Below are 64,230 nucleotides of genomic sequence, written 5' to 3'. Positions count from 1 at the left end.
CGAAAGACACTAGAATGAAAATTTAAAAGCCTCCTGTTAGTGCTTCATGTACGCGGTATAGCCCTGAATTTTCCAATGCCTATCTCTTTGCAAAAGAGAGATATCGGCAAGGAAAAGCTGCATTGTACTTTTGCATTTTTCTCCCAAACGAAAGACACTAGAATGAAAATTTTAAAGCCTCCTGTTAGTGCTTCATCTACACGTTATAGCCCTGAATTTTCCAATGCCTAGCTCTTTGCAAAAGAGAGATATTGGCAAGGAAAAGCTGTATTGTACCTTTGCATTTTTCTCCCAAACGAAAGACACTAGAATGAAAATTTAAAAGCCTCCTGTTAGTGCTTCATGTACGCGGTATAGCCCTGAATTTTCCAATGCCTAGCTCTTTGCAAAAGAGAGATATCGGCAAGGAAAAGCTGTATTGTACCTTTGCATTTTTCTCCCAAACGAAAGACACTAGAATGAAAATTTTAAAGCCTCCTGTTAGTGCTTCATCTACACGTTATAGCCCTGAATTTTCCAATGCCTATCTCTTTGCAAAAGAGAGATATCGGCAAGGAAATGCTGTATTGTACCTTTGCATTTTTCTCCCAAACGAAAGACACTAGAATGAAAATTTTAAAGCCTCCTGTTAGTGCTTCATCTACACGTTATAGCCCTGAATTTTCCAATGCCTATCTCTTTGCAAAAGAGAGATATCGGCAAGGAAATGCTGTATTGTACCTTTGCATTTTTCTCCCAAACGAAAGACACTAGAATGAAAATTTTAAAGCCTCCTGTTAGTGCTTCATCTACACGTTATAGCCCTGCATTTTCCAATGCCTATCTCTTTGCAAAAGAGAGATATCGGCAAGGAAAAGCTGCATTGTACTTTTGCATTTTTCTCCCAAACGAAAGACACTAGAATGAAAATTTTAAAGCCTCCTGTTAGTGCTTCATCTACACGTTATTGCCCTGAATTTTCCAATGCCTAGCTCTTTGCAAAAGAGAGATATTGGCAAGGAAAAGCTGTATTGTACCTTTGCATTTTTCTCCCAAACGAAAGACACTAGAATGAAAATTTTAAAGCCTCCTGTTAGTGCTTCATCTACACGTTATAGCCCTGAATTTTCCAATGCCTATCTCTTTGCAAAAGAGAGATATCGGCAAGGAAAAACTGTATTGTACCTTTGCATTTTTCTCCCAAACGAAAGACACTAGAATGAAAATTTTAAAGCCTCCTGTTAGTGCTTCATCTACACGTTATAGCCCTGAATTTTCCAATGCCTATCTCTTTGCAAAAGAGAGATATCGGCAAGGAAAAGCTGTATTGTACCTTTGCATTTTTCTCCCAAACGAAGGACACTAGAATGAAAATTTTAAAGCCTCCTATTAGTGCTTCATCTACACGTTATAGCCCTGAATTTTCCAATGCCTATCTCTTTGCAAAAGAGAGATATCGGCAAGGAAAAGCTGTATTGTACCTTTGCATTTTTCTCCCAAACGAAGTACACTAGAATGAAAATGTTAAAGCCTCCTGTTAGTGCTTCATCTACACGTTATAGCCCTGAATTTTCCAATGCCTATCTCTTTGCAAAAGAGAGATATCGGCAAGGAAAAGCTGTATTGTACCTTTGCATTTTTCTCCCAAACGAAAGACACTAGAATGAAAATTTTAAAGCCTCCTGTTAGTGCTTCATCTACACGTTATAGCCCTGAATTTTCCAATGCCTATCTCTTTGCAAAAGAGAGATATCGGCAAGGAAATGCTGTATTGTACCTTTGCATTTTTCTCCCAAACGAAAGACACTAGAATGAAAATTTTAAAGCCTCCTGTTAGTGCTTCATCTACACGTTATAGCCCTGCATTTTCCAATGCCTATCTCTTTGCAAAAGAGAGATATCGGCAAGGAAAAGCTGCATTGTACTTTTGCATTTTTCTCCCAAACGAAAGACACTAGAATGAAAATTTTAAAGCCTCCTGTTAGTGCTTCATCTACACGTTATAGCCCTGAATTTTCCAATGCCTATCTCTTTGCAAAAGAGAGATATCGGCAAGGAAAAGCTGTATTGTACCTTTGCTTTTTTCTCCCAAACGAAAGACACTAGAATGAAAATTTTAAAGCCTCCTATTAGTGCTTCATCTACACGTTATAGCCCTGAATTTTCCAATGCCTATCTCTTTGCAAAAGAGAGATATCGGCAAGGAAAAGCTGCATTGTACTTTTGCATTTTTCTCCCAAACGAAAGACACTAGAATGAAAATTTTAAAGCCTCCTGTTAGTGCTTCATCTACACGTTATAGCCCTGAATTTTCCAATGCCTAGCTCTTTGCAAAAGAGAGATATTGGCAAGGAAAAGCTGTATTGTACCTTTGCATTTTTCTCCCAAACGAAAGACACTAGAATGAAAATTTAAAAGCCTCCTGTTAGTGCTTCATCTACACGGTATAGCCCTGAATTTTCCAATGCCTAGCTCTTTGCAAAAGAGAGATATCGGCAAGGAAAAGCTGTATTGTACCTTTGCATTTTTCTCCCAAACGAAAGACACTAGAATGAAAATTTTAAAGCCTCCTGTTAGTGCTTCATCTACACGTTATAGCCCTGAATTTTCCAATGCCTATCTCTTTGCAAAAGAGAGATATCGGCAAGGAAATGCTGTATTGTACCTTTGCATTTTTCTCCCAAACGAAAGACACTAGAATGGAAATTTTAAAGCCTCCTGTTAGTGCTTCATCTACACGTTATAGCCCTGCATTTTCCAATGCCTATCTCTTTGCAAAAGAGAGATATCGGCAAGGAAAAGCTGCATTGTACTTTTGCATTTTTCTCCCAAACGAAAGACACTAGAATGAAAATTTTAAAGCCTCCTGTTAGTGCTTCATCTACACGCTATTGCCCTGAATTTTCCAATGCCTAGCTCTTTGCAAAAGAGAGATATCGGCAAGGAAAAGCTGCATTGTACTTTTGCATTTTTCTCCCAAACGAAGGACACTAGAATGAAAATTTTAAAGCCTCCTATTAGTGCTTCATCTACACGTTATAGCCCTGAATTTTCCAATGCCTATCTCTTTGCAAAAGAGAGATATCGGCAAGGAAAAGCTGTATTGTACCTTTGCATTTTTCTCCCAAACGAAGTACACTAGAATGAAAATTTTAAAGCCTCCTGTTAGTGCTTCATCTACACGTTATAGCCCTGAATTTTCCAATGCCTATCTCTTTGCAAAAGAGAGATATCGGCAAGGAAATGCTGTATTGTACCTTTGCATTTTTCTCCCAAACGAAAGACACTAGAATGAAAATTTTAAAGCCTCCTGTTAGTGCTTCATCTACACGTTATAGCCCTGCATTTTCCAATGCCTATCTCTTTGCAAAAGAGAGATATCGGCAAGGAAAAGCTGCATTGTACTTTTGCATTTTTCTCCCAAACGAAAGACACTAGAATGAAAATTTTAAAGCCTCCTGTTAGTGCTTCATCTACACGTTATAGCCCTGAATTTTCCAATGCCTAGCTCTTTGCAAAAGAGAGATATTGGCAAGGAAAAGCTGTATTGTACCTTTGCATTTTTCTCCCAAACGAAAGACACTAGAATGAAAATTTTAAAGCCTCCTGTTAGTGCTTCATCTACACGATATAGCCCTGAATTTTCCAATGCCTATCTCTTTGCAAAAGAGAGATATCGGCAAGGAAAAGCTGTATTGTACCTTTGCATTTTTCTCCCAAACGAAGGACACTAGAATGAAAATTTTAAAGCCTCCTGTTAGTGCTTCATCTACACGTTATAGCCCTGAATTTTCCAATGCCTATTTCTTTGCAAAAGAGAGATATCGGCAAGGAAAAGCTGTATTGTACCTTTGCATTTTTCTCCCAAACGAAAGACACTAGAATGAAAATTTTAAAGCCTCCTGTTAGTGCTTCATCTACACGTTATAGCCCTGAATTTTCCAATGCCTAGCTCTTTGCAAAAGAGAGATATTGGCAAGGAAAAGCTGTATTGTACCTTTGCATTTTTCTCCCAAACGAAAGACACTAGAATGAAAATTTAAAAGCCTCCTGTTAGTGCTTCATGTACGCGGTATAGCCCTGAATTTTCCAATGCCTATCTCTTTGCAAAAGAGAGATATCGGCAAGGAAAAGCTGCATTGTACTTTTGCATTTTTCTCCCAAACGAAAGACACTAGAATGAAAATTTTAAAGCCTCCTGTTAGTGCTTCATCTACACGTTATAGCCCTGAATTTTCCAATGCCTAGCTCTTTGCAAAAGAGAGATATTGGCAAGGAAAAGCTGTATTGTACCTTTGCATTTTTCTCCCAAACGAAAGACACTAGAATGAAAATTTAAAAGCCTCCTGTTAGTGCTTCATGTACGCGGTATAGCCCTGAATTTTCCAATGCCTAGCTCTTTGCAAAAGAGAGATATCGGCAAGGAAAAGCTGTATTGTACCTTTGCATTTTTCTCCCAAACGAAAGACACTAGAATGAAAATTTTAAAGCCTCCTGTTAGTGCTTCATCTACACGTTATAGCCCTGAATTTTCCAATGCCTATCTCTTTGCAAAAGAGAGATATCGGCAAGGAAATGCTGTATTGTACCTTTGCATTTTTCTCCCAAACGAAAGACACTAGAATGAAAATTTTAAAGCCTCCTGTTAGTGCTTCATCTACACGTTATAGCCCTGAATTTTCCAATGCCTATCTCTTTGCAAAAGAGAGATATCGGCAAGGAAATGCTGTATTGTACCTTTGCATTTTTCTCCCAAACGAAAGACACTAGAATGAAAATTTTAAAGCCTCCTGTTAGTGCTTCATCTACACGTTATAGCCCTGCATTTTCCAATGCCTATCTCTTTGCAAAAGAGAGATATCGGCAAGGAAAAGCTGCATTGTACTTTTGCATTTTTCTCCCAAACGAAAGACACTAGAATGAAAATTTTAAAGCCTCCTGTTAGTGCTTCATCTACACGTTATTGCCCTGAATTTTCCAATGCCTAGCTCTTTGCAAAAGAGAGATATTGACAAGGAAAAGCTGTATTGTACCTTTGCATTTTTCTCCCAAACGAAAGACACTAGAATGAAAATTTTAAAGCCTCCTGTTAGTGCTTCATCTACACGTTATAGCCCTGAATTTTCCAATGCCTATCTCTTTGCAAAAGAGAGATATCGGCAAGGAAAAACTGTATTGTACCTTTGCATTTTTCTCCCAAACGAAAGACACTAGAATGAAAATTTTAAAGCCTCCTGTTAGTGCTTCATCTACACGTTATAGCCCTGAATTTTCCAATGCCTATCTCTTTGCAAAAGAGAGATATCGGCAAGGAAAAGCTGTATTGTACCTTTGCATTTTTCTCCCAAACGAAGGACACTAGAATGAAAATTTTAAAGCCTCCTATTAGTGCTTCATCTACACGTTATAGCCCTGAATTTTCCAATGCCTATCTCTTTGCAAAAGAGAGATATCGGCAAGGAAAAGCTGTATTGTACCTTTGCATTTTTCTCCCAAACGAAGTACACTAGAATGAAAATGTTAAAGCCTCCTGTTAGTGCTTCATCTACACGTTATAGCCCTGAATTTTCCAATGCCTATCTCTTTGCAAAAGAGAGATATCGGCAAGGAAAAGCTGTATTGTACCTTTGCATTTTTCTCCCAAACGAAAGACACTAGAATGAAAATTTTAAAGCCTCCTGTTAGTGCTTCATCTACACGTTATAGCCCTGAATTTTCCAATGCCTATCTCTTTGCAAAAGAGAGATATCGGCAAGGAAATGCTGTATTGTACCTTTGCATTTTTCTCCCAAACGAAAGACACTAGAATGAAAATTTTAAAGCCTCCTGTTAGTGCTTCATCTACACGTTATAGCCCTGCATTTTCCAATGCCTATCTCTTTGCAAAAGAGAGATATCGGCAAGGAAAAGCTGCATTGTACTTTTGCATTTTTCTCCCAAACGAAAGACACTAGAATGAAAATTTTAAAGCCTCCTGTTAGTGCTTCATCTACACGTTATAGCCCTGAATTTTCCAATGCCTATCTCTTTGCAAAAGAGAGATATCGGCAAGGAAAAGCTGTATTGTACCTTTGCTTTTTTCTCCCAAACGAAAGACACTAGAATGAAAATTTTAAAGCCTCCTATTAGTGCTTCATCTACACGTTATAGCCCTGAATTTTCCAATGCCTATCTCTTTGCAAAAGAGAGATATCGGCAAGGAAAAGCTGCATTGTACTTTTGCATTTTTCTCCCAAACGAAAGACACTAGAATGAAAATTTTAAAGCCTCCTGTTAGTGCTTCATCTACACGTTATAGCCCTGAATTTTCCAATGCCTAGCTCTTTGCAAAAGAGAGATATTGGCAAGGAAAAGCTGTATTGTACCTTTGCATTTTTCTCCCAAACGAAAGACACTAGAATGAAAATTTAAAAGCCTCCTGTTAGTGCTTCATCTACACGGTATAGCCCTGAATTTTCCAATGCCTAGCTCTTTGCAAAAGAGAGATATCGGCAAGGAAAAGCTGTATTGTACCTTTGCATTTTTCTCCCAAACGAAAGACACTAGAATGAAAATTTTAAAGCCTCCTGTTAGTGCTTCATCTACACGTTATAGCCCTGAATTTTCCAATGCCTATCTCTTTGCAAAAGAGAGATATCGGCAAGGAAATGCTGTATTGTACCTTTGCATTTTTCTCCCAAACGAAAGACACTAGAATGGAAATTTTAAAGCCTCCTGTTAGTGCTTCATCTACACGTTATAGCCCTGCATTTTCCAATGCCTATCTCTTTGCAAAAGAGAGATATCGGCAAGGAAAAGCTGCATTGTACTTTTGCATTTTTCTCCCAAACGAAAGACACTAGAATGAAAATTTTAAAGCCTCCTGTTAGTGCTTCATCTACACGCTATTGCCCTGAATTTTCCAATGCCTAGCTCTTTGCAAAAGAGAGATATTGGCAAGGAAAAGCTGTATTGTACCTTTGCATTTTTCTCCCAAACGAAAGACACTAGAATGAAAATTTTAAAGCCTCCTGTTAGTGCTTCATCTACACGTTATAGCCCTGAATTTTCCAATGCCTATCTCTTTGCAAAAGAGAGATATCGGCAAGGAAAAACTGTATTGTACCTTTGCATTTTTCTCCCAAACGAAAGACACTAAAATGAAAATTTTAAAGCCTCCTGTTAGTGCTTCATCTACACGTTATAGCCCTGAATTTTCCAATGCCTATCTCTTTGCAAAAGAGAGATATCGGCAAGGAAAAGCTGTATTGTACCTTTGCATTTTTCTCCCAAACGAAGGACACTAGAATGAAAATTTAAAAGCCTCCTGTTAGTGCTTCATCTACACGGTATAGCCCTGAATTTTCCAATGCCTATCTCTTTGCAAAAGAGAGATATCGGCAAGGAAAAGCTGTATTGTACCTTTGCATTTTTCTCCCAAACGAAAGACACTAGAATGAAAATTTTAAAGCCTCCTGTTAGTGCTTCATCTACACGTTATAGCCCTGAATTTTCCAATGCCTAGCTCTTTGCAAAAGAGAGATATTGTGCTTCCTAGCTGTTTTTTATAAAATCACTTAATTAAATCTAACTCTGATTACGTCAGAGAAGGCCAGGTACCCTACACCATAAGAGGGGGTTTGAAATTTTGACTTGTCTACTTAAAGATCACCAAAATCTGATGACAAGGTCAATTACATCCCTGGGTGGGATTGAACCTCCAACCTTTTGGTTAATAGCCCATGTAAGTGCAAGAAATCCTGAAGCACTCACTCATCATGGGAAAGTACCAATGTGTATCTTGATTATTGACTTTTTAAAGTTTTTCTAGGAAACGTTCTAGATGAATGATTATTAGCCTTTGTCAGTATTGACTTTTGCAAGGTGTCTCTGTGGCGCAATCAGTTAGTGTGTAAGGCTATTAACCAAAAGGTTGGTGGTTCAATCCCACCCAGGGACTTAATTGACCTTGTTATCAGATTTTGGTGATCTTTAAGTAGACAAGTCAAAATTTCAAACCCACTGTTATGGTGTAGGGTACCTGGCCTTCTCTGATGTTTAGATTTGATTCAGTGATTTTATAAAAACAGCTAGGAAGCACAATTTAGCAGTGGGTTGCAGAGAAAAAGAAATATGCTGGCAGAAAAATCCAATTGAGTGATTAAACAGCTCTTCATTTTCTGGCTTTATTTTTATACTAACAAATTTGTTCTCTGAAAAGTGTCCACAAAGCCAAGTCTCTGATTAACACCTTTGTAGGGATGGTTTTTCACCTATTACTAAATTAAACTTGCTTCATTGGAAAGGCAGCAAGATGCATCCTCATTTCAATGTCTACTGAAATAATACAGGTTGACACCAGGAAACATTAACGCCACTGCATCCTTGCTGCTTTCGCATGTGGAAGTCTGTTTAATGTGAAAACAAGGTGATATCTAATTAGCACACAGGTAAGGAATTAAGAAAATCTTTATTTAAGGGTGAAGATGTTTCTCACAAAATCGTTGCCCCAATGCATCATTGAAATTCAAGCTGGAAAGATGATTTTAATATATCACTTGTACATTTTGCATTGCTCTTCTGGTGACAATGTAGTTTGTTTTGTCAATTACCATTTTAATAATCGGGTAAAGAAAATTAATTGGATTTTTGAAAGAAAACAATACTGTCAATATACTATTAAAACAAATTAAAATGGTAAAAGTTATTGTACTTTAAGTAAAAATAAAAGAGCAAAAATATCAATCCCAGTTTTTGATTACTTTAATTAACAAAAAAAAATGCACATAGCAGAGGATAGTTTCGATCAATCAACCTCTGGGTTATGGGCCCAGCATGCTTCCATTGCACTACTCTGCTGCTCATGGAAGTGTAAGAGATCCTGAAGACTAAATTGATTAAAGGCCTAAAAATACTGGACTATAAGGAAAGACTTACTAGGCTGAATATTTATACACTAGAAAAGAGGTGCCTAAGAGGAGATATTATTAATATCTTCAAATATGTAAAGATACATAACAAAGAGTTATCAGAGGAATTATTTATTAAACGAACACGTGGTCACTCGCTGCGACTGGAGGAAAGTTCAGAACGCAATGGAGGAAAGGTTTCTTCACTGTTAGGGCAATCAGGATGTGGAATTCCCTGCCAGGGAAGGTGGTAATGGCGGACTCTGTAATTGGATTTAAAAAAGGAATGGATACATTTCTGAATGAAAAAGCTATCCAAGGTTATAATACTTAAAATATCAACATGGTTAATCCGGGGGTAACATGAGTTATAGTAGCTAACTAGTCATAAAACATTATTCAGCAAGTATGTAGAATCATCACAACTTAAAACAGGTTGAACACGATGGGCAATTTGCCTCTATTCAACCTCAAAAACTATGTTACTATATTACTATGTTATTGTAGTATACAGAACACCACAATGCAATGAGCAGTGATAGTGAGCACTGATGAGGATACTAGAACTGACACTGAGCAGCAAGATGCAGCACTGGACTATTAGTAATGTACTGTAGTATGCTGAGCACCACAATGCAGCACAAGACAATGAGCAGTGATACTGAGCACTGATGAGGATACTACTGAGAACTGACACTGAGCAGGAGAGACACACTACTAGTATTACTGAGCAGCAATAAGTAACCACTGATACTGAGCACTGATATTGAGATTTCCACTGAGAGAACATAGCCACGTCCTCTCCGCTCTCTCTTCAATGCACGAGTAAAAATGGCAGCAACGCGCAGCTCTTTATATGGAATCCGAATCTCGCGAGAATCCGACAGCGGGATGATGACATTTTCCCTTGTTCAGGTTTTCCGAGTCAGGCGGGAACAACCGAGCCTGCCTCGGACCAGTGTAAACAACGTGGAGTTCGTGGGGAATTCGGTTCTCGGAGAACCGAACCCGCTCCTCTCTACCTTATACCCATCAATTTTTTTATTTTCAATCTAAGCCCCTGCAGTTTTCTGTAAGCATCTGCTTCGCTATGATGATCAACAAGTCACAAGGGCAAACACTCAGGGTTTGAGGCGTAGATCTTAGGACCAGCTGCTACAAGCATGGCAGAGGTGTCACTATCACTGGTGACACCCAGAGAGGTGGCGAGGGAGATTGTAATGCAGTGCGCGCAGATAAGCAGCGCAATGGTAAAAAGGAGGCATGGTTTCATAGGTAGGGGCGTGGCCTGGTGGCCTGAATCTACATTTTGTTGCTCCGGGTGTCCCGGGGGTTGGGGGCTGCACCCGGGGACTAGTGTGTGAGCGGTGCTGGCTCCTGCACAGTGACAGGGCATGGCCACCCAGCATGACGCCTCCCTTCTTGACCATGCTGTAATTGCAGTCGCACTGCAGTTCAGCGTGATCATAAAAAATGGTGTAGGCTCCTGCTGGTGCAGACTGTATGTGCGCGCAGGAAGCCGCCACCATTTTTGTGATCACAGCGGCTGAATGTGATGTCATACAGCCGCTGTGACCACGCCCCCTGTGTCTCCTCCGTTGCAGACCCCATTTTGAAGCCTTGCCCCCGCACCGCTCCATCCCTGACTTGGAAATGGAGTGTTGCTGACCCACCTCTCCCCCCCTTCCCCGCCCCGATTGACAGGCAGAGGCGATCACATTCTCTGCGGGGTGCCGCAGAAAATGCAGGCACATGCGTATGCTCTTAGCAATTTTTGCAGTTGGATCGCTTATTGCGATTGCAATCCAACCTGAATCAGGCCCTATTACCTATCACAATGCGCTGCGGGCAGTACAAAATTGGGTTAATATAGGAGAAAAACCCCCAGACCTGTGCTCCTTAACTGTACCTGGTGGCTAGTGGAGCGGCTGCCCAGTAATCAGTGTCCACCGCAGTGCGCACACGGCCCACCCCCTACGGCCTCGCTCCCCTTCATCAGCGGCCTCGTGATCCGGAAGGGTGGTGTGTGTGTGACTGACCTTAGGATGAAACCGGAGCCTCCGCTGCAGTGACCCAGCAACCAGGGCACGGGAGTATACAGCGCCGCTGGGAGTGATGAAGCTGCAGTAAAGATGTCTATTAGACCTAGCCTGCTGCAGCCCTTGTAGATTCTCATAAAACAAGTTCTTCTTTTCTTGTCAAAATTAATAGCTAAGAATAGGCTGCCTGAGGCAGGCCCCTGTTAATTGGCCTGCTACTGAAGGCACCAACTACAAACTGAGCTCCCTGTTCATGGAAGCGGGGTTATAGAGGAGAATGCACTGAGCTTCTTGGGAACAGTCAAAAGCTTTGAGCCGGTTGGTGCCTCAGATCAAGATCCTACTCTACACCCCAATGTGAATCCTTGTGGAGTCCAGTGTACCCCACAGAAGAAATTAATGTGTCACACCCATTGGCAGCAACCTTAGAATAGCTGCTGACGGGCACAATTGAGAAAGGAAGGGGGGGGGGACATTTGAATCCAGCACATAGATGCAATTCAAATATGTAATTTGTACCTTCCTATTTTAAAATATAATGGATGAACCTCACCCTGTGAGAACAATCTTCATGATCAAGAGATCTAATATGTAAAATAAGTATGAGTTGGGATAGGGCTGGGGAGGGTGGCAGCTCGGGCAGCCCCTCCCCCGTCAAGTTAAGGAGATTCAACTGAGGAAGCACAAGGGAACTCTCGTCTGGGGACAACAACTGCAGGGAGACCACATCTTTTCAGATGAACATGGGAGGGCGGAAGGCTGCCTAATACTGAAGCACCATCAAATATCAAACCATATCCAACAACTAGTACAAGCATTCCTGGGGGAAGGTCTGCAGCAGACGGATTTGCATACGGTGATGTCATCCAAGCAGTGGGCCAAAGTTGGCTGGAACCCTCATCTGCATATAAAAAGAGAAAAGGGGCATGCAGGGCATGGCGGCCTTTTGCAGTGCTTGGATGACCCCTAGTTCGCATTAAACACCTCCCCCCTCCTTTGGTGTGGGGCTCATGTTGGCCATGCCCCATCCCCTGAAGCATTCATGCTGATTTCTTGCAGCAGCTGGGCACTGTAACAGCTCCAGAGCTGCTCTGTAAGGCAAGTAAAAGGGTGTGGGCCCTGCAGCACCACCTGTAGTTCGCATTGTGCGTTGGAAGGCACAAAGTAAGCAGACGGGAGGAGAAGTCAGGATAGTACACAAGGGCATCCTTTTCTCTTAGTCCGTAGAGGATGCTGGGGTCACATTAAGAACCATGGGGTATAGACGGGATCCGCAAGAGACATGGGCACTTTAAGACTTTCAAAGGGTGTGAACTGGCTCCTCCCTCTATGCCCCTCCTCCAGACTCCAGTTATAGGAACTGTGCCCAGGGAGACGGACATTTCGAGGAAAGGATTTATTGTTAAACTAAGGTGAGCATCTTACCAGCTCACACCTTAAGCATGCCGCAGAACGTGGCATTCAACAGAACACAAGCCAACGGCATGAACAATTGCAGCAAAAAGCTGACCAGAACCGTAACACAACATGTGTATAACCACAAGTAATAACTGCAGACACAGTATGGACTGGGACGGGTGCCCAGCATCCTCTACGTACTAAGAGAAAAGGATTTACCGGTAGGTATTAAAATCCTATTTTCTCATACGACCTAGAGGATGCTGGGGTCACATTAAGAACCATGGGGTTATACCAAAGCTCTTGAACGGGTGGGAGAGTGCGTACGACTCTGCAGCACCGAATGACCCAACTTGAGGTTATCATCAGCCAAGGTATCAAACTTGTAAAACTTAGCAAAAGTGTTTACTAAATAGCTGCTCGGCAAAGTTGCAATGCCGAGACTCCCCGACCAGCTGCCCAGGATGAACCCACCTTTCTAGTAGAATGGGTCTTCACCTAATTCAGTAACGGCAATCCTGCCGTGGAATGAGCATGCTGAATCTTACCACAGATCCAGCGCATAATGGTCTGCATGGAAGCAGGACACCCAATCATGTTGGGAGCATACAGGACAAACAGAGCCTCTGTTTTCCTAATCTGAACCGTTCTGGTGACATAAATTTTCAAAGTTCTGACCACAGCCAGAGACTTTGACTCAACGAAGGTGTCAGTGGCCAAAGGCACCATGTGGAAAGATGAACCACCTTCGGCAGAAATTGTTGACGTGTCCTCAATTCTGCTCTATCTTCATGAAAGATCAAATAAAGGCTCTTGTGATACTGCATGGTTTGTACTGTTTTCCATGTGCTCCCAGATCTTTCAAGCAAGTAGCATGGTCAAGAAAGTTCTGTTTGAAAAGAAACAAACATTTACTGTCATTGTTATGCAAATAAACTTACATTAAAGCTAACAAGAAAGCACACTCGTTCTGTCTTTAAACTGATAAAAGAAACCCCAATAATATGGGGCATGCAAAAATTGAGATAAAACTCAGTTTTGCTCCTCTCCACGGAAATCTTTAATAAAAGGCGAAATATTTGTTAGTTCTGAAGAGAAACCAGAGCATGACCAAGATTCCACCTGTCGCCTGAGTGCCATGCCAGCAGTTCTCATTCAGCTCAAAGTGAGCACCCAATTTGAATGAAAGAAAGCAGATTTCTCACCAGGCTTCCCCTTGCTATAAACATGGTTTGTACTCTTTTCCATGTGCTCCCAGATCTTTCAAACAATTAGTGTGGTCAAGAAAGTTCTGTTTGAAAAGAAACAAACATTTACTGTCATTTCTATGCAAATGAGCTTACATTAAAGCACACTCGTTCTATCTTTAAACCAATAAAATAAAACCCCAATAAGATGGGGCATGCAAAAATTGAGATAAAACTCAGTTTTGCTCCTCTCCACGGAAATCTTTAGTAAAAGGCGAAAGATTTGTTCGTTCTGAAGAGAAACCACAGCATGACCAAGATTCTACCTGTCGCCTGAGTGCCATGCCAGCAGTCCTCATTCAGCTCAAAGTGAGCACCCAATTTGAAAGAAAGAAAGCAGATTTCTCACCAAGCTTCCCCTTGCTATAAACATGGTTTGTACTCTTTTCCATGTGCTCCCAGATCTTTCAAGCAATTAGTATAGTCAAGAAAGTTCTGTTTGAAAAGAAACAAACATTTACTGTCATTTCTACGCAAATGAGCTTACATTAAAGCACACTCGTTCTATCTTTAAACTGATAAAAGAAACCCCAATAAGACGGGGCATGCAAAAATTGAGATAAAACTCAGTTTTGCTCCTCTCAATGGAAATCTTTAGTAAAAGGCGAAAGATTTGTTCGTTCTGAAGAGAAACCAGAGCATGACCAAGATTCCACCTGTCGCCTGAGTGCCGTGCCAGCAGTCCTCATTCAGCTCAAAGTGAGCACCCAATTTGAAAGAAAGAAAGCAGATTTCTCACCAGGCTTCCCCTTGCTATAAGCATGGTTTGTACTCTTTTCCATGTGCTCCCAGATCTTTCAAGCAATTAGTATGGTCAAGAAAGTTCTGCTTGAAAAGAAACAGACATTTATTGTCATTGTTATGCAAATAAACTTACATTAAAGCTAACAAGAAAGCACACTCGTTCTGTCTTTAATCCGATAAAAGAAACCCCAATAATATGGGGCATGCAAAAATTGAGATAAAACTCAGTTTTGCTCCTCTCCACGGAAATCTTTAGTAAAAGGCGAAAGATTTGTTCGTTCTGAAGAGAAACCAGAGCATGACCAAGATTCCACCTGTCGCCTGAGTGCCGTGCCAGCAGTCCTTATTCAGATCAAAGTGAGCGCCCAATTTGAAAGAAAGCAGATTTCTCACCTGTCTTCTCCTTGCTATAAGCATGGTTTGTACTGTATTCCATGTGCTCCCAGATCTTTCAAGCAAGTAGCATGGTCAAGAAAGTTCTGTTTGAAAAGAAACAAACATTTACTGTCATTTCTATGCAAATGAGCTTACATTAAAGCACACTCATTCTATCTTTAAACCGATAAAAGAAACCCCAAAAAGATGGGGCATGCAAAAATTGAGATAAAACTCGGTTTTGCTCCTCTCCACGGAAATCTTTAGTAAAAGGCGAAAGATTTGTTCGTTCTGAAGAGAAACCAGAGCATGACCAAGATTTTTATCTGAAAATATGTGTTCTCCCTGCAGTTGTTGTCCCCAGATGAGAGTTCCCTTGTGCTGCCTCAGTTGAATCTCCTTTACTTGACAGGGGGATGCTCGAGCAGCGACCCTCCCCAGCTCTAGCCCAACTCCTACTTACCTGCCAGGTGAGATACTATGATCATGAAGGTGCTTCTCCCAGGGCAAGGCTCACCCATTGCACTCTGGGTGTGCTGCTTCTGCGATTTCCCCAAATGTGGGAAACTTGACTGCATAATTTGTGTTTCCCCTGGTCGGCTCTCGTATAATTCAGATCTCTTTGTCTCAGGTCTCTCTCCAGCCTAGTTTGCTGTCTGTTTCTACTTCTCTTTTCTTGAGCCGCTCCCTTCTATGCCCTTGCGCACTATCCTGACTTCTCCCGTCTGCTTACTTCGTGCCTTCCAACGCACAATGCAAACTACAGGTAGTGCTGCAGGACCCACACCCTTTTACTTGCCTTACAGAGCGTCTCTGGAGCAGTTACAGTGCCCAGCTGCTGCAAGAAATCAGCTTGAATGCTTCAGGGGCTGGGGAATAGCCAACATGAGCCCCACACCGAAGGAGGGTGGAGGTGTGTAATGCGAACTAGGGGTCATCCAAGCGCCGCAAAAGGCCGCCATGCCCTGCACGCCCCTTGTCTCTTTTCATATGCAGACGAGGGTTGAAGCCAACTTTGACCCACTGTTTGGATGACATCACCATATGCAAATCCATCTGCTGCAGGCCTTCCCCCAGGAATGCTTGCACTAGTTGTTGCATTTGGTTTGTTGTTTGGGGGTGCTTCAGTATTAGGCAGCCTTCTGCCCTCCCATGTTCATCTGAAAATATGTGTTCTCCCTGCAGTTGTTGTCCCCAGATGAGAGTTCCCTTGTGCTGCCTCAGTTGAATCTCCTTTACTTGACAGAGATGTGCCTGAGCAGCGGCCCTCCCCAGCCCTATCCCAAATCATACTTATTTTGCATAGGCGATACCATGGTCATGAAGATTGTTCTCCCAGGGTGAGGTTCATTCATTGCATTCTGGGTATGCTGACCCCTGTGATTTCCCCAAATGTGGGAAACTCGACTGCATTATTTGTGGTAGTGGGGGACTGTGTTTGTGCTTTCCTCTGGTCAGCTCTGGTAAAAATCAGATTTCTTTATCTCAGATCTTCCTCTAGCCTTGTTCTTCTTTCGAGAGTTCCCTTGTGCTGCCTCAGTTGGATCTCTTTCACTTGACAAGGGGGTGCCCGAGCAGCGACCCTCCCCAGCTCTAGCCCAACTCCTACTTACCTGCCAGGTGAGATACTATGATCATGAAGGTGCTTCTCCCAGGGCAAGGCTCACCCATTGCACTCTAGTTGTGCTGCCCCTGTGATTTCCCCAAATGTGGGAAACTTGACTGCATAATTTGTGTTTCCCTTGGTCGGCTCTCGTATAATTCAGATCTCTTTGTCTCAGGTCTCTCTCCAGCCTAGTTTGCTGTCTGTTTCCACTTCTCTTTTCTTGAGCCGCTCCCTTCTATGCCCTTGCGCACTATCCTGACTTCTCCCGTCTGCTTACTTCGTGCCTTCCAACGCACAATGCAAACTACAGGTAGTGCTGCAGGGCCCACACCCTTTTACTTGCCTTACAGAGCAGCTCTGGAGCAGTTACAGTGCCCAGCTGCTGCAAGAAATCAGCTTGAATGCTTCAGGGGCTGGGGCATAGCCAACATGAGCCCCACACCGAAGGAGGGTGGAGGTGTGTAATGCGAACTAGGGGTCATCCAAGCGCCGCAAAAGGCCGCCATGCCCTGCACGCCCCTTTTCTCTTTTCATATGCAGACGAGGGTTGAAGCCAACTTTGACCCACTGCTTGGATGGCATCACCATATGCAAATCCATCTGCTGCAGGCCTTCCCCCAGGAATGCTTGCACTAGTTGTTGCATTTGGTTTGTTGTTTGGGGGTGCTTCAGTATTAGGCAGCCTTCTGCCCTCCCATGTTCATCTGAAAATATGTGTTCTCCCTGCAGTTGTTGTCCCCAGATGAGAGTTCCCTTGTGCTGCCTCAGTTGAATCTCCTTTACTTGACAGAGATGTGCCTGAGCAGCGGCCCTCCCCAGCCCTATCCCAAATCATACTTATTTTGCATAGGAGAGACCATGGTCTTGAAGATTGTTCTCCCAGGGTGAGGTTCATTCATTGCATTCTGGGTATGCTGACCCATGTGATTTCCCCAAATGTGGGAAACTCAACTGCATTATTTGTGGTAGTGGGGGACTGTGTTTGTGCTTTCCTCTGGTCAGCTCTAGTAAAAGTCAGATTTCTTTGTTTCAGTTCTTCCTCTAGCCTTGTTCTTCTTTCGAGAGTTCCCTTGTGCTGCCTCAGTGTGTATGGTTATTAATCAAAAGGTTGGTGGTTCAATCCCACTAAGGGACGTAATTGACCTTGTTATCAGATTTTGGTGATATTTAAGTAGACAAGTCAAAATTTCAAACCCCCTGTTATGGTGTAGGGTACCTGGCCTTCTCTGATGTAATCAGAGTTAGATTTGATTCAGTGATTTTATAAAAACAGCTAGGAAGCACAATTTAGCAGTGGGTTGCAGAGAAAAAGAAATATGCTGGCAAAAAAATCCAATTGAGTGATTAAACAGCTCTTCATTTTCTGGCTTTATTTTTATGCTAACAAATTTGTTCTCTGAAAAGTGTCCACAAAGCCAAGTCTCTGATTAACACCTTTGTAGGGATGGTTTTTCACCTATTACTAAATTAAACTTGCTTCATTGGAAAGGCAGCAAGATGCATCCTCATTTCAATGTCTACTGAAATAATACAGGTTGACACCAGGAAACATTAACGCCACTGCATCCTTGCTGCTTTCGCATGTGGAAGTCTGTTTAATGTGAAAACAAGGTGATATCTAATTAGCACACAGGTAAGGAATTAAGAAAATCTTTATTTAAGGGTGAAGGTGTTTCTCACAAAATCGTTGCCCCAATGCATCATTGAAATTCAAGCTGGAAAGATGATTTTAATATATCACTTGGACATTTTGTATTGCTCTTCTGGTGACAATGTAGTTTGTTTTTGTCAATTACCATTTTAATAATAGGGTAAAGAAAATTAAGTGGATTTTTGAAAGAAAACAATACTGTCAATATACTATTAAAACAAATTAAAATGGTAAAAGTTAGTGTACTTTAAGTAAAAATAAAAGAGCAAAAATATCAATCCCAGTTTTGGATTACTTTAATTAACAAAAAAAATGCATATAGCAGAGGATAGTTTCAATCTGCCTACCTCTGGGTTATGGGCCCAGCATTTTTCCATTGCAGTACTCTGCTGCACATGTAAGTGCAAGAGATCCTGAAGCACTCACTCATCATGGGAAAGTACCAATGTGTTTCTTCGTTGGTTGATGGAAGAAACATCTTACAAAAACTCTCCAGATTATTGACTTTTTAAAGTTTTTCTAGGAAACGTTCTAGATGAATGCTTATTAGCCTTTGTCAGTACGTACGTTTGTAAAGTGTCTCTGTGGCGCAATCTGTTAGTGTGTTTGGTTATTAATCAAAGGGTTGGTGGTTCAATCCCACCCAGGGATGTAATTGACCTTGTTATCAGATTTTGGTGATCTTTAAGTAGACAAGTCAAAATTTCAAACCCCCTTCTTATGGTGTAGGGTACCTGGCCTACTCTGATGTAATCAGAGTTAGATTTGAATCAGTGATTTTATAAAAAAAAACAGCTAGGAAGCACAATTTAGCAGTGGGTTGCAGAGAAAAAGAAATATGCTGGCAGAAAAATCCAATTGAGTGATTAAACAGCTCTTCATTTTCTGGCTTTATTTTTATGCTAACAAATTTGTTCTCTGAAAAGTGTCCACAAAGCTAAGTCTCTGATTAACACCTTTGTAGGGATGGTTTTTCACCTATTACTAAATTAAACTTGCTTCATTGGAAAGGCAGCAAGATGCATCCTCATTTCAATGTCTACTGAAATAATACAGGTTGACACCAGGAAACATTAACGCCACTGCATCCTTGCTGCTTTCGCATGTGGAAGTCTGTTTAATGTGAAAACAAGGTGATATCTAATTAGCACACAGGTAAGGAATTAAGAAAATCTTTATTTAAGGGTGAAGATGTTTCTCACAAAATCGTTGCCCCAATGCATCATTGAAATTCAAGCTGGAAAGATGATTTTAATATATCACTTGTACATTTTGTATTGCTCTTCTGGTGACAATGTAGTTTGTTTTTGTCAATTACCATTTTAATAATCGGGTAAAGAAAATTAATTGGATTTTTGAAAGAAAACAATACTGTCAATATACTATTAAAACAAATTAAAATGGTAAAAGTTATTGTACTTTAAGTAAAAATAAAAGAGCAAAAATATCAATCCCAGTTTTGGATTACTTTAATTAACAAAAAAAAAATGCATATAGCAGAGGATAGTTTCAATCTGCCTACCTCTGGGTTATGGACCCAGCATGCTTCCATTACAGTACTCTGCTGCACATGTAAGTGCAAGAGGTCCTGAAGCACTCACTTATCATGGGAAAGTACCAATGTGTTTCTTCATTGGTTGATGGAAGAAACATCTTACAAAAACTCTCCACATTATTGACTTTTTAAAATGTTTCTAGGAAACGTTCTAGATGAATGCTTATTAGCCTTTGTCAGTATGTACTTTTGCAAAGTGTCGCTGTGGCGCAATCAGTTAGTGTGTATGGTTATTAACCAAAAGGTTGGTGGTTCAATCCCACCCAGGGACGTAATTGACCTTGTTATCAGATTTTGGTGATCTTTAAGTAGACAAGTCAAAATTTCAAACCCCCTGTTATGGTGTAGGGTACCTGGCCTTCTCTGATGTAATCAGAGTTAGATTTGATTCAGTGATTTTATAAAAACAGCTAGGAAGCACAATTTAGCAGTGGGTTGCAGAGAAAAAGAAATATGCTGGCAAAAAAATCCAATTGAGTGATTAAACAGCTCTTCATTTTCTGGCTTTATTTTTATGCTAACAAATTTGTTCTCTGAAAAGTGTCCACAAAGCCAAGTCTCTGATTAACACCTTTGTAGGGATGGTTTTTCACCTATTACTAAATTAAACTTGCTTCATTGGAAAGGCAGCAAGATGCATCCTCATTTCAATGTCTACTGAAATAATACAGGTTGACACCAGGAAACATTAACGCCACTGCATCCTTGCTGCTTTCGCATGTGGAAGTCTGTTTAATGTGAAAACAAGGTGATATCTAATTAGCACACAGGTAAGGAATTAAGAAAATCTTTATTTAAGGGTGAAGGTGTTTCTCACAAAATCGTTGCCCCAATGCATCATTGAAATTCAAGCTGGAAAGATGATTTTAATATATCACTTGTACATTTTGTATTGCTCTTCTGGTGACAATGTAGTTTGTTTTTGTCAATTACCATTTTAATAATAGGGTAAAGAAAATTAATTGGATTTTTGAAAGAAAACAATACTGTCAATATACTATTAAAACAAATTAAAATGGTAAAAGTTATTGTACTTTAAGTAAAAATAAAAGAGCAAAAATATCAATCCCAGTTTTGGATTACTTTAATTAACAAAAAAAAATGCATATAGCAGAGGATAGTTTCAATCTGCCTACCTCTGGGTTATGGGCCCAGCATTTTTCCATTGCAGTACTCTGCTGCACATGTAAGTGCAAGAGATCCTGAAGCACTCACTCATCATGGGAAAGTACCAATGTGTTTCTTCGTTGGTTGATGGAAGAAACATCTTACAAAAACTCTCCAGATTATTGACTTTTTAAAGTTTTTCTAGGAAACGTTCTAGATGAATGCTTATTAGCCTTTGTCAGTATGTACGTTTGTAAAGTGTCTCTGTGGCGCAATCTGTTAGTGTGTTTGGTTATTAATCAAAGGGTTGGTGGTTCAATCCCACCCAGGGATGTAATTGACCTTGTTATCAGATTTTGGTGATCTTTAAGTAGACAAGTCAAAATTTCAAACCCCCTTCTTATGGTGTAGGGTACCTGGCCTACTCTGATGTAATCAGAGTTAGATTTGAATCAGTGATTTTATAAAAAAAAAAACAACTAGGAAGCACAATTTAGCAGTGGGTTGCAGAGAAAAAGAAATATGCTGGCAGAAAAATCCAATTGAGTGATTAAACAGCTCTTCATTTTCTGGCTTTATTTTTATTGCTAACGAATTTGTTCTCTGAAAAGTGTCCACAAAGCCAAGTATCTGATTAACATATTTGTAGGGATGGTTTTTCACCTATTACTAAATTAAACTTGCTTCATTGGAAAGGCAGCAAGATGCATCCTCATTTCAATATCTACTGAAATAATACAGGTTGACACCCGGAAACATTAACGCCACTGCATCCTTGCTGCTTTCTCATGTGGAAGTCTGTTTAATGTGAAAACAAGGTGATATCTAATTAGCACACAGGTAAGGAATTAAGAAAATCTTTATTTAAGGGTGAAGATGTTTCTCACAAAATCGTTGCCCCAATGCATCATTGAAATTCAAGCTGGAAAGATGATTTTAATATATCACTTGTACATTTTGTATTGCTCTTCTGGTGACACTGTAGTTTGTTTTTGTCAATTACCATTTTAATAATCGGGTAAAGAAAATTAATTGGATTTTTGAAAGAAAACAATACTGTCAATATACTATTAAAACAAATTAAAATGGTAAAAGTTATTGTACTTTAAGTAAAAAAAAAAGCTAAAATATCAATCCCAGTTTTGGATTATTTTAATGAACAAAAAAAAAATGCATATAGCAAAGGATAGTTTCAATCTGCCTACCTCTGGGTTATGGGCCCAGCATGCTTCCATTGCAGTACTCTGCTGCACATGTAAGTGCAAGAGATCCTGAAGCACTCACTCATCATGCGAAAGTAACAATGTGTTTCTTCATTGGTTGCTGGAAGAAACATCTTACAAAAACTCTCCAGATTATTGACTTTTTAAAGTTTTTCTAGGAAACGTTCTAGATGAATGCTTATTAGTCTTTGTCAGTATGTACTTTTCGCAAAGTGTCTCTGTGGCGCGATCGGTTAGTGTGTTCAGCTATTAATCAAAAGGTTGGTGGTTCAATCCCATCCAGGGACGTAATTGACCTTGTGATCAGATTTTGGTAATATTTAAGTAGACAAGTCAAAATTGCAAACCCCCTCTTATGGTGTAGGGTACCTGGCCTTCTCTGATGTAATCAGAGTTAGATTTGATTAAGTGATTTTATAAAAAAAACAGCTAGGAAGCACAATTTAGCAGTGGGTTGCAGAGAAAAAGAAAAATGCTGGCAGAAAAATCCAATTGAGTGATTAAACAGCTCTTCATTTTCTGGCTTTATTTTTATGATAACAAATTTGTTCTCTGAAAAGTGTCCACAAAGCCAAGTATCTGATTAACATCTTTGTAGGGATGGTTTTTCACCTATTACTAAATTAAACTTGCTTCATTGGAAAGGCAGCAAGATGCATCCTCATTTCAATATCTACGGAAATAATACAGGTTGACACCAGGAAACATTAACGCCACTGCATCTTTGCTGTTTTCTCATGTGGAAGTCTGTTTAATGTGAAAACAAGGTGATATCTAATTAGCACACAGGTAAGGAATTAAGAACATCTTTATTTAAGGGTGAAGATGTTTCTCACAAAATCGTTGCCCCAATGCATCATTGAAATTCAAGCTGGAAAGATGATTTTAATATATCACTTGTACATTTTGTATTGCTCTTCTGGTGACAATGTAGTTTGTTTTTGTCAATTACCATTTTAATAATCGGGTAAAGAAAATTAATTGGATTTTTGAAAGAAAACAATACTATTAAAACAAATTAAAATGGTAAAAGTTATTGTACTTTAAGTAAAAATAAAAGAGCAAAAATATCAATCCCAGTTTTGGATTACTTTAATTAACAAAAAAAATGCATATAGCAGAGGATAGTTTCAATCTGCCTACCTCTGGGTTATGGACCCAGCATGCTTCCATTACAGTACTCTGCTGCACATGTAAGTGCAAGAGATCCTGAAGCACTCACTCATCATGGGAAAGTACCAATGTGTTTCTTCATTGGTTGATGGAAGAAACATCTTACAAAAACTCTCCACATTATTGACTTTTTAAAATGTTTCTAGGAATCATTCTAGATGAATGCTTATTAGCCTTTGTCAGTAAGTACTTTTGCAAAGTGTCGCTGTGGCGCAATCAGTTAGTGTGTAAGGCTATTAACCAAAAGGTTGGTGGTTCAATCCCACCCAGGGACTTAATTGACCTTGTTATCAGATTTTGGTGATCTTTAAGTAGACAAGTCAAAATTTCAAACCCACTGTTATGGTGTAGGGTACCTGGCCTTCTCTGATGTTTAGATTTGATTCAGTGATTTTATAAAAACAGCTAGGAAGCACAATTTAGCAGTGGGTTGCAGAGAAAAAGAAATATGCTGGCAGAAAAATCCAATTGAGTGATTAAACAGCTCTTCATTTTCTGGCTTTATTTTTATACTAACAAATTTGTTCTCTGAAAAGTGTCCACAAAGCCAAGTCTCTGATTAACACCTTTGTAGGGATGGTTTTTCACCTATTACTAAATTAAACTTGCTTCATTGGAAAGGCAGCAAGATGCATCCTCATTTCAATGTCTACTGAAATAATACAGGTTGACACCAGGAAACATTAACGCCACTGCATCCTTGCTGCTTTCGCATGTGGAAGTCTGTTTAATGTGAAAACAAGGTGATATCTAATTAGCACACAGGTAAGGAATTAAGAAAATCTTTATTTAAGGGTGAAGATGTTTCTCACAAAATCGTTGCCCCAATGCATCATTGAAATTCAAGCTGGAAAGATGATTTTAATATATCACTTGTACATTTTGTATTGCTCTTCTGGTGACAATGTAGTTTGTTTTTGTCAATTACCATTTTAATAATCGGGTAAAGAAAATTAATTGGATTTTTGAAAGAAAACAATACTGTCAATATACTATTAAAACAAATTAAAATGGTAAAAGTTATTGTACTTTAAGTAAAAATAAAAGAGCAAAAATATCAATCCCAGTTTTGGATTACTTTAATTAACAAAAAAAAATGCATATAGCAGAGGATAGTTTCAATCTGCCTACCTCTGGGTTATGGACCCAGCATGCTTCCATTACAGTACTCTGTTGCACATGTAAGTGCAAGAGGTCCTGAAGCACTCACTTATCATGGGAAAGTACCAATGTGTTTCTTCATTGGTTGATGGAAGAAACATCTTACAAAAACTCTCCACATTATTGACTTTTTAAAATGTTTCTAGGAATCGTTCTAGATGAATGCTTATTAGCCTTTGTCAGTATGTTCTTTTGCAAAGTGTTGTTTTGGCGCAATCAGTTAGTGTGTAAGGCTATTAACCAAAAGGTTGGTGGTTCAATCCCACCCAGGGACTTAATTGACCTTGTTATCAGATTTTGGTGATCTTTAAGTAGACAAGTCAAAATTTCAAACCCCCTGTTATGGTGTAGGGTACCTGGCCTTCTCTAATGTAATCAGAGTTAGATTTGATTCAGTGATTTTATAAAAACAGCTAGGAAGAACAATTTAGCAGTGGGTTGCAGAGAAAAAGAAATATGCTGGCAGAAAAATCCAATTGAGTGATTAAACAGCTCTTCATTTTCTGGCTTTATTTTTATACTAACAAATTTGTTCTCTGAAAAGTGTCCACAAAGACAAGTCTCTGATTAACACCTTTGTAGGGATGGTTTTTCACCTATTACTAAATTAAACTTGCTTCATTGGAAAGGCAGCAAGATGCATCTTCATTTCAATGTCTACTGAAATAATACAGGTTGACACCAGGAAACATTAACGCCACTGCATCCTTGCTGCTTTCGCATGTGGAAGTCTGTTTAATGTGAAAACAAGGTGATATCTAATTAGCACACAGGTAAGGAATTAAGAAAATCTTTATTTAAGGGTGAAGATGTTTCTCACAAAATCGTTGCCCCAATGCATCATTGAAATTCAAGCTGGAAAGATGATTTTAATATATCACTTGTACATTTTGTATTGCTCTTCTGGTGACAATGTAGTTTGTTTTTGTCAATTACCATTTTAATAATCGGGTAAAGAAAATTAAGTGGATTTTTGAAAGAAAACAATACTGTCAATATACTATTAAAACAAATTAAAATGGTAAAAGTTATTGTACTTTAAGTAAAAATAAAAGAGCAAAAATATCAATCCCAGTTTTGGATTACTTTAATTAACAAAAAAAAATGCATATAGCAGAGGATAGTTTCAATTTGCCTACCTCTGGGTTATGGACCCAGCATGCTTCCATTACAGTACTCTGCTGCACATGTAAGTGCAAGAGGTCCTGAAGCACTCACTTATCATGGGAAAGTACCAATGTGTTTCTTCATTGGTTGATGGAAGAAACATCTTACAAAAACTCTCCACATTATTGACTTTTTAAAATGTTTCTAGGAATCGTTCTAGATGAATGCTTATTAGCCTTTGTCAGTATGTACTTTTGCTAAGTGTAGCTGTGGCGCAATCAGTTAGTGTGTAAGGCTATTAACCAAAAGGTTGGTTGTTCAATCCCACCCAGGGATTTAATTGACCTTGTTATCAGATTTTGGTGATCTTTAAGTAGACAAGTCAAAATTTCAAACCCCCTGTTATGGTGTAGGGTACCTGGCCTTCTCTGATGTAATCAGAGTTAGATTTGATTCAGTGATTTTATAAAAACAGCTAGGAAGCACAATTTGGCAGTGGGTTGCAGAGAAAAAGAAATATGCTGGCACAAAAATCCAATTGAGTGTTTAAACAGCTCTTCATTTTCTGGCTTTATTTTTATGCTAACTAATTTGTTCTCTGAAAAGTGTCCACAAAGCCAAGTATCTGATTAACATATTTGTAGGGATGGTTTTTCACCTATTACTAAATTAAACTTGCTTCATTGGAAAGGCAGCAAGGTGTATCCTCATTTCAATATCTACTGAAATAATACAGGTTGACACCAGGAAACATTAACGCCACTGCATCCTTGCTGCTTTCTCATGTGGAAGTCTGTTTAATGTGAAAACAAGGTGATATCTAATTAGCACACAGGTAAGGAATTAAGAAAATCTTTATTTAAGGGTGAAGATGTTTCTCACAAAATCGTTGCCCCAATGCATCATTGAAATTCAAGCTGGAAAGATGATTTTAATATATCACTTGTACATTTTGTATTGCTCTTATGGTGACAATGTAGTTTGTTTTTGTCAATTACCATTTTAATAATAGGGTAAAGAAAATTAAGTGGATTTTTGAAAGAAAACAATACTGTCAATATACTATTAAAACAAATTAAAATGGTAAAAGTTATTGTACTTTAAGTAAAAATAAAAGCGAAAATATCAATCCCAGTTTTGGATTACTTTAATGAACAAAAAAAAAAATTCATATAGCAAAGGATAGTTTCAATCTGCCTACCTCTGGGTTATGGGCCCAGCATGCTTCCATTGCAGTACTCTGCTGCACATGTAAGTGCAAGAGATCCTGAAGCACTCACTCATCATGCGAAAGTACTAATGTGTTTCTTCATTGGTTGCTGGAAGAAACATCTTACAAAAACTCTCCAGATTATTGACTTTTTAAAGTTTTTCTAGGAAACGTTCTAGATGAATGCTTATTAGTCTTTGTCAGTATGTGCTTTTTGCAAAGTGTCGCTGTGGCGCAATCAGTTAGTGTGTATGGTTATTAACCAAAAGGTTGGTGGTTCAATCCCACCCAGGGACGTAATTGACCTTGTTATCAGATTTTGGTGATCTTTAAGTAGACAAGTCAAAATTTCAAACCCCCTGTTATGGTGTAGGGTACCTGGCCTTCTCTGATGTAATCAGAGTTAGATTTGATTCAGTGATTTTATAAAAACAGCTAGGAAGCACAATTTAGCAGTGGGTTGCAGAGAAAAAGAAATATGCTGGCAAAAAAATCCAATTGAGTGATTAAACAGCTCTTCATTTTCTGGCTTTATTTTTATGCTAACAAATTTGTTCTCTGAAAAGTGTCCACAAAGCCAAGTCTCTGATTAACACCTTTGTAGGGATGGTTTTTCACCTATTACTAAATTAAACTTGCTTCATTGGAAAGGCAGCAAGATGCATCCTCATTTCAATGTCTACTGAAATAATACAGGTTGACACCAGGAAACATTAACGCCACTGCATCCTTGCTGCTTTCGCATGTGGAAGTCTGTTTAATGTGAAAACAAGGTGATATCTAATTAGCACACAGGTAAGGAATTAAGAAAATCTTTATTTAAGGGTGAAGGTGTTTCTCACAAAATCGTTGCCCCAATGCATCATTGAAATTCAAGCTGGAAAGATGATTTTAATATATCACTTGTACATTTTGTATTGCTCTTCTGGTGACAATGTAGTTTGTTTTTGTCAATTACCATTTTAATAATAGGGTAAAGAAAATTAAGTGGATTTTTGAAAGAAAACAATACTGTCAATATACTATTAAAACAAATTAAAATGGTAAAAGTTATTGTACTTTAAGTAAAAATAAAAGCTAAAATATCAATCCCAGTTTTGGATTACTTTAATGAACAAAAAAAAAATGCATATAGCAAAGGATAGTTTCAATCTGCCTACCTCTGGGTTATGGGCCCAGCATGCTTCCATTGCAGTACTCTGCTGCACATGTAAGTGCAAGAGATCCTGAAGCACTCACTCATCATGCGAAAGTACTAATGTGTTTCTTCATTGGTTGCTGGTGAAACATCTTACAAAAACTCTCCAGATTATTGACTTTTTAAAGTTTTTCTAGGAAACGTTCTAGATGAATGCTTATTAGTCTTTGTCAGTATGTGCTTTTTGCAAAGTGTCTCTGTGGCGCAATCGGTTAGTGTGTTCAGCTATTTATCAAAAGGTTGGTGGTTCAATCCCACCCCGGGACGTAATTGACCTTGTGATCACATTTTGGTGATATTTAAGTAGACAAGTCAAAATTGCAAACCCCCTCTTATGGTATAGGGTACCTGGCCTTCTCTGATGTAATCAGAGTTAGATTTGATTAAGTGATTTTATAAAAAAACAGCTAGGAAGCACAATTTAGCAGTGGGTTGCAGAGAAAAAGAAAAATGCTGGCAGAAAAATCCAATTGAGTGATTAAACAGCTCTTCATTTTCTGGCTTTATTTTTATGATTACAAATTTGTTCTCTGAAAAGTGTCCACAAAGCCAAGTATCTGATTAACATCTTTGTAGGGATGGTTTTTCACCTATTACTAAATTAAACTTGCTTCATTGGAAAGGCAGCAAGATGCATCCTCATTTCAATATCTACGGAAATAATACAGGTTGACACCAGGAAACATTAACGCCACTGCATCTTTGCTGTTTTCTCATGTGGAAGTCTGTTTAATGTGAAAACAAGGTGATATCTAATTAGCACACAGGTAAGGAATTAAGAAAATCTTTATTTAAGGGTGAAGATGTTTCTCACAAAATCGTTGCCCCAATGCATCATTGAAATTCAAGCTGGAAAGATGATTTTAATATATCACTTGTACATTTTGTATTGCTCTTCTGGTGACAATGTAGTTTGTTTTTGTCAATTACCATTTTAATAATCGGGTAAAGAAAATTAATTGGATTTTTGAAAGAAAACAATACTGTCAATATACTATTAAAACAAATTAAAATGGTAAAAGTTATTGTACTTTAAGTAAAAATAAAAGAGCAAAAATATCAATCCCAGTTTTGGATTACTTTAATTAACAAAAAAAAATGCATATAGCAGAGGATAGTTTCAATATGCCTACCTCTGGGTTATGGACCCAGCATGCTTCCATTACAGTACTCTGCTGCACATGTAAGTGCAAAAGATCCTGAAGCACTCACTCATCATGGGAAAGTACCAATGTGTTTCTTCATTGGTTGATGGAAGAAACATCTTACAAAAACTCTCCACATTATTGACTTTTTAAAATGTTTCTAGGAATCGTTCTAGATGAATGCTTATTAGCCTTTGTCAGTATGTACTTTTGCAAAGTGTCGCTGTGGCGCAATCAGTTAGTGTGTAAGGCTATTAACCAAAAGGTTGGTGGTTCAATCCCACCCAGGGACTTAATTGACCTTGTTATCAGATTTTGGTGATCTTTAAGTAGACAAGTCAAAATTTCAAACCCCCTGTTATGGTGTAGGGTACCTGGCCTTCTCTGATGTAATCAGAGTTAGATTTGATTCAGTGATTTTATAAAAACAGCTAGGAAGCACAATTTAGCAGTGGGTTGCAGAGAAAAAGAAATATGCTGGCAGAAAAATCCAATTGAGTGATTAAACAGCTCTTCATTTTCTGGCTTTATTTTTATGCTAACAAATTTGTGCTCTGAAAAGTGTCCACAAAGCCAAGTATCTGATTAACACCTTTGTAGGGATGGTTTTTCACCTATTATTAAATTAAACTTGCTTCATTGGAAAGGCAGCAAGTGATGTCATCCAAGCATTGGGTCAAAGTTGGCTTCAAACCTCGTCTGCTTATGAAAAGAGAAAAGGGGTATGCAGGGCATGGCGGCCTTTTGCGGTGCTTGGATGACCCCTAGTTCGCATTAAATAATGCAGTCGAGTTTCCCACATTTGGGGAAATCACAGAGGTCAGCATACCCAGAATGCAATGAATGAACCGCACCCTGGGAGAACAGTCTTCATGACCATGGTATCTCCTATGCAAAATAAGTATGATTTGGGATAGGGCTGGGGAGGGCCGCTGCTCAGGCACATCTCTGTCAAGTAAAGGAGATTCAACTGAGGCAGCACAAGGGAACTCTCATCTGGGGACAACAACTGCAGGGAGAACACATATTTTCAGATGAACATGGGAGGGCAGAAGGCTGCCTAATACTGAAGCACCCCCAAACAACAAACCAAATGCAACAACTAGTGCAAGCATTCCTGGGGGAAGGCCTGCAGCAGATGGATTTGCATATGGCGATGTCATCCAAGCAGTGGGTCAAAGTTGGCTTCAACCCTCGTCTGCATATGAAAAGAGAAAAGGGGTGTGCAGGGCATGGCGGCCTTTTGCGGCACTTGGATGACCCCTAGTTCGCATTAAACACCTCCACCCTCCGTCGGTGTGGGGCTCATGTTGGCTATGCCCCAGCCCCTGAAGGATTCAAGCTGATTTCTTGCAGCAGCTGGGCACTGTAACAGCTCCAGAGCTGCTCTGTAAGGCAAGTAAAAGGGTGTGGGCCCTGCAGCAATACCTGTAGTTCGCATTGTGCGAGACCCCTAGTTCGCATTAAACACCCCCACCCTCCTTCGGTGTGGGGCTCATGTTGGCCATGCCCCAGCCCCTGAAGCATTCACGCTGATTTCTTGCAGCAGCTGGGCACTGTAACAGCTCAAGAGCTGCTCTGTAAGGCAAGTAAAAGGGTGTGGGCCCTGCAGCACTACCTGTAGTTTGCATTGTGCATTGGAAGGCACAAAGTAAGCAGACGGGAGGAGAAGTCAGGATAGTGCACAAGGGTATAGACGGGAGGGGCTCAAGAAAAAAGAAGTGGAAACAGACAGCAAACTAGGCTTCCAATGCACAATGCAAACTACAGGTAGTGCTGCAGGGCCCACACCCTTTTACTTGCCTTACAGAGCAGCTCTGGAGCTGTTTAATCACTCAATTTGATTTTTCTGCCAGCATAATTTTTCTCTTACGTCCTAGAGGATGCTGGGGATTCCGTAAGGACCATGGGGGATAGACGGGCTCCGCAGGAGACATGGGCACTTTAAGAAAGACTTTAGATCTGGGTGTGCACTGGCTCCTCCCTCTATGCCCCTCCTCCAGACCTCAGTTTACTACTGTGCCCAGAGGAGACTGGGTGCTTTTCAGGGAGCTCTCCTGAGTTTCCTGACAGAAAGTATATTTGTTAGATTTTTTTATTTTCAGGGAGCCTGCTGGCAACAGACTCCCTGCATCGAGGGGCGGAGGGGAGAGATGCACACCTACTTCTGTGAGTTGATAGGCTCTGCTTCTTAGGCTACTGTACAGCATTAGCTCCAGAGGGATCGGTACGCAGGTCTCACCCTCGCCGTCCGTCCCAGAGCCGCACCGCCGTCCCCCTCGCAGAGCCGGAAGATAGAAGCCGGGTGAGTATGAGAAGAAAAGAAGACTTCAGAGGCGGCGGAAGACTTCATGATCTTCACTGAGGTAACGCACAGCAGTAAAGCTGTGCTCCATTGCTCCAATACACCTCACACACGGCAGTCAGTGTAAGGGTGAAGGGCGCAGGGGGGACGCCCTGGGCAGCAATATAGACCTCTCTTTGGCAAAATAAATATATATGCAGCTAGGCACTGTATATATATATATAAGAGCCCCCGCCATTTTTTTACTATATTTGAGCGGGACAGAAGCCCGTCGCTGAGGGGGTGGGGCTTCTCCCTCAGCACTCACCAGCGCCATTTTCTCCACAGCACCGCTGAGGGGAAGCTCCACGGACTCTCCCCTGCTTATACCACGGTAGAAAGAGGGTCTTAAAGAAGAGGGGGGCACATAATTAGGCGCATATATATATGGAAATACAGCGCTACTGGGTAAACATAAAATGATTGTGTTTTTTTCCTGGGTCATATAGCGCTGGGGTGTGTGCTGGCATACTCTCTCTCTCTGTCTCTCCAAAGGGCCTTGTTGGGGAACTGTCCTCAGATAAGAGGATTCCCTGAGCGTATGGTGTGTCGGTACACGTGTGTCGACATGTCTGAGGTAGAAGGCTCTCCTAGAGAGGAGCAGGAGCAAATTAATGTGGTGTCTCCATCGACAACGCCGACACCTGACTGGATGGATATGTGGAATGTTTTAAGTGCTAATGTAAACTTATTACACAAGAGATTAGACAAAGCTGAAGCTAGGGAACAGTCAGGGAGTCAACCCATGCCTGTCCCTATGTCGCAGGGACCTTCGGGGTCTCAAAAGCGCCCACTATCCCAAATAGTTGACACAGATACCGACACAGATTCTGACTCCAGTGTCGACTACGATGATGCAAAGTTACAGCCAAAATTGGCTAAATGTATTCGATATATGATTATTGCAATAAAAGATGTTTTGCACATCACAGAGTCCCCTGTCCCTGACACGAGGGTACACATGTATAAGGGAAAGAAACCTGAGATAACCTTTCCCTCCTCACATGAGTTGAACGAATTATGTGAAAAAGCTTGGGAATCTCCAGACAAAAAGCTGCAGATTCCCAAAAGGATTCTTATGGCGTATCCTTTCCCGCCAATGGACAGGATACGGTGGGAATCCTCCCCTAGGGTGGATAAAGCATTGACACGCTTATCCAAAAAGGTAGCGCTGCCATCCCAGGATACGGCTACCATCAGGGACCCTGCTGACCGCAAGCAGGAGGTTACCCTAAAGTCCATTTACACACATTCTGGTACCTTACTCAGACCGGCAATTGCGTCGGCCGGGGTTGTAGCGCGGTGGCAGCATGGACAGATACCTTATCAGCAGAGATTGAGACCCTAGATAAGGATGCTATGTTATTGACCATAGGGCATATAAAAGATGCTGTCCTATATATGAGAGATGCTCAAAGTGACATTAGTCTACTGGGTTCTAGAATAAACGCTATGTCGATTTCTGCTAGACGAGTCCTATGGACCCGGCAATGGACAGGTGATGCCGACTCAAAAAGGCATATGGAGGTTTTACCTTACAGGGGTGAGGAATTGTTTGGGGAAGGTCTCTCGGACCTAGTCTCCACAGCTACAGCTGGTAAATCAAATTTTTTGCCTTATATTCCCTCACAGCCTAAGAAAGCACCACATTATCAAATACAGTCCTTTCGATCACAGAGAAACAAGAAAGTACGAGGTGCGTCCTTTCTTGCCAGAGGTAAGGGCAGAGGGAAGAAGCTGCACAACACAGCTAGTTCCCAGGAACAGAAGTCCTCCCCGGCCTCTACAAAATCCACCGCATGACGCTGGGGCTCCGCTAAAGGAGTCCGCCCAGTTGGGGGCACGTCTTCGAGTTTTCAGCCACATCTGGGTTCATTCGCAGGTGGATCCCTAGGCAATAGAAATTGTTTCTCAGGGTTACAAGCTGAAATTCGAAGAGGTGCCTCCTCGCCGGTTTTTCAAATCGGCCCTACCATCTTCTCCCCAGGAAAGGGAGATAGTGTTAAATGCAATTCACAAATTGTATCTTCAACATATGCAGATGAGGGTTCCAGCCAACTTTGGCCCACTGCTTGGATGACATCACCGTATGCAAATCCGTCTTCTGCAGACCTTCTCCCAGGAATGCTTGTACTAGTTGTTGCATTTGGTTTGTTGTTTGGGCGTGCTTCAGTATTAGGCAGCCTTCTGCCCTCCCATGTTCATCTGAAAATATGTGTTCTCCCGGCAGTTGTTGTCCCCAGATGAGAGTTCCCTTGTGCTGCCTCAGTTGAATCTCCTTTACTTGACAGAGATGTGCCTGAGCAGCGGCCCTCCCCAGCCCTATCTCAAATCATACTTATTTTGCATAGGAGATACCATGGTCATAAAGATTGTTCTCCCAGGGTGAGGTTCATTCATTGCATTCTGGGTATGCTGACCCCTGTGATTTCCCCAAATGTGGGAAACTCAACTGCATTATTTGTGGTAGTGGGGGACTGTGTTTGTGTTTTCCTCTGGTCAGCTCTGGTAAAAGTCAGATTTCTTTGTCTCAGATCTTCCTCTAGCCTTGTTCTTCTTTCGAGAGTTCCATTGTGCTGCCTCAGTTTGACCTCCTTCACTTGACAGGGGGGTACCCGAGCAGCGACCCTCCCCAGCTCTAGCCCAACTCCTACATACCTGCCAGGTGAGATACTATGATCATGAAGGTGCTTCTCCCAGGGCAAGGCGCACCCATTGCACTCTGGGTGTGCTGCTCCTGCGATTTCCCCAAATGTGGGAAACTTGACTGCATAATTTGTGTTTCCCCTGGTCGGCTCTCGTATAATTCAGATCTCTTTGTCTCAGGTCTCTCTCCAGCCTAGTTTGCTGTCTGTTTCCACTTCTGTTTTCTTGAGCCGCTCCCTTCTATGCCCTTGCGCACTATCCTGACTCCTCCCGTCTGCTTACTTTGTGCCTTCCAACGCACAATGCGAACTACAGGTAGTGCTGCAGGGCCCACACCCTTTTACTTGCCGTACAGAGCAGCTCTGGAGCTGTTACAGTGCCCAGCTGCTGCAAGAAATCAGCTTGAATGCTTCAGGGGCTGGGGCATAGCCAACATGAGCCCCACACCGAAGGAGGGTGGAGGTATTTAATGCGAACTAGGGGTCATCCAAGCACCGCAAAAGGCCGCCATGCCCTGCATAACCCTTTTCTCTTTTCATATGCAGATGAGGGTTCCAGCCAACTTTGGCCCACTGCTTGGATGACATCACCGTATGCAAATCCGTCTTCTGCAGACCTTCTCCCAGGAATGCTTTTACTAGTTGTTACATTTGGTTTGTTGTTTGGGGGTGCTTCAGTATTAGGCAGCCTTCTGCCCTCCCATGTTCATCTGAAAATATGTGTTTTCCCTGCAGTTGTTGTCCCCAGATGAGAGTTCCCTTGTGCTGCCTCAGTTGAATCTCCTTTACTTGACAGAGATGTGCCTGAGCAGCGGCCCTCCCCAGCCCTATCCCAAATCATACTTATTTTGCATAGAAGTTTCCATGGTCATGAAGATTGTTCTCCCAGGGTGAGGTTCATTCATTGCATTCTGGGTATGCGGACCCCTGTGATTTCCCCAAATGTGGGAAACTCGACTGCATTAATTGTGGTAGTGGGGGACTGTGTTTGTGCTTTCCTCTGGTCAGCTCTGGTAAAAGACAGATTTCTTTGTCTCAGATCTTCCTCTAGCCTTGTTCTTTTTTCGAGAGTTTCCTTGTGCTGCCTCAGTTGGATCTCCTTCACTTGACAGGGGGGTGCCCGAGCAGCGACCCTCCCCATCTCTAGCCCAACTCCTACTTACCTGCCAGGTGAGATACTATGATCAGGAAGGTGCTTCTCCCAGGGCAAGGCTCACCCATTGCACTCTGGGTGTGCTGCTCCTACGATTTCCCCAAATGTGGGACACTTGACTGCATAATTTGTGTTTCCTCTAGTCGGCTACTCGTATAATTCAGATCTCTTTGTCTCAGGTCTCTCTCCAGCCTAGTTTGCTGTCTGTTTCCACTTCTCTTTTCTTGAGCCGCTGCCTTCTATGCCCTTGTGCACTCTCCTGACTTCTCCTGTCTGCTTACTTTGTGCCTTCCAACGCACAATGCAAACTACAGGTAGTGCTGCAGGGCCCACACCCTTTTACTTGCCTTTCAGAGCAGCTCTGGAGCTGTTACAGTGCCCAGCTGCTGCAAGAAATCAGCTTGAATGCTTCAGGGGCTGGGGCATAGCCAACATGAGCCCCACACCGACGGAGGGTGGAGGTGTTTAATGCGAACTAAGGGTCATCCAAGCGCCGCAAAAGGCCGCCATGCCCTGCATACCCCTTTTCTCTTTTCATATGCAGATGAGGGTTCCAGCCAACTTTGGCCCACTGCTTGGATGACATCACCGTATGCAAATCCGTCTTCTGCAGACCTTCCCCCAGGAATGCTTGTACTAGTTGTTGCATTTGGTTTGTTGTTTGGGGTGCTTCAGTATTAGGCAGCCTTCAGCTCTCCCATGTTCATCTGAAAATATGTGTTCTCCCTGCAGTTGTTGTCCCCAGATGAGAGTTCCCTTGTGCTGCCTCAGTTGAATCTCCTTTACTTGAAAGAGATGTGCCTGAGCAGCGGCCCTCCCCAGCCCTATCCCAAATCATACTTATTTTGCATAGGAGATACCATGGTCATGAAGATTGTTCTCCCAGGGTGAGGTTCATTCATTGCATTCTGGGTATGCTGACCCCTGTGATTTCCCCAAATGTGGGAAACTCGACTGCATTATTTGTGGTAGTGGGGGACTGTGTTTGTGCTTTCCTCTGGTCAGCTCTGGTAAAAGTCAGATTTCTTTGTCTCAGATCTTCCTCTAGCCTTGTTCTTTTTTTGAGAGTTTCCTTGTGCTGCCTCAGTTGGATCTCCTTCACTTGACAGGGGGGTGCCCGAGCAGCGACCCTCCCCAGCTCAAGCCCAACTCCTACTTACCTGCCAAGTGAGATACTATGATCAGGAAGGTGCTTCTACCAGGGCAAGGCTCACCCATTGCACTCTGGGTGTGCTGCTCCTACGATTTCCCCAAATGTGGGACACTTGACTGCATAATTTGTGTTTCCTCTGGTCGGCTACTCGTATAATTCAGATCTCTTTGTCTCAGGTCTCTCTCCAGCCTAGTTTGCTGTCTGTTTCCACTTCTCTTTTCTTGAGCCCCTGCCTTCTATGCCCTTGTGCACTCTCCTGACTTCTCCTGTCTGCTTACTTTGTGCCTTCCAACGCACAATGCAAACTACAGGTAGTGCTGCAGGGCCAACACCCTTTTACTTGCCTTACAGAGCAGCTCTGGAGCTGTTACAGTGCCCAGCTGCTGCAAGAAATCAGCTTGAATGCTTCAGGGGCTGGGGCATAGCCAACATGAGCAGCAAGATGCAGCACTGGACTATTAGTAATGTACTGTTGTATGCTGAGCACCACAATGCAGCACAAGACAATGAGCAGTGATACTGAGCACTGATGAGGATACTACTGAGAACTGACACTGAGCAGGAGAGACACACTACTAGTATTACTGAGCAGCAATAAGTAACCACTGATACTGGGCACTGATATTGAGATTTCCACTGAGAGAACATAGCCACGTCCTCTCCGCTCTCTCTTCAATGCACGAGTAAAAATGGCGGCAACGCGCAGCTCTTTATATGGAATCCGAATCTCGCGAGAATCTGACAGCGGGATGATGACATTTTCCCTTGTTCAGGTTTTCATAGTCAGGCGGGAACAACCGAGCCTGCCACGGACCAGTGTAAACCACGTGGAGTTCGTCGGGAATTCGGTTCTCGGAGAACCGAACCCGCTCCTCTATATATACTATATTACTATGTTACTGTAGTATACAGAACACCACAATGCAATGAGCAGTGATAGTGAGCACTGATGAGGATACTAGAACTGACACTGAGCAGCAAGATGCAGCACTGGACTATTAGTAATGTACTGTAGTATGCTGAGCACCACAATGCAGCACAAGACAATGAGCAGTGATACTGAGCACTGATGAGGATACTACTGAGAACTGACACTGAGCAGGAGAGACACACTACTAGTATTACTGAGCAGCAATAAGTAACCACTGATACTGAGCACTGATATTGAGATTTCCACTGAGAGAACATAGCCACGTCCTCTCCGCTCTCTCTTCAATGCACGAGTAAAAATGGCAGCAACGCGCAGCTCTTTATATGGAATCCGAATCTCGCAAGAATCCGACAGCGGGATGATGACATTTTCCCTTGTTCAGGTTTTCCGAGTCAGGCGGGAACAACCGAGCCTGCCTCGGACCAGTGTAAACCACGTGGAGTTCGTGGGGAATTCGGTTCTCGGAGAACCGAACCCGCTCCTCTCTACCTTATACCCATCAATTTTTTTATTTTCAATCTAAGCCCCTGCAGTTTTCTGTAAGCATCTGCTTCGCTATGATGATCAACAAGTCACAAGGGCAAACACTCAGGGCTTGAGGCGTAGATCTTAGGACCAGCTGCTACAAGCATGGCAGAGGTGTCACTATCACTGGTGACACCCAGAAAGGTAGCGAGGGAGATTGTAATGCAGTGCGCGCAGATAAACAGCGCAATGGTAAAAAGGAGGCATGGTTTCATAGGTAGGGGCGTGGCCTGGTGGCCTGAATCTACATTTTGTTGCTCCGGGTGTCCCGGGGGTTGGGGGCTGCACCCGGGGACTAGTGTGTGAGCTGTGCTGGCTCCTGCACAGTGACAGGGCATGGCCACCCAGCATGACGCCTCCCTTCTTGACCATGCTGTAATTGCAGTCGCACTGCAGTTCAGCGTGATCATAAAAAATGGTGTAGGCTCCTGCTGGTGCAGGCTGTAGAGAAAAGCTGCTGTGACCACGCCCCCTGTGTCTCCTCCGTTGCAGACCCCATTTTGAAGCCTTGCCCCCGGACTAAGAGAAAAGTATGCCCTTGCGCACTATCCTGACTTCTCCTCCCGTCTGCTTAATTTGTGCCTTCCAACGCACAATGCGAACAACAGGTGGTGCTGCAGGGCCCACACCCTTTTACTTGCCTTACAGAACAGCTCTGGAGCTGTTACAGTGCCCAGCTGCTGCAAGAAATCAGCTTGAATGCTTCAGGGGATGGGGCATGGCCAACATGAGCCCCACACCAAAGGAGGGTGGGGGTGTTTAATGCGAACTAGGGGTCATCCAAGCACTGCAAAAGGCCGCCATGCCCTGCATGCCCCTTTTCTCTTTTCATATGCAGATGAGGGTTCCAGTCAACTTTGGCCCACTGCTTGGATAACATCACCGTATGCAAATCCGTCTGCTGCAGACCTTCCCCAAGGAGTGCTTGTACTAGTTGTTGCATATGGTTTGATATTTGATGGTGCTTCAGTATTAGGCAGCCTTCCGCCCTCCCATGTTCATCTGAAAACATGTGGTCTCCCTGCAGTTGTTGTCCCCAGATGAGAGTTTCCTTGTGCTGCCTCAGTTGAATCTCCTTTACTTGACAGAGATGTGCCTGAGCAGCGGCCCTCACCAGCCCTATCCCAAATCATACTTATTTTGCATAGGAGATACCATGGTCATGAAGATTGTTCTCCCAGGGTGAGGTTCATTCATTGCATTCTGGGTATGCTGACCCCTGTGATTTTCCCAAATGTGGGAAACTCGACTGCATTATTTGTGGTAGTGGGGGACTGTGTTTGTGCTTTCCTCTGGTCAGCTCTGGTAAAAGTCAGATTTCTTTGTCTCAGATCTTCCTCTAGCCTTGTTCTTCTTTCGAGAGTTCCCTTGTGCTGCCTCAGTTGGATCTCTTTCACTTGACAGGGGGGTGCCCGAACAGCGACCCTCCCCAGCTCTAGCCCAACTCCTACTTACCTGCCAGGTGAGATACTATGATCATGAAGGTGCTTCTCCCAGGGCAAGGCTCACCCATTGCACTCTGGGTGTGCTGCCCCTGCGATTTCCCCAAATGTGGGAAACTTGACTGCATAATTTGTGTTTCCCCTGGTCGGCTCTCGTATAATTCAGATCTCTTTGTCTCAGGTCTCTCTCCAGCCTAGTTTGCTGTCTGTTTCCACTTCTCTTTTCTTCAACCGCTCCCTTCTATACCCTTGTGCACTATCCTGACTTCTCCTCCCGTCTGCTTACTTTGTGCCTTCCAATGCACAATGCAAACTACAGGTAGTGCTGCAGGGCCCACACCCTTTTACTTGCCTTACAGAGCAGCTCTGGAGCTGTTACAGTGCCCAGCTGCTGCAAGAAATCAGCTTGAATGCTTCAGGGGATGGGGCATGGCCAACATGAGCCCCACACCAAAGGAGGGTGGAGGTGTTTAATGCGAACTAGGGGTCATCCAAGCACCACAAAAGGCCGCCATGCCCTGCACGCCCCTTTTCTCTTTTCATATGCAGATGAGGGTTGAAGCCAACTTTGACCCACTGCTTGGATGACATCACCGTATGCAAATCCGTCTTCTGCAGAACTTCCCCCAGGAATGCTTGCACTAGTTGTTGCATTTGGTTTGTTGTTTGGGGGTGCTTCAGTATTAGGCAGCCTTCTGCCCTCCCATGTTCATCTGAAAATATGTGTTCTCCCTGCAGTTGTTGTCCCCAGATGAGAGTTCCCTTGTGCTGCCTCAGTTGAATCTCCTTTACTTGACAGAGATGTGCATGAGCAGCGGCCCTCCCCAGCCCTATTCCAAATCATACTTATTTTGCATAGGAGATACCATGGTCATGAAGATTGTTCTCCCAGGGTGAGGTTCATTCATTGCATTTTGGGTATGCTGACCCCTGTGATTTCCCCAAATGTGGGAAACTTGACTGCATTATTTGTGGTAGTGGGGGACTGTGTTTGTGCTTTCCTCTGGTCAGCTCTGGTAAAAGTCAGATTTCTTTGTCTCAGATTTTCCTCTAGCCTTGTTCTTCTTTCGAGAGTTCCATTGTGCTGCCTCAGTTGGATCTCCTTCACTTGACAGGGGGGTACCCGAGCAGCGACCCTCCCCAGCTCTAGCCCAACTCCTACTTACCTGCCAGGTGAGATACTATGATCATGAAGGTGCTTCTCCCAGGGCAAGGCTCACCCATTGCACTCTGGGTGTGCTGCCCCTGCGATTTCCCCAAATGTGGGAAACTTGACTGCATAATTTGTGTTTCCCCTGGTCGGCTCTCGTATAATTCAGATCTATTTGTCTCAGGTCTCTCTCCAGCCTAGTTTGCTGTCTGTTTCCACTTCTCTTTTCTTCAGCCGCTCCCTTCTATACCCTTGTGCACTATCCTGACTTCTCCTCCCGTCTGCTTACTTTGTGCCTTCCAATGCACAATGCAAACTACAGGTAGTGCTGCAGGGCCCACACCCTTTTACTTGCCTTACAGAGCAGCTCTGGAGCTGTTACAGTGCCCAGCTGCTGCAAGAAATCAGCTTGAATGCTTCAGGGGATGGGGCATGGCCAACATGAGCCCCACACCAAAGGAGGGGGGAGGTGTTTAATGCGAACTAGGGGTCATCCAAGCACTGCAAAAGGCCGCCATGCCCTGCATGCCCCTTTTCTCTTTTCATATGCAGATGAGGGTTCCAGTCAACTTTGGCCCACTGCTTGGATAACATCACCGTATGCAAATCCGTCTGCTGCAGACCTTCCCCCAGGAGTGCTTGTACTAGTTGTTGCATATGGTTTGATATTTGATGGTGCTTCAGTATTAGGCAGCCTTCCGCCCTCCCATGTTCATCTGAAAAGATGTGGTCTCCCTGCAGTTGTTGTCCCCAGATGAGAGTTCACTTGTGCTGCCTCAGTTGAATCTCCTTTACTTGACAGAGATGTGCCTGAGCAGCTGCCCTCACCAGCCCTATCCCAAATCATACTTATTTTGCATAGGAGATACCATGGTCATGAAGATTGTTCTCCCAGGGTGAGGTTCATTCATTGCATTCTGGGTATGCTGACCCCTGTGATTTTCCCAAATGTGGGAAACTCGACTGCATTATTTGTGGTAGTGGGGGACTGTGTTTGTGCTTTCCTCTGGTCAGCTCTGGTAAAAGTCAGATTTCTTTGTCTCAGATCTTCCTCTAGCCTTGTTCTTCTTTCGAGAGTTCCCTTGTGCTGCCTCAGTTGGATCTCTTTCACTTGACAGGGGGGTGCCCGAACAGCGACCCTCCCCAGCTCTAGCCCAACTCCTACTTACCTGCCAGGTGAGATACTATGATCATGAAGGTGCTTCTCCCAGGGCAAGGCTCACCCATTGCACTCTGGGTGTGCTGCCCCTGCGATTTCCCCAAATGTGGGAAACTTGACTGCATAATTTGTGTTTCCCCTGGTCGGCTCTCGTATAATTCAGATCTCTTTGTCTCAGGTCTCTCTCCAGCCTAGTTTGCTGTCTGTTTCCACTTCTCTTTTCTTCAACCGCTCCCTTCTATACCCTTGTGCACTATCCTGACTTCTCCTCCCGTCTGCTTACTTTGTGCCTTCCAATGCACAATGCAAACTACAGGTAGTGCTGCAGGGCCCACACCCTTTTACTTGCCTTACAGAGCAGCTCTGGAGCTGTTACAGTGCCCAGCTGCTGCAAGAAATCAGCTTGAATGCTTCAGGGGATGGGGCATGGCCAACATGAGCCCCACACCAAAGGAGGGTGGAGGTGTTTAATGCGAACTAGGGGTCATCCAAGCACCGCAAAAGGCCGCCATGCCCTGCACGCCCCTTTTCTCTTTTCAAATGCAGATGAGGGTTGAAGCCAACTTTGACCCACTGCTTGGATGACATCACCGTATGCAAATCCGTCTTCTGCAGAACTTCCCCCAGGAATGCTTGCACTAGTTGTTGCATTTGGTTTGTTGTTTGGGGGTGCTTCAGTATTAGGCAGCCTTCTGCCCTCCCATGTTCATCTGAAAATATGTGTTCTCCCTGCAGTTGTTGTCCCCAGATGAGAGTTCCCTTGTGCTGCCTCAGTTGAATCTCCTTTACTTGACAGAGATGTGCATGAGCAGCGGCCCTCCCCAGCCCTATTCCAAATCATACTTATTTTGCATAGGAGATACCATGGTCATGAAGATTGTTCTCCCAGGGTGAGGTTCATTCATTGCATTTTGGGTATGCTGACCCCTGTGATTTCCCCAAATGTGGGAAACTTGACTGCATTATTTGTGGTAGTGGGGGACTGTGTTTGTGCTTTCCTCTGGTCAGCTCTGGTAAAAGTCAGATTTCTTTGTCTCAGATTTTCCTCTAGCCTTGTTCTTCTTTCGAGAGTTCCATTGTGCTGCCTCAGTTGGATCTCCTTCACTTGACAGGGGGGTACCCGAGCAGCGACCCTCCCCAGCTCTAGCCCAACTCCTACTTACCTGCCAGGTGAGATACTATGATCATGAAGGTGCTTCTCCCAGGGCAAGGCTCACCCATTGCACTCTGGGTGTGCTGCCCCTGCGATTTCCCCAAATGTGGGAAACTTGACTGCATAATTTGTGTTTCCCCTGGTCGGCTCTCGTATAATTCAGATCTATTTGTCTCAGGTCTCTCTCCAGCCTAGTTTGCTGTCTGTTTCCACTTCTCTTTTCTTCAGCCGCTCCCTTCTATACCCTTGTGCACTATCCTGACTTCTCCTCCCGTCTGCTTACTTTGTGCCTTCCAATGCACAATGCAAACTACAGGTAGTGCTGCAGGGCCCACACCCTTTTACTTGCCTTACAGAGCAGCTCTGGAGCTGTTACAGTGCCCAGCTGCTGCAAGAAATCAGCTTGAATGCTTCAGGGGATGGGGCATGGCCAACATGAGCCCCACACCAAAGGAGGGGGGAGGTGTTTAATGCGAACTAGGGGTCATCCAAGCACTGCAAAAGGCCGCCATGCCCTGCATGCCCCTTTTCTCTTTTCATATGCAGATGAGGGTTCCAGTCAACTTTGGCCCACTGCTTGGATAACATCACCGTATGCAAATCCGTCTGCTGCAGACCTTCCCCCAGGAGTGCTTGTACTAGTTGTTGCATATGGTTTGATATTTGATGGTGCTTCAGTATTAGGCAGCCTTCCGCCCTCCCATGTTCATCTGAAAAGATGTGGTCTCCCTGCAGTTGTTGTCCCCAGATGAGAGTTCACTTGTGCTGCCTCAGTTGAATCTCCTTTACTTGACAGAGATGTGCCTGAGCAGCTGCCCTCACCAGCCCTATCCCAAATCATACTTATTTTGCATAGGAGATACCATGGTCATGAAGATTGTTCTCCCAGGGTGAGGTTCATTCATTGCATTCTGGGTATGCTGACCCCTGTGATTTTCCCAAATGTGGGAAACTCGACTGCATTATTTGTGGTAGTGGGGGACTGTGTTTGTGCTTTCCTCTGGTCAGCTCTGGTAAAAGTCAGATTTCTTTGTCTCAGATCTTCCTCTAGCCTTGTTCTTCTTTCGAGAGTTCCCTGGTGCTGCCTCAGTTGGATCTCCTTCACTTCACAGGGGGGAACCCGAGCAGCGACCCTCCCCAGCTCTAGCCCAACTCCTACTTACCTGCCAGGTGAGATACTATGATCATGAAGGTGCTTCTCCCAGGGCAAGGCTCAACCATTGCACTCTGGGTGTGCTGCTCCTGCGATTTCCCCAAATGTGGGAAACTTGACTGCATAATTTGTGTTTCCCCTCGTCGGCTCTCGTATAATTCAGATCTCTTTGTCTCAGGTCTCTCTCCAGCCTAGTTTGCTGTCTGTTTCCACTTCTCTTTTCTTCAGCCGCTCCCTTCTATACCCTTGTGCACTATCCTGACTTCTCCTCCCGTCTGCTTACTTTGTGCCTTCCAATGCACAATGCAAACTACAGGTAGTGCTGCAGGGCCCACACCCTTTTACTTGCCTTACAGAGCAGCTCTGGAGCTGTTACAGTGCCCAGCTGCTGCAAGAAATCAGCTTGAATGCTTCAGGGGCTGGGGCATAGCCAACATGAGCCCCACACCAAAGGAGGGTGGAGGTGTTTAATGCAAACTAGGGGTCAGCCAAGCGCCGCAAAAGGCCACCATGCCCTGCACGCCCCTTTTCTCTTTTCATATGCAGACGAGGGTTGAAGCCAACTTTGACCCACTGCTTGGATGACATCACCATATGCAAATCCATCTGCGGCAGGCCTTCCCCCAGGAATGCTTGCACTAGTTGTTGCATTTGGTTTGTTGTTTGGGGGTGCTTCAGTATTAGGCAGCCTTCTGCCCTCCCATGTTCATCTTCAGGGGATGGGGCATGGCCAACATGAGCCCCACACCAAAGGAGGGTGGAGGTGTTTAATGCGAACTAGGGGTCATCCAAGCACCGCAAAAGGCCGCCATGCCCTGCACGCCCCTTTTCTCTTTTCATATGCAGATGAGGGTTGAAGCCAACTTTGACCCACTGCTTGGATGACATCACCGTATGCAAATCCGTCTTCTGCAGAACTTCACTTGACAGGGGGGTGCCCGAGCAGCGACCCTCCCCATCTCTAGCCCAACTCCTACTTACCTGCCAGGTGAGATACTATGATCAGGAAGGTGCTTCTCCCAGGGCAAGGCTCACCCATTGCACTCTGGGTGTGCTGCTCCTACGATTTCCCCAAATGTGGGACACTTGACTGCATAATTTGTGTTTCCTCTAGTCGGCTACTCGTATAATTCAGATCTCTTTGTCTCAGGTCTCTCTCCAGCCTAGTTTGCTGTCTGTTTCCACTTCTCTTTTCTTGAGCAGCTGCCTTCTATGCCCTTGTGCACTCTCCTGACTTCTCCTGTCTGCTTACTTTGTGCCTTCCAACGCACAATGCAAACTACAGGTAGTGCTGCAGGGCCCACACCCTTTTACTTGCCTTTCAGAGCAGCTCTGGAGCTGTTACAGTGCCCAGCTGCTGCAAGAAATCAGCTTGAATGCTTCAGGGGCTGGGGCATAGCCAACATGAGCCCCACACCGACGGAGGGTGGAGGTGTTTAATGCGAACTAAGGGTCATCCAAGCGCCGCAAAAGGCCGCCATGCCCTGCATACCCCTTTTCTCTTTTCATATGCAGATGAGGGTTCCAGCCAACTTTGGCCCACTGCTTGGATGACATCACCGTATGCAAATCCGTCTTCTGCAGACCTTCCCCCAGGAATGCTTGTACTAGTTGTTGCATTTGGTTTGTTGTTTGGGGTGCTTCAGTATTAGGCAGCCTTCAGCTCTCCCATGTTCATCTGAAAATATGTGTTCTCCCTGCAGTTGTTGTCCCCAGATGAGAGTACCCTTGTGCTGCCTCAGTTGAATCTCCTTTACTTGAAAGAGATGTGCCTGAGCAGCGGCCCTCCCCAGCCCTATCCCAAATCATACTTATTTTGCATAGGAGATACCATGGTCATGAAGATTGTTCTCCCAGGGTGAGGTTCATTCATTGCATTCTGGGTATGCTGACCCCTGTGATTTCCCCAAATGTGGGAAACTCGACTGCATTATTTGTGGTAGTGGGGGACTGTGTTTGTGCTTTCCTCTGGTCAGCTCTGGTAAAAGTCAGATTTCTTTGTCTCAGATCTTCCTCTAGCCTTGTTCTTTTTTTGAGAGTTTCCTTGTGCTGCCTCAGTTGGATCTCCTTCACTTGACAGGGGGGTGCCCGAGCAGCGACCCTCCCCAGCTCAAGCCCAACTCCTACTTACCTGCCAAGTGAGATACTATGATCAGGAAGGTGCTTCTACCAGGGCAAGGCTCACCCATTGCACTCTGGGTGTGCTGCTCCTACGATTTCCCCAAATGTGGGACACTTGACTGCATAATTTGTGTTTCCTCTGGTCGGCTACTCGTATAATTCAGATCTCTTTGTCTCAGGTCTCTCTCCAGCCTAGTTTGCTGTCTGTTTCCACTTCTCTTTTCTTGAGCCCCTGCCTTCTATGCCCTTGTGCACTCTCCTGACTTCTCCTGTCTGCTTACTTTGTGCCTTCCAACGCACAATGCAAACTACAGGTAGTGCTGCAGGGCCAACACCCTTTTACTTGCCTTACAGAGCAGCTCTGGAGCTGTTACAGTGCCCAGCTGCTGCAAGAAATCAGCTTGAATGCTTCAGGGGCTGGGGCATAGCCAACATGAGCAGCAAGATGCAGCACTGGACTATTAGTAATGTACTGTTGTATGCTGAGCACCACAATGCAGCACAAGACAATGAGCAGTGATACTGAGCACTGATGAGGATACTACTGAGAACTGACACTGAGCAGGAGAGACACACTACTAGTATTACTGAGCAGCAATAAGTAACCACTGATACTGGGCACTGATATTGAGATTTCCACTGAGAGAACATAGCCACGTCCTCTCCGCTCTCTCTTCAATGCACGAGTAAAAATGGCGGCAACGCGCAGCTCTTTATATGGAATCCGAATCTCGCGAGAATCCGACAGCGGGATGATGACATTTTCCCTTGTTCAGGTTTTCCGAGTCAGGCGGGAACAACCGAGCCTGCCACGGACCAGTGTAAACCACGTGGAGTTCGTCGGGAATTCGGTTCTCGGAGAACCGAACCCGCTCCTCTATATATACTATATTACTATGTTACTGTAGTATACAGAACACCACAATGCAATGAGCAGTGATAGTGAGCACTGATGAGGATACTAGAACTGACACTGAGCAGCAAGATGCAGCACTGGACTATTAGTAATGTACTGTAGTATGCTGAGCACCACAATGCAGCACAAGACAATGAGCAGTGATACTGAGCACTGATGAGGATACTACTGAGAACTGACACTGAGCAGGAGAGACACACTACTAGTATTACTGAGCAGCAATAAGTAACCACTGATACTGAGCACTGATATTGAGATTTCCACTGAGAGAACATAGCCACGTCCTCTCCGCTCTCTCTTCAATGCACGAGTAAAAATGGCAGCAACGCGCAGCTCTTTATATGGAATCCGAATCTCGCAAGAATCCGACAGCGGGATGATGACATTTTCCCTTGTTCAGGTTTTCCGAGTCAGGCGGGAACAACCGAGCCTGCCTCGGACCAGTGTAAACCACGTGGAGTTCGTGGGGAATTCGGTTCTCGGAGAACCGAACCCGCTCCTCTCTACCTTATACCCATCAATTTTTTTATTTTCAATCTAAGCCCCTGCAGTTTTCTGTAAGCATCTGCTTCGCTATGATGATCAACAAGTCACAAGGGCAAACACTCAGGGCTTGAGGCGTAGATCTTAGGACCAGCTGCTACAAGCATGGCAGAGGTGTCACTATCACTGGTGACACCCAGAAAGGTGGCGAGGGAGATTGTAATGCAGTGCGCGCAGATAAACAGCGCAATGGTAAAAAGGAGGCATGGTTTCATAGGTAGGGGCGTGGCCTGGTGGCCTGAATCTACATTTTGTTGCTCCGGGTGTCCCGGGGGTTGGGGGCTGCACCCGGGGACTAGTGTGTGAGCTGTGCTGGCTCCTGCACAGTGACAGGGCATGGCCACCCAGCATGACGCCTCCCTTCTTGACCATGCTGTAATTGCAGTCGCACTGCAGTTCAGCGTGATCATAAAAAATGGTGTAGGCTCCTGCTGGTGCAGGCTGTAGAGAAAAGCTGCTGTGACCACGCCCCCTGTGTCTCCTCCGTTGCAGACCCCATTTTGAAGCCTTGCCCCCGGACTAAGAGAAAAGTATGCCCTTGCGCACTATCCTGACTTCTCCTCCCGTCTGCTTAATTTGTGCCTTCCAACGCACAATGCGAACAACAGGTGGTGCTGCAGGGCCCACACCCTTTTACTTGCCTTACAGAACAGCTCTGGAGCTGTTACAGTGCCCAGCTGCTGCAAGAAATCAGCTTGAATGCTTCAGGGGATGGGGCATGGCCAACATGAGCCCCACACCAAAGGAGGGTGGGGGTGTTTAATGCGAACTAGGGGTCATCCAAGCACTGCAAAAGGCCGCCATGCCCTGCATGCCCCTTTTCTCTTTTCATATGCAGATGAGGGTTCCAGTCAACTTTGGCCCACTGCTTGGATAACATCACCGTATGCAAATCCGTCTGCTGCAGACCTTCCCCAAGGAGTGCTTGTACTAGTTGTTGCATATGGTTTGATATTTGATGGTGCTTCAGTATTAGGCAGCCTTCCGCCCTCCCATGTTCATCTGAAAAGATGTGGTCTCCCTGCAGTTGTTGTCCCCAGATGAGAGTTCCCTTGTGCTGCCTCAGTTGAATCTCCTTTACTTGACAGAGATGTGCCTGAGCAGCGGCCCTCACCAGCCCTATCCCAAATCATACTTATTTTGCATAGGAGATACCATGGTCATGAAGATTGTTCTCCCAGGGTGAGGTTCATTCATTGCATTCTGGGTATGCTGACCCCTGTGATTTTCCCAAATGTGGGAAACTCAACTGCATTATTTGTGGTAGTGGGGGACTGTGTTTGTGCTTTCCTCTGGTCAGCTCTGGTAAAAGTCAGATTTCTTTGTCTCAGATCTTCCTCTAGCCTTGTTCTTCTTTCGAGAGTTCCCTTGTGCTGCCTCAGTTGGATCTCTTTCACTTGACAGGGGGGTGCCCGAACAGCGACCCTCCCCAGCTCTAGCCCAACTCCTACTTACCTGCCAGGTGAGATACTATGATCATGAAGGTGCTTCTCCCAGGGCAAGGCTCACCCATTGCACTCTGGGTGTGCTGCCCCTGCGATTTCCCCAAATGTGGGAAACTTGACTGCATAATTTGTGTTTCCCCTGGTCGGCTCTCGTATAATTCAGATCTCTTTGTCTCAGGTCTCTCTCCAGCCTAGTTTGCTGTCTGTTTCCACTTCTCTTTTCTTCAACCGCTCCCTTCTATACCCTTGTGCACTATCCTGACTTCTCCTCCCGTCTGCTTACTTTGTGCCTTCCAATGCACAATGCAAACTACAGGTAGTGCTGCAGGGCCCACACCCTTTTACTTGCCTTACAGAGCAGCTCTGGAGCTGTTACAGTGCCCAGCTGCTGCAAGAAATCAGCTTGAATGCTTCAGGGGATGGGGCATGGCCAACATGAGCCCCACACCAAAGGAGGGGGGAGGTGTTTAATGCGAACTAGGGGTCATCCAAGCACTGCGAAAGGCCGCCATGCCCTGCATGCCCCTTTTCTCTTTTCATATGCAGATGAGGGTTCCAGTCAACTTTGGCCCACTGCTTGGATAACATCACCGTATGCAAATCCGTCTGCTGCAGACCTTCCCCCAGGAGTGCTTGTACTAGTTGTTGCATATGGTTTGATATTTGATGGTGCTTCAGTATTAGGCAGCCTTCCGCCCTCCCATGTTCATCTGAAAAGATGTGGTCTCCCTGCAGTTGTTGTCCCCAGATGAGAGTTCACTTGTGCTGCCTCAGTTGAATCTCCTTTACTTGACAGAGATGTGCCTGAGCAGCTGCCCTCACCAGCCCTATCCCAAATCATACTTATTTTGCATAGGAGATACCATGGTCATGAAGATTGTTCTCCCAGGGTGAGGTTCATTCATTGCATTCTGGGTATGCTGACCCCTGTGATTTTCCCAAATGTGGGAAACTCGACTGCATTATTTGTGGTAGTGGGGGACTGTGTTTGTGCTTTCCTCTGGTCAGCTCTGGTAAAAGTCAGATTTCTTTGTCTCAGATCTTCCTCTAGCCTTGTTCTTCTTTCGAGAGTTCCCTGGTGCTGCCTCAGTTGGATCTCCTTCACTTCACAGGGGGGAACCCGAGCAGCGACCCTCCCCAGCTCTAGCCCAACTCCTACTTACCTGCCAGGTGAGATACTATGATCATGAAGGTGCTTCTCCCAGGGCAAGGCTCAACCATTGCACTCTGGGTGTGCTGCCCCTGCGATTTCCCCAAATGTGGGAAACTTGACTGCATAATTTGTGTTTCCCCTCGTCGGCTCTCGTATAATTCAGATCTCTTTGTCTCAGGTCTCTCTCCAGCCTAGTTTGCTGTCTGTTTCCACTTCTCTTTTCTTCAGCCGCTCCCTTCTATACCCTTGTGCACTATCCTGACTTCTCCTCCCGTCTGCTTACTTTGTGCCTTCCAATGCACAATGCAAACTACAGGTAGTGCTGCAGGGCCCACACCCTTTTACTTGCCTTACAGAGCAGCTCTGGAGCTGTTACAGTGCCCAGCTGCTGCAAGAAATCAGCTTGAATGCTACAGGGGCTGGGGCATAGCCAACATGAGCCCCACACCAAAGGAGGGTGGAGGTGTTTAATGCAAACTAGGGGTCAGCCAAGCGCCGCAAAAGGCCACCATGCCCTGCACGCCCCTTTTCTCTTTTCATATGCAGACGAGGGTTGAAGCCAACTTTGACCCACTGCTTGGATGACATCACCATATGCAAATCCATCTGCGGCAGGCCTTCCCCCAGGAATGCTTGCACTAGTTGTTGCATTTGGTTTGTTGTTTGGGGGTGCTTCAGTATTAGGCAGCCTTCTGCCCTCCCATGTTCATCTGAAAATATATGTTCTCCCTGCAGTTGTTGTCCCAAGATGAGAGTTCCCTTGTGCTGCCTCAGTTGAATCTCCTTTACTTGACAGAGATGTGCATGAGCAGCGGCCCTCCCCAGCCCTATTCCAAATCATACTTATTTTGCATAGGAGATACCATGGTCATGAAGATTTTTCTCCCAGGGTGAGGTTCATTCATTGCATTTTGGGTATGCTGACCCCTGTGATTTCCCCAAATGTGGGAAACTTGACTGCATTATTTGTGGTAGTGGGAGACTGTGTTTGTGCTTTCCTCTGGTCAGCTCTGGTAAAAGTCAGATTTCTTTGTCTCAGATTTTCCTTTAGCCTTGTTCTTTTTTCGAGAGTTCCCTTGTGCTGCCTCAGTTGGATCTCCTTCACTTTACAGGGGGGTACCCGAGCAGCAACCCTCCCCAGCTCTAGCCCAACTCCTACTTACCTGCCAGGTGAGATACTATGATCATGAAGGTGCTTCTCCCAGGGCAAGGCTCACCCATTGTACTCTGGGTGTGCTGCTCCTGCGATTTCCCCAAATGTGGGAAACTTGACTGCATAATTTGTGTTTCCCCTGGTCGGCTCTCGTATAATTCAGATCTCTTTGTCTCAGGTCTCTCTCCAGCCTAGTTTGCTGTCTGTTTCCACTTCTCTTTTCTTCAGCCGCTCCCTTTTATACCCTTGTGCACTATCCTGACTTCTCCTCCCATCTGCTTACTTTGTGCCTTCCAATGCACAATGCAAACTACAGGTAGTGCTGCAGGGCCCACACCCTTTTACTTGCCTTACAGAGCAGCTCTGGAGCTGTTACAGTGCCCAGCTGCTGCAAGAAATCAGCTTGAATGCTTCAGGGGATGGGGCATGGCCAACATGAGCCCCACACCAAAGGAGGGTGGAGGTGTTTAATGCGAACTAGGGGTCATCCAAGCACCGCAAAAGGCCGCCATGCCCTGCACGCCCCTTTTCTCTTTTCATATGCAGATGAGGGTTGAAGCCAACTTTGACCCACTGCTTGGATGACATCACCGTATGCAAATCCGTCTTCTGCAGAACTTCCCCCAGGAATGCTTGCACTAGTTGTTGCATTTGGTTTGTTGTTTGGGGGTGCTTCAGTATTAGGCAGCCTTCTGCCCTCCCATGTTCATCTGAAAATATGTGTTCTCCCTGCAGTTGTTGTCCCCAGATGAGAGTTCCCTTGTGCTGCCTCAGTTGAATCTCCTTTACTTGACAGAGATGTGCCTGAGCAGCGGCCCTCCCCAGCTCTATCCCAAATCATACTTATTTTGCATAGGAGATACCATGGTCATGAAGATTATTCTCCCAGGGTGAGGTTCATTCATTGCATTATGGGTATGCTGACCCCTGTGATTTCCCCAAATGTGGGAAACTCGACTGCTTTATTTGTGGTAGTGGGGGACTGTGTTTGTGTTTTCCTCTGGTCAGCTCTGGTAAAAGTCAGATTTCTTTGTTCAGATCTTCCTCTAGCCTTGTTCTTCTTTCGAGAGTTCCCTTGTGCTGCCTCAGTTGGATCTCCTTCACTTGACAGGGGGGTGCCCAAGCAGAGACCCTCCCCAGCTCTAGCCCAACTCCTACTTACCTGCCAGGTGAGATACTATGATCATGAAGGTGCTTCTCCCAGGGCAAGGCTCACCCATTGCACTCTGGGTGTGCTGCCCCTGCGATTTCCCCAAATGTGGGAAACTTGACTGCATAATTTGTGTTTCCCCTGGTCGGCTCTCGTGTAATTCAGATCTCTTTGTCTCAGGTCTCTCTCCAACCTAGTTTGCTGTCTGTTTCCACTTCTCTTTTCTTCAGCCGCTCCCTTCTATACCCTTGTGCACTATCCTGACTTCTCCTCCCGTCTGCTTACTTTGTGCCTTCCAATGCACAATGCAAACTACAGGTAGTGCTGCAGGGCCCACACCCTTTTACTTGCCTTACAGAGCAGCTCTGGAGATGTTACAGTGCCCAGCTGCTGCAAGAAATCAGCTTGAATGCTTCAGGGGATGGGGCATGGCCAACATGAGCCCCACACCAAAGGAGGGTGGAGGTGTTTAATGCGAACTAGGGGTCATCCAAGCACCGCAAAAGGCCGCCATGCCCTGCACGCTCCTTTTCTCTTTTCATATGCAGATGAGGGTTGAAGCCAACTTTGACCCACTGCTTGGATGACATCACCGTATGCAAATCCGTCTTCTGCAGAACTTCCCCCAGGAATGCTTGCACTAGTTGTTGCATTTGGTTTGTTGTTTGGGGGTGCTTCAGTATTAGGCAGCCTTCTGCCCTCCCATGTTCATCTGAAAATATGTGTTCTCCCTGCAGTTGTTGTCCCCAGATGAGAGTTCCCTTGTGCTGCCTCAGTTGAATCTCCTTTACTTGACAGAGATGTGCATGAGCAGCGGCCCTCCCCAGCCCTATTCCAAATCATACTTATTTTGCATAGGAGATACCATGGTCATGAAGATTGTTCTCCCAGGGTGAGGTTCATTCATTGCATTTTGGGTATGCTGACCCCTGTGATTTCCCCAAATGTGGGAAACTTGACTGCATTATTTGTGGTAGTGGGGGACTGTGTTTGTGCTTTCCTCTGGTCAGCTCTGGTAAAAGTCAGATTTCTTTGTCTCAGATTTTCCTCTAGCCTTGTTCTTCTTTCGAGAGTTCCCTTGTGCTGCCTCAGTTGGATCTCCTTCAGTTTACAGGGGGGTACCCGAGCAGCGATCCTCCCCAGCTCTAGCCCAACTCCTACTTACCTGCCAGGTGAGATACTATGATCATGAAGGTGCTTCTCCCAGGGCAAGGCTCACCCATTGCACTCTAGGTGTGCTGCTCCTGCGATTTCCCCAAATGTGGGAAACTTGACTGCATAATTTGTGTTTCCCCTGGTCGGCTCTCGTATAATTCAGATCTCTTTGTCTCAGGTCTCTCTCCAGCCTAGTTTGCTGTCTGTTTCCACTTCTCTTTTCTTGAGCCGCTCCCTTCTATGCCCTTGCGCACTATCCTGACTTCTCCTCCTGTCTGCTTACTTTGTGCCTTCCAACGCACAATGCGAACTACAGGTAGTGCTGCAGGGCCCACACCCTTTTACTTGCCTTACAGAGCAGCTCTGGAGCTGTTACAGTGCCCAGCTGCTGCAAGAAATCAGCTTGAATGCTTCAGGGGATGGGGCATGGCCAACATGAGCCCCACACCAAAGGAGGGTGGAGGTGTTTAATGCGAACTAGGGGTCATCCAAGCACCGCAAAAGGCCGCCATGCCCTGCACGCCCCTTTTCTCTTTTCATATGCAGATGAGGGTTGAAGCCAACTTTGACCCACTGCTTGGATGACATCACCGTATGCAAATCCGTCTTCTGCAGAACTTCCCCCAGGAATGCTTGCACTAGTTGTTGCATTTGGTTTGTTGTTTGGGGGTGCTTCAGTATTAGGCAGCCTTCTGCCCTCCCATGTTCATCTGAAAATATGTGTTCTCCCTGCAGTTGTTGTCCCCAGATGAGAGTTCCCTTGTGCTGCCTCAGTTGAATCTCCTTTACTTGACAGAGATGTGCCTGAGCAGCGGCCCTCCCCAGCTCTATCCCAAATCATACTTATTTTGCATAGGAGATACCATGGTCATGAAGATTATTCTCCCAGGGTGAGGTTCATTCATTGCATTATGGGTATGCTGACCCCTGTGATTTCCCCAAATGTGGGAAACTCGACTGCTTTATTTGTGGTAGTGGGGGACTGTGTTTGTGTTTTCCTCTGGTCAGCTCTGGTAAAAGTCAGATTTCTTTGTTCAGATCTTCCTCTAGCCTTGTTCTTCTTTCGAGAGTTCCCTTGTGCTGCCTCAGTTAGATCTCCTTCACTTGACAGGGGGGTGCCCAAGCAGAGACCCTCCCCAGCTCTAGCCCAACTCCTACTTACCTGCCAGGTGAGATACTATGATCATGAAGGTGCTTCTCCCAGGGCAAGGCTCACCCATTGCACTCTGGGTGTGCTGCCCCTGCGATTTCCCCAAATGTGGGAAACTTGACTGCATAATTTGTGTTTCCCCTGGTCGGCTCTCGTGTAATTCAGATCTCTTTGTCTCAGGTCTCTCTCCAACCTAGTTTGCTGTCTGTTTCCACTTCTCTTTTCTTCAGCCGCTCCCTTCTATACCCTTGTGCACTATCCTGACTTCTCCTCCCGTCTGCTTACTTTGTGCCTTCCAATGCACAATGCAAACTACAGGTAGTGCTGCAGGGCCCACACCCTTTTACTTGCCTTACAGAGCAGCTCTGGAGATGTTACAGTGCCCAGCTGCTGCAAGAAATCTGCTTGAATGCTTCAGGGGATGGGGCATGGCCAACATGAGCCCCACACCAAAGGAGGGTGGAGGTGTTTAATGCGAACTAGGGGTCATCCAAGCACCGCAAAAGGCCGCCATGCCCTGCACGCTCCTTTTCTCTTTTCATATGCAGATGAGGGTTGAAGCCAACTTTGACCCACTGCTTGGATGACATCACCGTATGCAAATCCGTCTTCTGCAGAACTTCCCCCAGGAATGCTTGCACTAGTTGTTGCATTTGGTTTGTTGTTTGGGGGTGCTTCAGTATTAGGCAGCCTTCTGCCCTCCCATGTTCATCTGAAAATATATGTTCTCCCTGCAGTTGTTGTCCCAAGATGAGAGTTCCCTTGTGCTGCCTCAGTTGAATCTCCTTTACTTGACAGAGATGTGCATGAGCAGCGGCCCTCCCCAGCCCTATTCCAAATCATACTTATTTTGCATAGGAGATACCATGGTCATGAAGATTGTTCTCCCAGGGTGAGGTTCATTCATTGCATTTTGGGTATGCTGACCCCTGTGATTTCCCCAAATGTGGGAAACTTGACTGCATTATTTGTGGTAGTGGGGGACTGTGTTTGTGCTTTCCTCTGGTCAGCTCTGGTAAAAGTCAGATTTCTTTGTCTCAGATTTTCCTCTAGCCTTGTTCTTCTTTCGAGAGTTCCCTTGTGCTGCCTCAGTTGGATCTCCTTCAGTTTACAGGGGGGTACCCGAGCAGCGATCCTCCCCAGCTCTAGCCCAACTCCTACTTACCTGCCAGGTGAGATACTATGATCATGAAGGTGCTTCTCCCAGGGCAAGGCTCACCCATTGCACTCTAGGTGTGCTGCTCCTGCGATTTCCCCAAATGTGGGAAACTTGACTGCATAATTTGTGTTTCCCCTGGTCGGCTCTCGTATAATTCAGATCTCTTTGTCTCAGGTCTCTCTCCAGCCTAGTTTGCTGTCTGTTTCCACTTCTCTTTTCTTGAGCCGCTCCCTTCTATGCCCTTGCGCACTATCCTGACTTCTCCTCCTGTCTGCTTACTTTGTGCCTTCCAACGCACAATGCGAACTACAGGTAGTGCTGCAGGGCCCACACCCTTTTACTTGCCTTACAGAGCAGCTCTGGAGCTGTTACAGTGCCCAGCTGCTGCAAGAAATCAGCTTGAATGCTTCAGGGGCTGGGGCATAGCCAACATGAGCCCCACACCAAAGGAGGGTGGAGGTGTTTAATGCAAACTAGGGGTCAGCCAAGTGCCGCAAAAGGCCACCATGCCCTGCACGCCCCTTTTCTCTTTTCATATGCAGACGAGGGTTGAAGCCAACTTTGACCCACTGCTTGGATGACATCACCATATGCAAATCCATCTGCGGCAGGCCTTCCCCCAGGAATGCTTGCACTAGTTGTTGCATTTGGTTTGTTGTTTGGGGGTGCTTCAGTATTAGGCAGCTTTCTGCCCTCCCATGTTCATCTGAAAATATATGTTCTCCCTGCAGTTGTTGTCCCCAGATGAGAGTTCCCTTGTGCTGCCTCAGTTGAATCTCCTTTACTTGACAGAGATGTGCATGAGCAGCGGCCCTCCCCAGCCCTATTCCAAATCATACTTATTTTGCATAGGAGATACCATGGTCATGAAGATTTTTCTCCCAGGGTGAGGTTCATTCATTGCATTGTGGGTATGCTGACCCCTGTGATTTCCCCAAATGTGGGAAACTCAACTGCATTATTTGTGGTAGTGGGGGACTGTGTTTGTGCTTTCCTCTGGTCAGCTCTAGTAAAAGTCAGATTTCTTTGTCTCACATTTTCCTCTAGCCTTGTTCTTCTTTCGAGAGTTCCCTTGTGCTGCCTTTGTTGGATCTCCTTCACTTTACAGGGGGGTACCCGAGCAGCGACCCTCCCCAGCTCTAGCCCAACTCCTACTTACCTGCCAGGTGAGATACTATGATCATTAAGGTGCTTCTCCCAGGGCAAGGCTCACCCATTGTACTCTGGGTGTGCTGCTCCTGCGATTTCCCCAAATGTGGGAAACTTGACTGCATAATTTGTGTTTCCCCTCGTCGGCTCTCGTATAATTCAGATCTCTTTGTCTCAGGTCTCTCTCCAGCCTAGTTTGCTGTCTGTTTCCACTTCTCTTTTCTTCAGCCGCTCCCTTCTATACCCTTGTGCACTATCCTGACTTCTCCTCCCGTCTGCTTACTTTGTGCCTTCCAATGCACAATGCAAACTACAGGTAGTGCTGCAGGGCCCACACCCTTTTACTTGCCTTACAGAGCAGCTCTGGAGCTGTTACAGTGCCCAGCTGCTGCAAGAAATCAGCTTGAATGCTTCAGGGGCTGGGGCATAGCCAACATCAGCCCCACACCGAAGGAGGGTGGAGGTGTTTAATGCAAACTAGGGGTCAGTCAAGCGCCGCAAAAGGCCACCATGCCCTGCACGCCCCTTTTCTGTTTTCATATGCAGATGAGGGTTGAAGCCAACTTTGACCCACTGCTTGGATGACATCACCATATGCAAATCCATCTGCGGCAGGCCTTCCCCCAGGAATGCTTGCACTAGTTGTTGCATTTGGTTTGTTGTTTGGGGGTGCTTCAGTATTAGGCAGCCTTCTGCTGCACCCTGCTTTGGTGTGGGGCTCATGTTGGCCATGCCCCATCCCCTGAAGCTTTCAAGCAGATTTCTTGCAGCAGCTGGGCACTGTAACAGCTCAAGAGCTGCTCTGTAAGGCAAGTAAAAGGGTGTGGGCCCTGCAGCACTACCTGTAGTTTGCATTGTGCATTGGAAGGCACAAAGTAAGCAGACGGGAGGAGAAGTCAGGATAGTGCACAAGGGTATAGAAGGGAGCGGCTGAAGAAAAGAGAAGTGGAAACAGACAGCAAACTAGGCTGGAGAGAGATCTGAGACAAAGAGATCTGAATTATACGATAGCCGACCAGGGGAAACACAAATTATGCAGTCAAGTTTCCCACATTTGGGGAAATCGCAGGGGCAGCACACCCAGAGTGCAATGGGTGAGCCTTGCCCTGGGAGAAGCACCTTCATGATCATAGTATCTCACCTGGCAGGTAAGTATGAGTTGGGCTAGAGCTGGGGAGGGTCGCTGCTCGGGCACCCCCCTGTTAAGTGAAGGAGATCCAACTGAGGCAGCACAAGGGAACTCTCAAAAGAAGAACAAGGCTAGAGGAAGATCTGAAACAAAGAAATCTGACTTTTACCAGAGCTGACCAGAAGAAAACACAAACACAGTCCCCCACTACCACAAATAAAGCAGTCGAGGTGAGGTTCATTCATTGCATTTTGGGTATGCTGACCCCTGTGATTTCCCCAAATGTGGGAAACTCGACTGCTTTATTTGTGGTAGTGGGGGACTGTGTTTGTGTTTTCTTCTGGTCAGCTCTGGTAAAAGTCAGATTTCTTTGTTTCAGATCTTCCTCTAGCCTTGTTCTTCTTTTGAGAGTTCCCTTGTGCTGCCTCAGTTGGATCTCCTTCACTTAACAGGGGGGTGCCCGAGCAGCGACCCTCCCCAGCTCTAGCCCAACTCCTACTTACCTGCCAGGTGAGATACTATGATCATGAAGGTGCTTCTCCCAGGGCAAGGCTCACCCATTGCACTCTGGGTGTGCAGCCCCTGCGATTTCCCCAAATGTGGGAAACTTGACTGCATAATTTGTGTTTCCCCTGGTCGGCTCTCGTATAATTCAGATCTCTTTGTCTCAGATCTCTCTCCAGCCTAGTTTGCTGTCTGTTTCCACTTCTCTTTTCTTCAGCCGCTCCCTTCTATACCCTTGTGCACTATCCTGACTTCTCCTCCCGTCTGCTTACTTTGTGCCTTCCAATGCACAATGCAAACTACAGGTAGTGCTGCAGGGCCCACACCCTTTTACTTGCCTTACAGAGCAGCTCTGGAGCTGTTACAGTGCCCAGCTGCTGCAAGAAATCTGCTTGAATGCTTCAGGGGATGGGACATGGCCAACATGAGCCCCACACCAAAGGAGGGTGGAGCAGAAGGCTGACTAATACTGAAGCACCCCCAAACAACAAACCAAATGCAACAACTAGTGCAAGCATTCCTGGGGGAAGGCCTGCCGCAGATGGATTTGCATATGGTGATGTCATCCAAGCAGTGGGTCAAAGTTGGCTTCAACCCTCGTCTGCATATGAAAACAGAAAAGGGGCGTGCAGGGCATGGTGGCCTTTTGCGGCGCTTGACCGACCCCTAGTTTGCATTAAACACCTCCACCCTCCTTCGGTGTGGGGCTCATGTTGGCTATGCCCCAGCCCCTGAAGCATTCAAGCTGATTTCTTGCAGCAGCTGGGCACTGTAACAGCTCCAGAGCTGCTCTGTAAGGCAAGTAAAAGGGTGTGGGCCCTGCAGCACTACCTGTAGTTTGCATTGTGCATTGGAAGGCACAAAGTAAGCAGACGGGAGGAGAAGTCAGGATAGTGCACAAGGGTATAGAAGGGAGCGGCTGAAGAAAAGAGAAGTGGAAACAGACAGCAAACTAGGCTGGAGAGAGACAAAGAGATCTGAATTATACGAGAGCCGACCAGGGGAAACACAAATTATGCAGTCAAGTTTCCCACATTTGGGGAAATCGCAGGAGCAGCACACCCAGAGTGCAATGGGTGAGCCTTGCCCTGGGAGAAGCACCTTCATGATCATAGTATCTCACCTGGCAGGTAAGTAGGAGTTGGGCTAGAGCTGGGGAGGGTCGCTGCTCGGGTACCCCCCTGTCAAGTGAAGGAGATCCAACTGAGGCAGCACAAGGGAACTCTCGAAAGAAGAACAAGGCAAGAGGAAAATCTGAGACAAAGAAATCTGACTTTTACCAGAGCTGACCAGAGGAAAGCACAAACACAGTCCCCCACTACCACAAATAATGCAGTTGAGTTTCCCACATTTGGGGAAATCACAGGGGTCAGCATACCCAAAATGCAATGAATGAACCTCACCCTGGGAGAACAATCTTCATGACCATGGTATCTCCTATGCAAAATAAGTATGATTTGGAATAGGGCTGGGGAGGGCCGCTGCTCTGGCACATCTCTGTCAAGTAAAGGAGATTCAACTGAGGCAGCACAAGGGAACTCTCATCTGGGGACAACAACTGCAGGGAGAACACATATTTTCAGATGAACATGGGAGGGCAGAAGGCTGCCTAATACTGAAGCACCCCCAAACAACAAACCAAATGCAACAACTAGTGCAAGCATTCCTGGGGGAAGTTCTGCAGAAGACGGATTTGCATACGGTGATGTCATCCAAGCAGTGGGTCAAAGTTGGCTTCAACCCTCATCTGCATATGAAAAGAGAAAAGGGGCGTGCAGGGCATGGCGGCCTTTTGCGGTGCTTGGATGACCCCTAGTTCGCATTAAACACCTCCACCCTCCTTTGGTGTGGGGCTCATGTTGGCCATGCCCCATCCCCTGAAGCATTCAAGCTGATTTCTTGCAGCAGCTGGGCACTGTAACAGCTCCAGAGCTGCTCTGTAAGGCAAGTAAAAGGGTGTGGGCCCTGCAGCACTACCTGTAGTTTGCATTGTGCATTGGAAGGCACAAAGTAAGCAGACGGGAGGAGAAGTCAGGATAGTGCACAAGGGTATAGAAGGGAGCGGTTGAAGAAAAGAGAAGTGGAAACAGACAGCAAACTAGGCTGGAGAGAGACCTGAGACAAAGAGATCTGAATTATACGAGAGCCGACCAGGGGAAACACAAATTATGCAGTCAAGTTTCCCACATTTGGGGAAATCGCAGGGGCAGCACACCCAGAGTGCAATGGGTGAGCCTTGCCCTGGGAGAAGCACCTTCATGATCATAGTATCTCACCTGGCAGGTAAGTAGGAGTTGGGCTTGAGCTGGGGAGGGTCTCTGCTCGGGCACCCCCCTGTCAAGTGAAGGAGATCCAACTGAGGCAGCACAAGGGAACTCTCAAAAGAAGAACAAGGCTCTGAAACAAAGAAATCTGACTTTTACCAGAGCTGACCAGAGGAAAACACAAACACAGTCCCCCACTACCACAAATAAAGCAGTCGAGTTTCCCACATTTGGGGAAATCACAGGGGTCAGCATACCCAGAATGCAATGAATGAACCTCACCCTGGGAGAATAATCTTCATGACCATGGTATCTCCTATGCAAAATAAGTATGATTTGGGATAGAGCTGGGGAGGGCCGCTGCTCAGGCACATCTCTGTCAAGTTAAGGAGATTCAACTGAGGCAGCACAAGGGAACTCTCATCTAGGGACAACAACTGCAGGGAGAACACATATTTTCAGATGAACATGGGAGGGCAGACGGCTGCCTAATACTGAAGCACCCCCAAACAACAAACCAAATGCAACAACTAGTGCAAGCATTCCTGGGGGAAGGCCTGCCGCAGATGGATTTGCATATGGTGATGTCATCCAAGCAGTGGGTCAAAGTTGGCTTCAACCCTCGTCTGCATATGAAAACAGAAAAGGGGCGTGCAGGGCATGGTGGCCTTTTGCTGTGCTTGTCTGACCCCTAGTTTGCATTAAACACCTCCACCCTTCTTCGGTGTGGGGCTCATGTTGGCTATGCCCCAGCCCCTGAAGCATTCAAGCTGATTTCTTGCAGCAGCTTGGCACTGCAACAGCTCCAGAGCTGCTCTGTAAGGCAAGTAAAAGGGTGTGGGCCCTGCAGCACTACCTGTAGTTTGCATTGTGCATTGGAAGGCACAAAGTAAGCAGACGGGAGGAGAAGTCAGGATAGTGCACAAGGGTATAGAAGGGAGCGGCTGAAGAAAAGAGAAGTGGAAACAGACAGCAAACTAGGCTGGAGAGAGACCTGAGACAAAGAGATCTGAATTATACGAGAGCCGACCAGGGGAAACACAAATTATGCAGTCAAGTTTCCCACATTTGGGGAAATCGCAGGAGCAGCACACCCAGAGTACAATGGGTGAGCCTTGCCCTGGGAGAAGCACCTTCATGATCATAGTATCTCACCTGGCAGGTAAGTAGGAGTTGGGCTAGAGCTGGGGAGGGTCGCTGCTCGGGTACCCCCCTGTAAAGTGAAGGAGATCCAACTGAGGCAGCACAAGGGAACTCTCGAAAGAAGAACAAGGCTAAAGGAAAATCTGAGACAAAGAAATCTGACTTTTACCAGAGCTGACCAGAGGAAAGCACAAACACAGTCTCCCACTACCACAAATAATGCAGTCAAGTTTCCCACATTTGGGGAAATCACAGGGGTCAGCATACCCAAAATGCAATGAATGAACCTCACCCTGGGAGAAAAATCTTCATGACCATGGTATCTCCTATGCAAAATAAGTATGATTTGGAATAGGGCTGGGGAGGGCCGCTGCTCATGCACATCTCTGTCAAGTAAAGGAGATTCAACTGAGGCAGCACAAGGGAACTCTCATCTTGGGACAACAACTGCAGGGAGAACATATATTTTCAGATGAACATGGGAGGGCAGAAGGCTGCCTAATACTGAAGCACCCCCAAACAACAAACCAAATGCAACAACTAGTGCAAGCATTCCTGGGGGAAGGCCTGCCGCAGATGGATTTGCATATGGTGATGTCATCCAAGCAGTGGGTCAAAGTTGGCTTCAACCCTCGTCTGCATATGAAAAGAGAAAAGGGGCGTGCAGGGCATGGTGGCCTTTTGCGGCGCTTGGCTGACCCCTAGTTTGCATTAAACACCTCCACCCTCCTTTGGTGTGGGGCTCATGTTGGCTATGCCCCAGCCCCTGAAGCATTCAAGCTGATTTCTTGCAGCAGCTGGGCACTGTAACAGCTCCAGAGCTGCTCTGTAAGGCAAGTAAAAGGGTCTGGGCCCTGCAGCACTACCTGTAGATCGCATTGTGCGTTGGAAGGCACAAAGTAAGCAGACAGGAGGAGAAGTCAGGATAGTGCGCAAGGGCATAGAAGGGAGCGGCTCAAGAAAAGAGAAGTGGACACAGACAGCAAACTAGGCTGGAGAGAGACCTGAGACAAAGAGATCTGAATTATACGAGAGCCGACCAGGGGAAACACAAATTATGCAGTCAAGTTTCCCACATTTGGGGAAATCGCAGGGGCAGCACACCCAGAGTGCAATGGGTGAGCCTTGCCCTGGGAGAAGCACCTTCATGATCATAGAATCTCACCTGGCAGGTAAGTAGGAGTTGGGCTAGAGCTGGGGAGGGTCGCTGTTCGGGCACCCCCCTGTCAAGTGAAAGAGATCCAACTGAGGCAGCACAAGGGAACTCTCGAAAGAAGAACAAGGCTAGAGGAAGATCTGAGACAAAGAAATCTGACTTTTTCCAGAGCTGACCAGAGGAAAGCACAAACACAGTCCCCCACTACCACAAATAATGCAGTCGAGTTTCCCACATTTGGGGAAATCACAGGGGTCAGCATACCCAGAATGCAATGAATGAACCTCACCTTGGGAGAACAATCTTCATGACCATGGTATCGCCTATGCAAAATAAGTATGATTTGGGATAGGGCTGGGGAGGGCCGCTGCTCAGGCACATCTCTGTCAAGTAAAGGAGATTCAACTGAGGCAGCACAAGGGAACTCTCATCTGGGGACAACAACTGCAGGGAGAACACATATTTTCAGATGAACATGTGAGGGCAGAAGGCTGCCTAATACTGAAGCACCCCCAAACAACAAACCAAATGCAACAACTAGTGCAAGCATTCCTGGGGGAAGGCCTGCAGCAGATGGATTTGCATATGGTGATGTCATCCAAGCAGTGGGTCAAAGTTGGCTTCAACCCTCGTCTGCATATGAAAAGAGAAAAGGGGCGTGCAGGGCATGGCGGCCTTTTGCAGCGCTTGGATGACCCCTAGTTCGCATTACACACCTCCACCCTCCTTCGGTGTGGGGCTCATGTTGGCTATGCCCCAGCCCCTGAAGCATTCAAGCTGATTTCTTGCAGCAGCTGGGCACTGTAACTGCTCCAGAGCTACTCTGTAAGGCAAGTAAAAGGGTGTGGGCCCTGCAGCACTACCTGTAGTTCGCATTGTGCGTTGGAAGGCACGAAGTAAGCAGACGGGAGAAGTCAGGATAGTGCGCAAGGGCATAGAAGGGAGCGGCTCAAGAAAAGAGAAGTGGAAACAGACAGCAAACTAGGCTGGAGAGAGACCTGAGACAAAGAGATCTGAATTATACGAGAGCCGACGAGGGGAAACACAAATTATGCAGTCACGTTTCCCACATTTGGGGAAATCGCAGGAGCAGCACACCCAGAGTGCAATGGTTGAGCCTTGCCCTGGGAGAAGCACCTTCATGATCATAGTATCTCACCTGGCAGGTAAGTAGGAGTTGGGCTAGAGCTGGGGAGGGTCGCTGCTCGGGTTCCCCCCTGTGAAGTGAAGGAGATCCAACTGAGGCAGCACCAGGGAACTCTCGAAAGAAGAACAAGGCTAGAGGAAGATCTGAGACAAAGAAATCTGACTTTTACCAGAGCTGAC

The 64,230-nt window shown here is 45.1% G+C and overlaps 51 non-coding genes and 5 pseudogenes across 51 annotated transcripts; 40 read left to right on the top strand and 16 right to left on the bottom strand.

The window, feature by feature from the left end:
- Positions 1-13,296: 13,296 nt before the first annotated feature.
- On the bottom strand, positions 13,297-13,412 carry LOC135043948 (U5 spliceosomal RNA). Its single transcript, XR_010236719.1, has one exon. It is a non-coding gene; the product is annotated as a U5 spliceosomal RNA (small nuclear RNA).
- Positions 13,413-13,687: 275 nt separating this feature from the next.
- LOC135043943 (U5 spliceosomal RNA) lies at positions 13,688-13,803 on the bottom strand. Its single transcript, XR_010236714.1, has one exon. It is a non-coding gene; the product is annotated as a U5 spliceosomal RNA (small nuclear RNA).
- A 274-nt stretch (positions 13,804-14,077) lies between these two features.
- LOC135043947 (U5 spliceosomal RNA) lies at positions 14,078-14,193 on the bottom strand. Its single transcript, XR_010236718.1, has one exon. It is a non-coding gene; the product is annotated as a U5 spliceosomal RNA (small nuclear RNA).
- Positions 14,194-14,479: 286 nt separating this feature from the next.
- On the bottom strand, positions 14,480-14,595 carry LOC135043937 (U5 spliceosomal RNA). Its single transcript, XR_010236709.1, has one exon. It is a non-coding gene; the product is annotated as a U5 spliceosomal RNA (small nuclear RNA).
- Positions 14,596-14,865: 270 nt separating this feature from the next.
- Positions 14,866-14,981, bottom strand: LOC135043938 (U5 spliceosomal RNA). Its single transcript, XR_010236710.1, has one exon. It is a non-coding gene; the product is annotated as a U5 spliceosomal RNA (small nuclear RNA).
- A 144-nt stretch (positions 14,982-15,125) lies between these two features.
- On the top strand, positions 15,126-15,288 carry LOC135043895 (U1 spliceosomal RNA). Its single transcript, XR_010236683.1, has one exon. It is a non-coding gene; the product is annotated as a U1 spliceosomal RNA (small nuclear RNA).
- A 671-nt stretch (positions 15,289-15,959) lies between these two features.
- LOC135043972 (U1 spliceosomal RNA) lies at positions 15,960-16,123 on the top strand. The gene has a single exon (XR_010236741.1). It is a non-coding gene; the product is annotated as a U1 spliceosomal RNA (small nuclear RNA).
- Positions 16,124-16,275: 152 nt separating this feature from the next.
- Positions 16,276-16,438, top strand: LOC135043931 (U1 spliceosomal RNA). Its single transcript, XR_010236706.1, has one exon. It is a non-coding gene; the product is annotated as a U1 spliceosomal RNA (small nuclear RNA).
- Positions 16,439-17,109: 671 nt separating this feature from the next.
- On the top strand, positions 17,110-17,273 carry LOC135043977 (U1 spliceosomal RNA). The gene has a single exon (XR_010236746.1). It is a non-coding gene; the product is annotated as a U1 spliceosomal RNA (small nuclear RNA).
- A 12,259-nt stretch (positions 17,274-29,532) lies between these two features.
- On the bottom strand, positions 29,533-29,711 carry LOC135043936 (U1 spliceosomal RNA; annotated as a pseudogene).
- Positions 29,712-33,484: 3,773 nt separating this feature from the next.
- LOC135043969 (U1 spliceosomal RNA) lies at positions 33,485-33,648 on the top strand. Its single transcript, XR_010236739.1, has one exon. It is a non-coding gene; the product is annotated as a U1 spliceosomal RNA (small nuclear RNA).
- A 152-nt stretch (positions 33,649-33,800) lies between these two features.
- LOC135043907 (U1 spliceosomal RNA) lies at positions 33,801-33,963 on the top strand. The gene has a single exon (XR_010236692.1). It is a non-coding gene; the product is annotated as a U1 spliceosomal RNA (small nuclear RNA).
- A 671-nt stretch (positions 33,964-34,634) lies between these two features.
- On the top strand, positions 34,635-34,798 carry LOC135043862 (U1 spliceosomal RNA). The gene has a single exon (XR_010236650.1). It is a non-coding gene; the product is annotated as a U1 spliceosomal RNA (small nuclear RNA).
- A 152-nt stretch (positions 34,799-34,950) lies between these two features.
- Positions 34,951-35,114, top strand: LOC135043909 (U1 spliceosomal RNA). The gene has a single exon (XR_010236694.1). It is a non-coding gene; the product is annotated as a U1 spliceosomal RNA (small nuclear RNA).
- A 670-nt stretch (positions 35,115-35,784) lies between these two features.
- LOC135043864 (U1 spliceosomal RNA) lies at positions 35,785-35,948 on the top strand. Its single transcript, XR_010236652.1, has one exon. It is a non-coding gene; the product is annotated as a U1 spliceosomal RNA (small nuclear RNA).
- A 152-nt stretch (positions 35,949-36,100) lies between these two features.
- On the top strand, positions 36,101-36,264 carry LOC135043929 (U1 spliceosomal RNA). Its single transcript, XR_010236704.1, has one exon. It is a non-coding gene; the product is annotated as a U1 spliceosomal RNA (small nuclear RNA).
- Positions 36,265-38,688: 2,424 nt separating this feature from the next.
- Positions 38,689-38,852, top strand: LOC135043934 (U1 spliceosomal RNA). Its single transcript, XR_010236708.1, has one exon. It is a non-coding gene; the product is annotated as a U1 spliceosomal RNA (small nuclear RNA).
- Positions 38,853-39,004: 152 nt separating this feature from the next.
- On the top strand, positions 39,005-39,167 carry LOC135043873 (U1 spliceosomal RNA). Its single transcript, XR_010236661.1, has one exon. It is a non-coding gene; the product is annotated as a U1 spliceosomal RNA (small nuclear RNA).
- A 674-nt stretch (positions 39,168-39,841) lies between these two features.
- Positions 39,842-40,005, top strand: LOC135043964 (U1 spliceosomal RNA). Its single transcript, XR_010236734.1, has one exon. It is a non-coding gene; the product is annotated as a U1 spliceosomal RNA (small nuclear RNA).
- A 152-nt stretch (positions 40,006-40,157) lies between these two features.
- On the top strand, positions 40,158-40,320 carry LOC135043878 (U1 spliceosomal RNA). The gene has a single exon (XR_010236667.1). It is a non-coding gene; the product is annotated as a U1 spliceosomal RNA (small nuclear RNA).
- A 674-nt stretch (positions 40,321-40,994) lies between these two features.
- Positions 40,995-41,158, top strand: LOC135043922 (U1 spliceosomal RNA). The gene has a single exon (XR_010236701.1). It is a non-coding gene; the product is annotated as a U1 spliceosomal RNA (small nuclear RNA).
- A 152-nt stretch (positions 41,159-41,310) lies between these two features.
- On the top strand, positions 41,311-41,473 carry LOC135043872 (U1 spliceosomal RNA). Its single transcript, XR_010236660.1, has one exon. It is a non-coding gene; the product is annotated as a U1 spliceosomal RNA (small nuclear RNA).
- Positions 41,474-42,147: 674 nt separating this feature from the next.
- On the top strand, positions 42,148-42,311 carry LOC135043963 (U1 spliceosomal RNA). The gene has a single exon (XR_010236733.1). It is a non-coding gene; the product is annotated as a U1 spliceosomal RNA (small nuclear RNA).
- Positions 42,312-42,463: 152 nt separating this feature from the next.
- Positions 42,464-42,626, top strand: LOC135043877 (U1 spliceosomal RNA). The gene has a single exon (XR_010236666.1). It is a non-coding gene; the product is annotated as a U1 spliceosomal RNA (small nuclear RNA).
- Positions 42,627-43,300: 674 nt separating this feature from the next.
- On the top strand, positions 43,301-43,464 carry LOC135043911 (U1 spliceosomal RNA). The gene has a single exon (XR_010236696.1). It is a non-coding gene; the product is annotated as a U1 spliceosomal RNA (small nuclear RNA).
- A 152-nt stretch (positions 43,465-43,616) lies between these two features.
- On the top strand, positions 43,617-43,752 carry LOC135043912 (U1 spliceosomal RNA; annotated as a pseudogene).
- Positions 43,753-44,587: 835 nt separating this feature from the next.
- On the top strand, positions 44,588-44,751 carry LOC135043908 (U1 spliceosomal RNA). The gene has a single exon (XR_010236693.1). It is a non-coding gene; the product is annotated as a U1 spliceosomal RNA (small nuclear RNA).
- Positions 44,752-45,421: 670 nt separating this feature from the next.
- LOC135043989 (U1 spliceosomal RNA) lies at positions 45,422-45,585 on the top strand. Its single transcript, XR_010236758.1, has one exon. It is a non-coding gene; the product is annotated as a U1 spliceosomal RNA (small nuclear RNA).
- A 152-nt stretch (positions 45,586-45,737) lies between these two features.
- LOC135043928 (U1 spliceosomal RNA) lies at positions 45,738-45,901 on the top strand. Its single transcript, XR_010236703.1, has one exon. It is a non-coding gene; the product is annotated as a U1 spliceosomal RNA (small nuclear RNA).
- Positions 45,902-48,325: 2,424 nt separating this feature from the next.
- LOC135043978 (U1 spliceosomal RNA) lies at positions 48,326-48,489 on the top strand. The gene has a single exon (XR_010236747.1). It is a non-coding gene; the product is annotated as a U1 spliceosomal RNA (small nuclear RNA).
- Positions 48,490-48,641: 152 nt separating this feature from the next.
- LOC135043871 (U1 spliceosomal RNA) lies at positions 48,642-48,804 on the top strand. The gene has a single exon (XR_010236659.1). It is a non-coding gene; the product is annotated as a U1 spliceosomal RNA (small nuclear RNA).
- Positions 48,805-49,478: 674 nt separating this feature from the next.
- On the top strand, positions 49,479-49,642 carry LOC135043900 (U1 spliceosomal RNA). The gene has a single exon (XR_010236687.1). It is a non-coding gene; the product is annotated as a U1 spliceosomal RNA (small nuclear RNA).
- A 152-nt stretch (positions 49,643-49,794) lies between these two features.
- On the top strand, positions 49,795-49,930 carry LOC135043904 (U1 spliceosomal RNA; annotated as a pseudogene).
- A 701-nt stretch (positions 49,931-50,631) lies between these two features.
- LOC135043991 (U1 spliceosomal RNA) lies at positions 50,632-50,795 on the top strand. Its single transcript, XR_010236760.1, has one exon. It is a non-coding gene; the product is annotated as a U1 spliceosomal RNA (small nuclear RNA).
- A 152-nt stretch (positions 50,796-50,947) lies between these two features.
- LOC135043892 (U1 spliceosomal RNA) lies at positions 50,948-51,110 on the top strand. Its single transcript, XR_010236680.1, has one exon. It is a non-coding gene; the product is annotated as a U1 spliceosomal RNA (small nuclear RNA).
- A 674-nt stretch (positions 51,111-51,784) lies between these two features.
- On the top strand, positions 51,785-51,948 carry LOC135043985 (U1 spliceosomal RNA). The gene has a single exon (XR_010236754.1). It is a non-coding gene; the product is annotated as a U1 spliceosomal RNA (small nuclear RNA).
- Positions 51,949-52,099: 151 nt separating this feature from the next.
- On the top strand, positions 52,100-52,262 carry LOC135043866 (U1 spliceosomal RNA). Its single transcript, XR_010236653.1, has one exon. It is a non-coding gene; the product is annotated as a U1 spliceosomal RNA (small nuclear RNA).
- A 674-nt stretch (positions 52,263-52,936) lies between these two features.
- LOC135043962 (U1 spliceosomal RNA) lies at positions 52,937-53,100 on the top strand. The gene has a single exon (XR_010236732.1). It is a non-coding gene; the product is annotated as a U1 spliceosomal RNA (small nuclear RNA).
- Positions 53,101-53,252: 152 nt separating this feature from the next.
- Positions 53,253-53,415, top strand: LOC135043919 (U1 spliceosomal RNA). The gene has a single exon (XR_010236699.1). It is a non-coding gene; the product is annotated as a U1 spliceosomal RNA (small nuclear RNA).
- Positions 53,416-54,089: 674 nt separating this feature from the next.
- On the top strand, positions 54,090-54,253 carry LOC135043984 (U1 spliceosomal RNA). Its single transcript, XR_010236753.1, has one exon. It is a non-coding gene; the product is annotated as a U1 spliceosomal RNA (small nuclear RNA).
- Positions 54,254-54,404: 151 nt separating this feature from the next.
- LOC135043863 (U1 spliceosomal RNA) lies at positions 54,405-54,567 on the top strand. Its single transcript, XR_010236651.1, has one exon. It is a non-coding gene; the product is annotated as a U1 spliceosomal RNA (small nuclear RNA).
- A 674-nt stretch (positions 54,568-55,241) lies between these two features.
- LOC135043961 (U1 spliceosomal RNA) lies at positions 55,242-55,405 on the top strand. The gene has a single exon (XR_010236731.1). It is a non-coding gene; the product is annotated as a U1 spliceosomal RNA (small nuclear RNA).
- A 152-nt stretch (positions 55,406-55,557) lies between these two features.
- LOC135043918 (U1 spliceosomal RNA) lies at positions 55,558-55,720 on the top strand. Its single transcript, XR_010236698.1, has one exon. It is a non-coding gene; the product is annotated as a U1 spliceosomal RNA (small nuclear RNA).
- A 674-nt stretch (positions 55,721-56,394) lies between these two features.
- LOC135043968 (U1 spliceosomal RNA) lies at positions 56,395-56,558 on the top strand. The gene has a single exon (XR_010236738.1). It is a non-coding gene; the product is annotated as a U1 spliceosomal RNA (small nuclear RNA).
- Positions 56,559-56,710: 152 nt separating this feature from the next.
- LOC135043915 (U1 spliceosomal RNA) lies at positions 56,711-56,846 on the top strand (annotated as a pseudogene).
- Positions 56,847-57,701: 855 nt separating this feature from the next.
- On the bottom strand, positions 57,702-57,864 carry LOC135043868 (U1 spliceosomal RNA). Its single transcript, XR_010236655.1, has one exon. It is a non-coding gene; the product is annotated as a U1 spliceosomal RNA (small nuclear RNA).
- Positions 57,865-58,332: 468 nt separating this feature from the next.
- On the top strand, positions 58,333-58,495 carry LOC135043886 (U1 spliceosomal RNA). The gene has a single exon (XR_010236674.1). It is a non-coding gene; the product is annotated as a U1 spliceosomal RNA (small nuclear RNA).
- Positions 58,496-59,316: 821 nt separating this feature from the next.
- Positions 59,317-59,479, bottom strand: LOC135043880 (U1 spliceosomal RNA). The gene has a single exon (XR_010236669.1). It is a non-coding gene; the product is annotated as a U1 spliceosomal RNA (small nuclear RNA).
- Positions 59,480-59,631: 152 nt separating this feature from the next.
- Positions 59,632-59,795, bottom strand: LOC135043966 (U1 spliceosomal RNA). Its single transcript, XR_010236736.1, has one exon. It is a non-coding gene; the product is annotated as a U1 spliceosomal RNA (small nuclear RNA).
- A 674-nt stretch (positions 59,796-60,469) lies between these two features.
- LOC135043870 (U1 spliceosomal RNA) lies at positions 60,470-60,632 on the bottom strand. The gene has a single exon (XR_010236658.1). It is a non-coding gene; the product is annotated as a U1 spliceosomal RNA (small nuclear RNA).
- A 142-nt stretch (positions 60,633-60,774) lies between these two features.
- On the bottom strand, positions 60,775-60,938 carry LOC135043980 (U1 spliceosomal RNA). The gene has a single exon (XR_010236749.1). It is a non-coding gene; the product is annotated as a U1 spliceosomal RNA (small nuclear RNA).
- A 674-nt stretch (positions 60,939-61,612) lies between these two features.
- On the bottom strand, positions 61,613-61,775 carry LOC135043891 (U1 spliceosomal RNA). The gene has a single exon (XR_010236679.1). It is a non-coding gene; the product is annotated as a U1 spliceosomal RNA (small nuclear RNA).
- Positions 61,776-61,927: 152 nt separating this feature from the next.
- On the bottom strand, positions 61,928-62,091 carry LOC135043990 (U1 spliceosomal RNA). The gene has a single exon (XR_010236759.1). It is a non-coding gene; the product is annotated as a U1 spliceosomal RNA (small nuclear RNA).
- Positions 62,092-62,765: 674 nt separating this feature from the next.
- On the bottom strand, positions 62,766-62,928 carry LOC135043894 (U1 spliceosomal RNA). The gene has a single exon (XR_010236682.1). It is a non-coding gene; the product is annotated as a U1 spliceosomal RNA (small nuclear RNA).
- A 152-nt stretch (positions 62,929-63,080) lies between these two features.
- On the bottom strand, positions 63,081-63,244 carry LOC135043987 (U1 spliceosomal RNA). The gene has a single exon (XR_010236756.1). It is a non-coding gene; the product is annotated as a U1 spliceosomal RNA (small nuclear RNA).
- Positions 63,245-63,942: 698 nt separating this feature from the next.
- On the bottom strand, positions 63,943-64,078 carry LOC135043926 (U1 spliceosomal RNA; annotated as a pseudogene).
- Positions 64,079-64,230: the final 152 nt, after the last annotated feature.

The sequence above is a fragment of the Pseudophryne corroboree genome, unplaced genomic scaffold (genome assembly GCF_028390025.1).
Source record: "Pseudophryne corroboree isolate aPseCor3 unplaced genomic scaffold, aPseCor3.hap2 scaffold_884, whole genome shotgun sequence".
In the NCBI taxonomy this organism is placed as follows: Eukaryota; Metazoa; Chordata; class Amphibia; order Anura; family Myobatrachidae; genus Pseudophryne; species Pseudophryne corroboree.
This window is presented reverse-complemented; position numbering and strand designations above follow the sequence as displayed.